Raw genomic sequence first — 55,508 nt, 5'->3', positions numbered from 1 at the left:
ATATTGTTCTCATTGAATTTGAATTCCCAAAATTGTCAAATGCTCATCTTATCTTCCACATTGTAAAAGTTAGTAACAAATAAACTATATATTATAAAATTAGAAATAACCAAATTGATGTACTTTATTTAGTATAAATATGATGAAGAAAGGAAAAATAAAATAAAAAATTCTTGCATTGGTGAAGATGACATGGTTTTAGTATTTATAGTAATCCATAAATTCTTAACTATTGAATAAATAAATTAAAAGAGTAATGGAGTAATCAATACCTACAATTGTAACTTATATTGGTCATTAGTGTCTTAATTATAATTTAGTAATACTTTCAAGAAGGAATAGGGAAAGGTTTAAATATTTAAAGGGATAAATTGTAACTTATATATACCTAAAATAATAAAGGTATTAATGGAGGAATTTAAAGAGAAATAATCAATAGAGGATATTTATTTAATTTAACTAACATATCAAGATAAAAAAAAGAGAAAAAAAATCTTTAAAAAAAGATAAAATATATAAATTCTAATGCTGGCCTATGAGGGCTGCCACATCAGCAATTTCATATCCAGATTTATATATATATATAGATTCTTATGAGCTTGATTTTTTAACATATACTAAATTGAATGTTTTAAGTTGAAGATAATATAGTAATTTAATATTGGTATATATAGATGCTATCATGTATTTTTTACATTTTGCTTTAAAACCTTTCACATTCTTTATTCTAAAAATTCAAATATTTCAATTACAACTTTTCTATTCTTTGTTAAAGGTTAATAAGAAAAAGTTGGAGAGTCTCAACATTATATCTACCGATACTTATAACTTTTCTTGATTCTCCTAATTACTTATCATTATTTTTATTTCCTATATATTTTTATTCAATTGGTGCCCTCTAAAATACACTGTAACAAATATGATATATAGCTATGGAATTATTGGCTATGTCATCAAATTCATCATTAGTTATTTGCTTTTAGTGATAAAATTTACTTCTGTGCTTAAATATATGAGATACATACTTTTAGTGACGAAACATAAAAATTTGTGGCAAAGTTTTGTCCACTAATGTTTTCCATCAAAAAATTAATTGACGCCATTTGTTATATAGTCACGAATCTAAAGTTATCGGCGACATATTTCGTCACTAATAATGTATCTAATTCATGACAAATTATTTTTTGTCTTAAAATTTATTAATATTTGGACACAAAGAAAATTCATCTACAAAAATATGTTGTTACAATATCGACAAATTAGAGTTCGTAGTTTAATATTATAAGGTTTAGCTATAAAAATTTAAATTTAATTATGATATTTATTTTCATCACTAAATATATAAATAATTGGCGACAAAGATTTTATTGTCTCTAATCATCTGCGGTTTAGTGACAACAAAAAATTGTCACAAAATATATAAGGTGTTAAATAGCGATGACTTAAAATTTGTAGTGAATAATTTAACTATTTGCCACGAAAAAATCATAGCTAAATACAATTTTTTGATGCAATTGTTTATAATTACAAGTGACAACTTATAACAAAAGAAATAATACAAGTGCTTCATAAAAAATAAACAGAGTCTTTTCGTTAATTCTCGAGGAAAAATATTAAAACCAACAAATTCAGACGATTTTGTAAAATGAAAAAGTTCAATACATATTACACAATTATAAAATGCTTCATTTGAAAAGTATAATCCAGGTAATATGTATTGTGAGTGGGGCATGGTTCTTCCACTAGATCGCTAATATTTGTTGTTTCGTACTTGTGTTCTTTAGTTGATACACTTTCATTGATATGTATTTGTGCTTTTTTATATTTGTGTCTATTTATTTGTGATTGATAAACTACATAGACTAAGTCAATCTATTTGCTTATATATATATATATTAGTAATTCCACATACGTACGTAGATCAACTATACAAAGATAACATCGACTTACAAACTTAAATTTCTCAAAGTTGCGAAATATTTCATGAATTTCTATTAACTTTTTCTATCAGTGTGAAAATTGAAGTAAAAATAAAAGAAATGAACCAACTAAGATTTCAAATATATTATGATTAAGTATTATAGTTATGGGTATCAATATTTTTTTTTCCAAAACAATTTATTTAATGACCAAAATGAACCGATTATTCAGTTTTTTTAAATAAAATCGAAAGTTATAATTGTACTAAGTAATTTTTAAATTTATAAAAATAAATAAATAAAATGACAGAACCGTACTACATATATTTTAAAGATACTTTAAAAAGTATACTGTTTAACCAAAATATAATCTACATTTGAATGAATTGTGGGTAGTCAATTTCATGTATTTGTGTATGAGTATAAATAATCATCTAATATATTATTTCTATAAACTTTAAATCTAGAAAGAGAGACAAGAGAGAGTTGGGCAGATGACACTTCCAACCTCAAGGTTCTGAGTTTGATTCCCCAAGAAAGCATAATGTGGGAGATCCTCTAGGGGTTAAAAAATGGAGACGCGAGATACATGGATACTATAATAGGAAAATGAATCATTTTTATAATGATAAATTTATTCCTAGTTAAGAACAAAATATTTTTTTTGTATATAAAATATAGTCATTAGTGACGAAATTAGATTTTGTTCAACTACGAAGCACATATAACTTGAGAGACAATTGATTTCATCACTGATTGAAGTAAACTAATTAGCGACGATATAATATTGTCGGTAGTAATAATACTTTTAGCGATAAAAATACTATTAACTAAAAATAAAAATTTTTTTACGACAAATAAATTTTTCACAAATGTTTAAGCATTTAGGATGATTTTTCTTTTTGTAGTCAAAATAATACTTTGAGTGACGAAACATTAAATCATCTTTGTATACTTTTAGAGACACAAATTTAGTGACGACTGAGTGACGAATTAATTTTCGTCTCACTAAATTTATATTGACCAAATATGATTTATAAATGACGAAATAATTTGTTCCTGATAGTCAAATTTGTTGTAGTGATAACAAACACGCGATTTGATTTTTTCGTAATTCTTTAGTTGCTCCTTTGGTCAGAAATATGTATTTCAAAATATTTTCAGTTTTTAAAATATGATTTAAAAAGATTTCAAAAACTTAATGAGATATTTTGATGTTTTACTAGCTCTAGAATAATTAAGGAACACACATTTCAGAGTACAAGGGAGTAATATCATTCACATGATAAATTTATTGTGGCATATTTTGTTAAGGAGTCTCACATTGGTAGAGGAAGAAAAATTGGTCTCCTCATATGAATTTAGACAAGCCTACCCTCATGAGCTAGCTTTTGGAGTTGAGTTAAGCCCAAATATCATATATTTTTTTCATGGTATCGGAGTCATGTTCATCCAATTCCGTTGTTCACCAATGTTGGACCCCCATTCATAAGTGTTCACGCTCCAATTGAGGTCTGGACATGAGGAGAGTGTTAAAAAATCTCACATCGGTAGAGCGATGAAAAATTGATATCCTTATATAGACTTGGACAAATCTACCCTAATGAACTAACTTTTAAGTTGAGTTAGACTCATGTGTCATATCTTATTAGCTAGCTTTTGGGTGAAATTGAGTTAGACTCATGTGTCATATCTTTACATATTTAGGGGTGTTTATGGACAATGACATGGAAGAGTAAGGAAAACTAATTTCTACTAGCTGAATAATAGGGCATCAAAATAGAATATCTTATACTTTGTATGCACATGTACAAAGCAACAAAGATAGTGATAATCAACAAATCTATAAAAACAAATCATTCAATATTGATCAGCCACAAAGAATTAACATTATAATTGAATAATTTTACAATATTTCAAGTTCTTAATGTGACAATACCAAATTTCTATTATCCAATTATTAGAAAACAATCATTTATAAAATTTAATGTGACAATACCAAATTTCTATTATTCAAATATTAGAAAATAATTATTTATAATTTTATGAGGTTAAGAATTATCGCACGAAGCGCTGCTTATTAAATTATCTAATATAATATAAAATACTGTTCTACACTCTTTAAGAACTTGTATCACAAATTATGAACTACTAAGAATGAAATATACAACTCTGAATATGAAACAAACAATATATGTTTGAAAAACAACATAATAAAAGACTATGCATGCGCTACCAAAATGACAGCTCAAGTGTCGAGAGTTCTACGTGAACAAATTATACTCCAGTTTATGTTTAATTATACATAAAAATATTTACTTTGATCTAGTTTCTAAACATTACTTCTATATTTTCATAAGTTTTATTTTTTAATATATTTTTTCATGTTTTTTGAGACTAAGAATTTTGAATAGTTCAATAAAAGTTATAGTCCATATATATTAATAACTCTGTTAAAGCTCAATTTGAAATCAAATCAATATCATGCTAACAAAATAAATTAATTCAACACAAGAATGACAATAATATTGAATATTTGTTCTTTAATTTTACATTGATTTAGACATTAGAAATAAATAATCTAATTTTAATTTTTCTTTATTGTTTAATGATGTAATTAATACTTAATGGATTTATTTTAACATGATTTAGTACTTTTAGATTATGACTATTTTTGTTATGACTTTGTCACTATTTTATATAATGATTTCATTATAATTTTTTATTGAATATTTTAGTGTCACCACTCATCTCATTTTTTGTGTTATTTTTTTAAGAAACACCTTAGATAGTTATATTTTGATTGGACTAAAGAAATATTTGGACACAAGTTAATTACATGTTTATATGCATACTTTACCGTAAAAATCCAAAAACCTGTAAAAACAATCGAGGTTTATTAGGTAGGATTTATTAAAAAAATTTAAAAATTCAACATAATAATTTTATTTGGAAATTGAAAATTTTGAACCAACCTGAAATCAAGTTTTATTAGTTTGATTTATAAATTTAGAAATCTTACACTACTGATTTGATTGATATTTCAAAAACCCAAATCACTCTCCTAAATTTGGCACTGCTACAAATTTACTGGAATTATTAATTGTCTTGTTATTATAGGAACAATTTAATACTTTGATTTACTACAATAATTAGTTATAGGATGAGTTTACTACTTTGTTTAAGTTCCTATTTTAAATCATATGGTTAGTAAAAGTCTTCGAGACAACTTCTCAATCATATATGTTTATTCTTGTTATTGCATTTATTCAACAAACAAAAGATATTATTACATCGTAATTTTCATGAGTAGGTTCCCGTTCTATACCCGTGACTCAAAGTTAAAACTAAAAAAATATTGAAGACATAATATATAAATATGTTATTTAATTTGATCCCATTTCACATAATGTTTTTTAATTTCGAATCTACATAATTAGTAGATACTTAAATCTCTGTACAAAATTGAACAAACAAACACACACATCTTACATGACATTTTACATGGAAATTTGAATCCCACATGATATTCTACGTGCATGTATTATGTCACGTATAATTTATGTGTCTAGTTGTTAGACTCTATACAAGTTTGATCGTTTATGTTCACACCCAAAATTGAAGGACATAAATGTGAAATGATGTATATATATACATTAAAATTTTATTATTTTGTAGAGATATTATTTAATCGATAAATTAATATTTATTAATTTAAAGAATGGTTTGAGATCTAATGAAGGTTAATTTTGATTATAGCAATCAACATATGTTACTAATTTATGTATTATATTTATTGATTTCACATAAAAAAAATTATTATACATAAAGTTCAATGAATACATCAAAATCATTGTATCTTACTAATTTATGTATGATTTCACAAAAATATTAGATTTATTATACATAAAGTACAATGTATCTGTGTGGTAGGGGCGGAGCCATCTTGGTACAAGGGGATCAACCGAACCCCTTTCAACAGAAAATTATACCATATATACATGGTCGAAATAATATTTATGAATATATAGTAGATGTCAAACCTCCTTCAATTATTATGTGTGTCTATTTCTACGAATTTCTAACTTCCTTATTGAAATTCTGGTTTTGCCACTGGTGTGTGGAAGACAAGTTTTGCTTGTGGGAGATAATTGTCCATCCCATAATAGAAATATTGAAGGACTACAAAATATTGAATTGTTTTTCTTGCCATCCAACATGACATCCAAAATTCAACCTTATGTTACTGGGTTAATAAGAGCTTTCAAAATGTATTACTGTAACATATTTTATCATAAAAAGCTTTGAAGTGAGATAAACTGATCCAACAAAGATTCATGTTTTGGATGCTATAAATTTGCAATTACTGCTTGTACATCAAATGTTCAACAAGAGACAATAATAAATTATTTTCGACATTGCAAAATTCGTTCGGAGATGCAATCTAAGAGGATTTGAATGAACCTACTAGTGAAAGCATCATTCATGAACCTGAGATCATGATTAATGATCTCGGTTACCACAATTAAATGGATGTCAATAACTTGTTGGATTATCCGGGTGAAAGTGATACATGTTCGGAGATCCAGAGCTTAAAAAAATTATGGATACCAACGAAAAATGCAATGTTGGTGATGAAGTTGAAGATGAATGATACTATACCTTTGAAACCAGTTACACATAAGAAAACACTTATAACATCTAGAACTCTTTACAATTTTATGGTACAATTCTAAAAGACAATACCGGAGCTCTTGGATGCAATGAGAAAAGCTAAGATTAGCTTCAACTACATTTAAAATTTAAGAAAAAACGAAACACAAAAAAATCATAGATATATTTGTACTTTTGAAAAATTATTAATTTATGATATTATATGGGACCACATATTTATATAAGGGTCTTTTGAAAATTTATCATCTTATTATATTATCGAAATTGATGATTTTTTCATTGGTCCAAGTTGGGATCGACAAAAATATTATTTTACAAAGATTATTAATTTACCGAGTATTAATTTAGTGAGGTTGTATATATATATATGGGGAAAAAAAGAAGAATAAAGAGAGTATATAGTTGATTATAAATGAAAATGAAAATAATTATGTTTTGTTGATAATAGTAGAAAACGTGGTAGGATCCCTTTCCATTTGGTTACGTGAATTGCGGTCTTTCTCTCTTTTATCCTCTTGAGTTTCAAGAAGATGACAACATGCTGTTGAATCAAACCTAAAAAAAAAAAATCAAATGCAAATGAACATATAGGTTTGAGGACCAAAGTGTGGGGTCTCTCAACTTCTCCTCTTCTTTGAGACACCCCACCTTGGGGCTACCTCCCTCTTTGGTAATTCATCTTTGTTTTGTGATCCATGTTGTTAATAGGTTGGCTTATAATTTTGTATTGAGAATTGTCTCCTTTTGAGGACGTTCGATAAAATTGGAATGATACAGAGAAGAATCATGAGTTGTTTATTTATTGTGAAATTTCATGCTTGCTTTTGATCACTTTATTTGTAAATGGTTTCTTTGAATTTTATCAAGCATTTTTGCTATTTCGTTAGTGTCCTTTAATCCTCTATGTGAGAGGCCATCGCGCAATTGAGGATTCAAAATTTAGACGTTGTAAGTTGGAGAGTGGATATGTACTTGTGTGTCTTTTTTCTTTGATTGACTTTTTCCATGAGAAAAAGAACCATCACCCTTATGTTGTTAAACTCAACAATTAGAACAATTAATTTACATGATTTTAACCTGTGTTCAAATTTGGATTTTTTTAATAACTTTTTTTTGGCATCTCAAGATTTGCATGGAGCAAAATTAATGGGCATGTAAAAGAAAGGAAGATTCCAGACTAGTACTATGTATGTTTTAATTTGTTTGTCTTACTTTTCTCTTTAATCTCTTTAAAAAAAGGATGTTTATTTCTTTTTATGCAACACTTTAATTTCAAATTTTCACACGACATGTTTAAGATCACAAGATCAAAAGACGTTTTGATACACTTTATGTACTTTTAGTTTAACATCATAAAAATATTTAAAAGTGTTCATACTTTCTAAAACTATATGTGCAAATCAACTCAAAACCGAACAAACAAATTGTAACAGAACGAATATTTGTTATTCCAAAGGCATCATTTTCTTTTTGTTATCCATGTAGCAAACAAATTGCCATTTAGAAGGCATTCATAGTAAGCCTTTATTATCAATTAATCACTTCAAACATTGAACCCTTGCAGATTTTCTTTAGAAATGGAGAGTTTAAATGGTTCATCAAGCTTGAAAAACTTCTCCTTTTCGAACAAGCAGTCGATCATGGACTCTACTTCTCCCTTTCTCCAGTCCTATGTAGATTCAAACATGGATGGATCAAAGGGAAAAGCAAAGCCAACAGAGGGATCGAGTCACCATCATCGGTGGAACTCCGAGAGCATTCTTATAGAGGAGCAACCTTCTTGGCTCGATGACCTTTTGAATGAACCTCCCGAGACAACGACAGTTGTACACAAAGGTCATCGACGTTCAGCAAGTGATACTTTTGCATACGTAGGAGCAGCTGCAGAGAGGTTAAACACATGGGAAGAACCTAAAAATAAGAATGTAAATGTAGGAGCTTCTTGGGGTTCAGTTAACTATGTGAGTTACAAAGATTTGAGTGCAGTTCCCTATGAACCAAAGCCAAATTCTTCCCATGAACAGAAATTTAATAAGGTAAATTACCTACACATTTGAGTACTCGATCGATACACTTCTGATATTAATCAGAGGTCCTCCCATCTTTATAGGCTGCTCAGGAATTGAATGGTGCACCATCTGTGTCTCATGAGAAGCATAACTTGAGAGAGATCAATAATTCGAAAAACCAAGAGGGCTCTAATGAAAGATCAAACAATGCACAAGCCAAACATTCCATGTCCAAGGCAGATGCAAAACGTGCTAAACAGTAAGGTTTCGTTTCAATGTCATCAAGTTTGTTTTCAAGAACACTGCTTGAAAAGGCATGATACATAAATATGGCTCTTAACTTGGCTTCAACGGGTAACGATGTCCTCTAACTTTGAGTGAATACAAGTAGACACTAAAACTTGAATAAAATTGAACAAGTAGACCCACGTGTCCTACATGGGATAATACATGTAGGACGCCATGTAGGATACAAAATTTCCATGTAGGGTGATATGTAGCTGGACGAATGTGTCAATTTCTTCAATTTTATAAAAGTTTAAGTGCCTACTTATGGATATCCAAAGTTAAAGATCATAGTTGTCAGCTGACGTCAAGTTAATGATCATGTTTATGTATTATGCCACTTGAAAACATCACAAAAAATCATAACATATAAATCTATACAGGCAATCTGCTCACCGATCACGTGTCAGGAAACTTCAGCACATAGCTGAACTTGAAAGAACAGTTCAAGCTTTACAGGTAGAAAAAAAAAATACAAGACTCATCACTTCATTTTGTATTTGCACTTCAGGTAGAGATGTAACTTATTTCTATTTGGTGACATTTCAGGCAGAAGGATCTGAGCTTTCTGCGGAGCTTGAATTTGTTGACCAACAGAATATTATACTAAGCATGGAGAATAGAGCGTTGAGGCAGCGTTTGGATAGCTTATCACAGGAGCAGCTCATCAAACATTGTAATGCATCTTCTTTTTCTCCTTTTTAACGTTCCAATCATACTTTGTAATTGTTTCATAGCAAAACTTACTATGATGTTTGATTGATGCAGTGGAGCAAGAGATGTTGGAGAGAGAACTCACAAGGCTACAAACTATGTATCAAATGCAGAGGCAACAAATGCAACAACAGCATCAGCAGCCACAACAACAGAATCACTCTAAACATCGTCGAAACAAAAGCAGAGATCTTGAAGCACAATTTGCCAACCTCTCAATCAAGAACAATGAAGCCAATTCCAGCAGGGCTCAAGTGACTGGTTCAGTCCGGATGTAAAACGCGACTCATTCTTTTCACAACCTCCCGAGTTGGTTGAACGTTTCTTATCTCTTTCCCCCTTTCAAATATCGCAATTTTGTATTACTACAGAGAAACTTTTAGACTAAAAAATATCTGATCCACGACATATCAGGGCCTGTAAAGATTATTGAGAATCCTGCCCTGTATAGTATATTCTTAGGCTTCTACTTGTTAACAGCCTAGTCCTGACTGAACTATAGGCCTCTGGAGTTTAAGAAGGAATTGTGCAGATATATATAATGGTGAGGTTTGTTGTAAAATGTGACTATGGTGACCATCCATTCTGCTTTCAGGTTTCACACATGTGACATGATATTATGCATACTAGAGATGGTTCTTGTATTAATGCAGATTCCAATAAATTTCTGTATGTTCTTCAAACATGATATTGATGTTATAAATTGTCATTATCGTGTTTCCGATCATGATTATCATCACTTAACAATATAGATATGAGGCTAATCTGAATAGACGATTAGAGATAGCTTGTGAGACTATGACTATAATATCAATCTCGTCATTCATTTAATAGTAATAAGCATGGAAAGTTAGCCTAAGATGTGATGTCATTTTGCAAAGTATAAAAGCCCTGGAATTTGTCTCTATATGTGTGAACCAAGTCTATGTTCATTAGTTATTTTCTTTTCAAGAATCTCATCTGTTAGAGTTGTCAGTTTAAGATTTGGCGTCTTTTTGAGGATTTGAGGTCCTAAATTAGGAAATTGTGGAAATTTAGCATTTGGGTTGAATTTGGTCGACATTAAGGGTTCGATGCTCGGATCAGAATTTCGAGAGTTTTGTTGGATTCGGACAATGATTTTAGGCCTAGGTGAGGTCTTGGTTGATTTTGAGAGGTCCCGAGCTTGTTTTATTCTTTTTAGGCGTTGAGTTAGTTTCTTGTGGTTTTCACGAATGTCCGATCAAGGAGACCTCGAATTCATGTTTCAACGGCTCCATTGAGTTTGAATGCCGAGTATGATCGATTTGCACCTGTGGTTTATGTGCACATGGTTCATTTTCTAAATGAATCCCAACGGTCCTTTCGATGTTTTTAGAGTTGGTTGATTTTTCTTGTTCTGGTATGCTTAGATTTCGTGAAGGGTGCTTTGTGATCGCGAAAATCCCCGAAGCGAGACCCTAGTTGTGAAAGTGAAGGGTATCACTTACGCCTGGTTCACTTAAGCGAACCATGGGTTGTGATCGCGATGTTCACAAATGTTAACTCAGGTTCGCGAAAGTGAAGGTCCCCACTTCCGCAGGGTTAACTTTTGCGGACCCAAGGTCACTTTTGCGACATTAGAGAGGGGTTTATATTTGAAAATTTTGGGTTAAAGACCCATTTTCATTTCTGAGTTTGGGAAACCCTTGAAGACGATTTTTGAATGAATTTCTTGTGCAAAATTATTTGGGTAAGCTGTTGCGATCCTAAAACTTCATTACCCTTTGATTATTTGTGGACTTTAACATCAAAATTTGAAATTTTGATTGGTAAATGGCAAGGGTTTTCAATAACTCAAAGTTCTAATCTAAAATGAAGATTGTGAACTTATTTTGGGTCCTCTTTCGAAATGGTTTTCACCAATGAGTTCCTAAGACCTTGTGTAATGTTTTTCAAGAGTTGAATTTCATATTCAAACCTTATTTCGAAATTGAGTTTTGAGTAGATTGACCTATTTTTTAAAGGAATTAATGTGGGTGTTGTTGTTTATGGAAAATTTTGTGAATACGTAATTGTTATAGATTGGGTGGCTTGACATTAGTCGGAAGGGGAAGACTCAACTCTTTGAGTGATTAATTGATTGCAATAAAGCAAGTGATCTTCTAAATTTTTTGTTTTAGTAAAATTCGTATATTCCCTTCGTTGTTTGTGTGTTGAGAGAAATGTAAATGAGGTGAGGGTAATTGTCCTAAATCTTGATGATTATAAAGGGGTTGAAATGAATGATGTAAATGAAAGAATAAATGGACAACAATATAGAAAATTTTCTTCTGGTATTTATACAAGTAAGACGACATCTAATGGTAAATTTTAACGAAATAAATATCCTCAAGATAAAATGGAAATGGAAAAAATATCAAAAGAATATTTACATGATAAAATTAAAAAACAAAAAGGATTTTCATATCTCCTATGTATGTGCAAAATATATGAAAATAAATCCAACAGCTTCCCTCAAATTGGAGGGGAGGGAGAAACCGCCAACTTGCCTAAAAGTTGATGATTCGCGGGTTCGGTCAAATACTTGGTAAAGATGTCAGCTAGTTGCGAAGAAGATCTGATATAAGATAGAGAAATTAAGCCTGCAAGATATTGTTGACGGATGAAGTGACAATCAATCTAGACATGCTTTATCCATTCATGGAAGACTAAATTTTTTGTGATGTGAATAACAACAAGACTGTCAGAGTGAACAGGTACTGGCAAGGAGATCGGAACTGATAGATCATCAAATAGGTGAACCAACCAAACAAGCGCGACTACAATCCTCCTCATAGATCTACACTAGCTTCAACAGAACTGAGGGAAATTGATGTTTGTTTCTTACATTTCCATAAAATAGGAGAAGACCTGAGAGAAATATAAAATTCACTCACTGATCTTCGTAAATTTGGACAAGTACCCCAGTCGAAGTCAGAAAAGGCCATCAATTTGTAAGAAGCAGATACAAACATAAATAGAACAAGACCAGGATCTTTGAGAAAATAACGAAGAACCTGTAAAGCAGTTGCAAGATGAAGTTCACGATGATCGACTCAGATGTTGCACTGTAAAGGATAAATCAGGCCTTACATGTGTGAGATAATTGAGCTTACCTAACAAACGCTGGTATAAAGTAGGACCTTTTATGGGAATCCCTTGAATTGCTAGTAACTTGACATTAGAATCCAAAGGTGAAGAAACAAGAGATAAATGTAAAGAATCAAACTCATATAATAAGTCTAATGTGAATTTACTTCGGGAAATAATCATACTAGTAGGTTCTCTCGCAACCTCCATCCCAAGAAAATAATGCAACTGACCATGATCTTTAATTTTAAATTCTTTGTCCAGAAAGAGCTTTAAATCCTGTAATTCAGCTTCATTGTTTCATGTCAACAATATATTATCCACAGATACTGCCACAATAGAAATAGAATCGGCAGATTTCCAATAGAATAATCATTCATAAAAGACTAAAACCTTTAAAATTGAGAGCAGAAGTGAGCTTAGCATACCATTGTATGGATTCTCGCTTAAGTCCATAAAAATGGATCTTTTAAGCAAACATACATGGTTAGGAGAAGGAGCTGCAAGGCCAAGTTGAAATTTCATGTGAACCTCTTCATTCAAGTCACCATGTAGAAAAACATTGTTCATATCTAATTGAAACACATTCCATCAATTTTTCATTGCAATAGCTAAAATACACGTTATGGCGGTCATCTTGACTACTGGAGAAAAAGTTTCATTATAATCAATACATTCTCTCTGCACATTAGCTCTAATGACTAATCTAGCTTTTAGTTTTTCAATACATCCATCAGAGTGTTGCTTTACTTTATAAGCCCATTTAGATGGCAGAGCCTTCTTACATGTGGGTAACACAACGATATTCCATGTGTTGTTAAGGCTTGAACATGTAAATTCTTTGTCCATGGCTTCCTGCCAATATGGATGGTGAGTTGCCTGAATATATATAATAGGTTCATGTATACTAGTAATGTAATTGAGAATGAATTGAGTGTTAGAAGATAATCACCAAAAGATAAAGACTTTGGAGTAACATGACTTAGAAAACAAAAAGAAGTCACTTCAGTAAAATGGAGAGCATTGCAAATATAGTCTTCAAAGTAATATGTTTCTTGTGATTTTCGAAAGATTTTATGAGTATAGTTTGAACAAAAGGTAATGTAGAAAGAAAATATAGGGGACATATCAGGAGAGAAATTGTTATGTGAAGTATCATTGGAAGAACACGAAGATTTAGAAAGACTAGTAGATATGGAGATATTATCAAAATCACAAGAACAATGAGAATTTGAATTTGATGTGGAAAAATGAGATTCTAAGGGATAATCAAAAGAAATGATAGTAATTGAAGGAAATAAAGTAGAACATAAATCAGATTGTGAAGAGAAAGGAATATACTCTTCATGGATAATAACATTTCTAGAAACTGAAACTTTCTCTATTTATATAGATTCAACACTTTGTAGCCCTTTTTTCATATGAATATCTTATAAACACACAAGGTGAAGCTTTAGGATCAATTTAGTTTTATGTAAAGGAAGAGTAGAGATAAAGCACAAACAACCAAAACACTTTAGATGAGAATAAGATGGTTTAACTTTGAATAGAACCTCAAAAGGAGTTCTTGAATTTAAAAGTGGAAGGAAATATATTTACAAGGTAAGTAATTGTAACAAGCATCACCCCCAATAACCAATAGGAGGGTGAGATTGATATAAAAGAGCTCTTGATATTTTCAATAAATGCTTGTGTTTTCTCTCCACTACTTCATTTTGTTGCGGAGTGTGGACACAAGTAGTTTGATGAATAATTTCCTTGGAAATAAAAAATTTAGATTGAATGTTCCCATAACCTAATTCAAAAGCATTGTCAGTTCTAATAATTTTAAAACTTTGGAATTGAATTGTCTTTTTACCATAGAAATAAAAGATTGAAAGACAGAGAAGACATTTGATTTAGTGCCAAGTAGATGAGTCCAAATAGCTCTACTAAATCATCAACAATTGTAAGAAAATACATATTCCCATCATGTGTAGTATATTTACAAGGAAACCAAGTATCCACGTGAACTAAGTCAAAAGCAATCATGGTACGAATAAAACTAGAAGGAAAAAATATTTTTGATTGGTTTGCCATATGACAGATAACATAAAGAGAAGATACCTTTGAACAAGATTTAGAAGATTGAAAAACTTTATTCATATTACTCATTGGCATATGGCCTAATCTATAGTGTCATAGCTTCTCTTTAACATTGGAATAAGAAAAACTAGAACAAGAAGTAAACATGTTTATTAAAGAACTTGAAAATGATAGACTATGAAGACTGGAACTAGATAGGCTTTTTGTAGAAACTGTTGGTTGACTTGACTTGAAGATATATAGACCTTTTTTTCTTCACCAAGAACCAGAGGCCTCTTCAGTGAAGGTCCATGTAACATCAAAACAAGTGCTAGGGATAAAAAACACATATTTTTGAAGTTGATTACATAATTTGTGAATCGAGATAAGATTGAATTTAAAAGAAAGAATATAGAGAACATTTTATAGAACTAGGTTGGATAAAAGAGAACAATTTTTGAATGATTGATCTTTAGTTTATGAGAATTGTGTAGAGTTACTATGATAGGTCTAGGTAAAATATTGAAATTAGTGAAAGAATTCTATCAAAATTTTAACGCTCAGATGCTCAGATGATCCACTATCTAATATTCAAGAACAAGTGTCAACTTTAAACATGTAAGCATAAGAATTAAATAGCTTGGTTATACCGACACAAGTGATGTTTGCGGATGCATTAGTAGACCTATCATTCTTTTGATTAAATTTCTGTGAAAATAGCAGAAGATGCGCCATATTTTCTTGACTGAGAGAATTCACATCTGAATAATTTTTCGCCCCTTGTTGAGTACATTCTCTTGTACTAAAAATATTGCTGGCAATAGTACCCTTTTGATACTTCTTAGATTTAGTGAACTTGAAATCTGAATGAAAATATAGCACTGATCAATAGTATGTTCTATCTTCTTACAATAGTTGCACACTAATGAAGTTTCTTTATGGGATTTCCTTATTGAGTTTTGTAATCATTGAAACTCCTTTCTTGTGCATTACCAACAAGAAAGGATGTTGATTTTCTTCGATAAACAGGAGTAACATGAAATATTCTTTGTTTTTCATCTTGAATAACAAGAGAGTGAACCTGACCAATAGTAGGAAGAGGGGAAGATAACAAAATATTACTTCTAACCCTTATGAAAGTGTCATTTAGACCCATAAGAAACTGAAGCAACCTTTCATCTTAATGAGCTATACTTTTTTCTTTTGCTCCACATACACACTCACAACTACAGCAGAAAAGGTGTTTAGTGCATCTAAATCGTCCCACAAACTTTTCATTTTTATGAAATATGTAGAAAAACTAGAATTACTTCAACTACAACATTTAAATTTTTTTGAGGCTTAAACAATTTGACACCATTAGCCTGACCAAATCTACCTTCCATGTCAGATCATAAGACTTTGGCACTTTGGGAGTGCAAGATAGACTCAACAATTTCTTTTGAGAGAGAATTGAGTAATCATGACAAGAACATGTCATTATATCTTGAGGAAGCCTTTTGAAGAGTTATATCAGTAGGAACAACTAGGGATCCATCAATTGATCCGAGCTTGTTCTTCGTTGAAAGGGCTATGATAAAAATCCTTCTCCAGCCACCATAACTCCTACCATCAAAAATAGTGGAGACAAGGTTCATGCCGGGATAATCTGAGGGGTGAATGTAGAAAGCATGTAATGAATTCAATGCATTAATTGCAGGAACTCTATCACTCATTTATGTGATTTGAGTATTGGATGATTCAATTTCAACAATTTTTGAAAATAGAGAAAAAAATGAAAGCGGAAGGAAAAAGAAAGTAAAATTAACACTGCACTTAAACCATCAAAAAACAAATGAAGAATAATATAGAAAATTTTCTTTTTTATTTCTGAATGAATAAAACTATACAATTAAGTTATATTTTTACAAGTAAGAGGACATCTAATGGTAAATCCTAAAGGAATATAATATTTTCAAGATCAAATTGAAAAGGAAAAAAATATCAAAAGAACATTTACACGACAAAATTAGCAAAAGGAAAAAGAATATCTACATGTCTTCTATGTATGTGCAGAATATATGAAAATATATCCAACAGTGAGTTACCTTGTAAAGATCCTTATTGATTGATTGATGAAATGTTTGATATCATGGATGTAGACTTTAATTGCATGAATTGTTGTCTCTTTCACGTGGTGTAATATTGCTTTTGTGTATTGATTGTTGAACACCCGTGATGAGACATGTGAAGATTATGATGTCGAGGTCATTTCCTGTATTGTTGAGTTGTCGTGGGTCTTCTCCCGACATCTATCCTATTATTGGATGCTTCATAGTCAGGTAGAGTTGATAAGTCTTTCAGTATTGTTCCATTCTGTTTTAAGATCTTGAGATGATTGTTTATGCCTTATTAAGTATTTCCAAATATTTATTTGAGTTGAGTTTAATTGAGACTTTAAAGTTTAATTATGCATTTAAAGTTCCCATTTTGCTTGAGTAAGTCTTCCTCTAAGTAGTTAGTCAGGCTAAGGGTTTGCTTGGAAACAGTTTTGAACGCAGAATTTTGTGTAAGTGGTTCGACATTTAAAATAAAAAATATAACAACACATTATATTGATAAAAATTACTTAAGACATATTAATAAACATAAATTAAGTAAACTACTGCAACTCTTCACGATATGTTTTCATAAATTTAAATTCATAAAAAAAAGGTCTATTGAGGATCGAACTCAAGACCTCCTACACAAAAGCAATGCGCCCAAACAATAAGCCAAGATCACTTATGTGCTCATCTACTGCGATTCATTTTACTAGTAAGCATATTCTATTTGTCAGGTTTTATATGAATATAAATACAAAAAATTTTGACGAAGCAGTGTCGGGTGACACACCTTACTATAAGGTGGGCCCCTCCCTGCTTGAAACCAACGATGATTCTAGAATGTCAGACACATTCAGGATGTAGGCTCGGAGCGTAGTGTCACTCACTTAAGCTCAAAAGTTACATGACATAATCCCTTAGGGAAGGGGTTATTTAAGTACTAGGAAGGAGTTGCCCGTGCTAGCATAGACTCAACATTAGTGTATTATTTTGTACTATAATTTTTTCCCAAAAATGTCAATAAGAAGGTCTAGATGTTATTGAATTTCATAAAAAATGATTTGATATGTTAATAAGATATAAACGCTAATAATTGTGCTGCATCTTATATTTATGAATTTGCCACATACAAGTAGAGATGCGATACAATTTTAGTATAAGATTTTTAAATTTCCTCTCAACTACAAAAGAAATTAGATAACGCAACAATAAATTAGCTTAATAGGTGATAAACTTTCCTTTTATAGAATAATCAATTGAATTATGGCTTTGGAAAATGCATATTTCTATAACAATATTTCCATGTGTGCGGAAGGAAGGCATTTGTGTCTTTCTACTTTCGGAGTAGCTGCACACTCTCTCTTGCCGATCTCTCTTTTTTATATGATCTCTCCATATCCCGTAGGTAATTGGTTAAGCCTTCTCTATGTTTTACCTTGTTTTGTAACTTTGAGGAATTATTTTTTCACCTTATTGGAAGGATTCACCTTACTATATTCTGATATAATAAGGTAGTAGAGTTTAGCATACTAAACATTATGAATATCAAATACAACACCAGTTAAGAAATTGTTATAGTACAAAATATGGGCAATATACAAGTACATTAAAAAAAATTATAAGCAAGGTAGAACAAGATTTTTTTCTCTCTATGCAACTTATAAAGAAGAGATATTGTTAATTTAATGAAAGAAATAGCTATGGGAAGACATAAAGTGCGGGTCAGAGACATTAATGTTTTTATACAAATTATATGTAAGCTAAAATAATTCACATTGTTGATCCTACTTATCAATTAGCATTTTTAACCAGCCCCCTCTTTGTATATCTCTTTCATTTGGCTTTTTCAACAGTAGATACTGATTAAGATTCCAAGATATTCCAAAATGGAGTGGTCGATATCGAAGAACCTAATTGTTTACATGTTCTCTTGCTAAGAAGTCTATTCAGGTGTAAACCAATGTAGTAAAATAGAAACTTTGTTTTTCTATAGAAGAGGAAGGTGAAACAAAAGTTTATAATTTTATCAAACACATTTACATGATCAATATGGATGCATAGGCTCATATTTTACAAAACATAGAGAAAATGAACCATTTTTTTCTCGATGGAAGCATATCTGGTTGTGTAAAAATCAAATACTCAGTAAGTAGTATAGTGAAGAGTTGCTCATAAACGTAGAAATTATAGGGGTATAATTCTAACCTTTTTTGGAAATAAAGCAAGAGCCACCAACAATAACATTCTCCTAAATTCTAGATATTGGCTAAACCGAATCCATAGAACTTGTGCTCCAACGAAGGTGGTTACTTGTTATTTTTTGCTTTTTGAGACGCTTTCAGTCATGTCGCTTTTTATATTTTGCAACTCTTATGCCCAACATTTTACATGACATATTTCATATAATAAGATTCAGAGGACATGTTAGTATATTTTACACATCTTTAGTTTATGATCACAAGATTTAAAAATTTGTGTCAAGTCAAAACTAAGACAAACAAATTATAATGGAGTCAAGATATTTATGAAATTTAAAAAGAGATGAGTAAAGAGAAAGTACTATAATGATGTAGACACTATAAGACTCAACTACAAGAGCAGGAGGCTAAACTCGTATTGTCTGTATAATCATAACAATACACTGCAATCCAAGGCAAAACAATAGTCGTTAAGACTATTGTTTCTAATTTTGACATCTTCATCTATAAGATTAGGATTACTTTCACATTTTTATCCAAATGATTAGGATTAGCTAACATGTGCAGCTTCAGAGAGTCGTCTAACAATAAAACATGAATAAAAATGACATTTTACACTTGTTTTTATTTAATAGTTAAAGAATCCCCTGTTAGGTGTTGATAAAAATCCAAAATGTTACATATATCTTGGCCTAGTAAGTTTTTTGGGTACCTAATTGTTCTTAGTACAGTTTCCTAATGAGATTTCTTTGGCATCTGCATGAATTGACTTAAGGTTTGGACCGTAAAAGTCACATAAAGTAAATTTTCGATCAATTTTTAATAGGCATTAACATCACATAATAGCTCATCTCCTATGATATCTGTTGCCTCATCATACTCCCTAGTAGCAAAAACTCAAAGAGTATAGATATGCTCCTCCGTTATGATTACACTCAAATACTTTCCCTGCTCATACTAAATTTACTTGCATTCAATTACTTTAACTTACATAGAAAAATATAAAATCGAATCAAAACTTGTGCATTTGAAAGTGTGAGTTACATGTGTTTCAAATGGTATTCCAAAAAGACAATAATTCGCCACCAATTCTGGAATAGGGGTCATGTAATACAACTCTTGCTCCTAAGATTAAAGCTAATGATGGGGTTTATATGTGTATATTCATGGGAATCAAAATTTGAGAAAGCTTTCTATAATATCAAGTTACGTAATCGCATTTCCCAGCAAGGCTGGTTCATATAAGTAAACTTGAATCCTCATCATAAGATAAGAGAAGTATATGACTAAAAACCAAGAGAGATCCTTTTAGTCGAGAAAAGAATCATTTTTATTTAGTTGTTCATCGGGAAAACTCAAGAGTACGAATATATCCCTGTGTTATGATTCCACTTAAATACTTCCCCGTTTTTTGGGTCAATGATAGAGTTCAAACTCCTAGTTGTGATCCTACTTAATCCACTTAAATACTTTCCCCGACTTTCAATCTGCTAAATCTTATATTATACTAATTCACTCTTCATTCATTCCATAGTTTTGTTGAATATATTGTAATAATCATTTCTTCCAAGTGTTCAGGTTGAACTCTATTAACGACATAACAATCATTACTGCACATAGTGTTATTAACCCGTTCTTACTATACATCACATAATAGCTTAACTCTTGTAGTATTAGTTGCCTCATCATACTCCCTAGTGCGAAAACTCGAGAGTATGGATATGCCCCTCCATTATGATTCAACTCAAACACTTTCCTCGACTTATAGTAAATTTAATTGCATTCAAGTACTTTAACTTACATAGTGTTTTATTCAGAAAAGGAAAAATATTATGTTTTTGTAGTGTTTTTGACATTTTTAGAGTCGCCACTTAATTTTCAAAAAATTAAGAAAATTAGTGTTTTAAAAAGACTTTAAACTAAAAAAAATCTAGTGAAAAGCAATTAAAGGGTTCGGGTATTCCTATTAACGTCTTAGGAAGGTTTGAAAGCACCTAAGACGTCTGCTAACTTGCGGCTATCCGACAACTAACTTTGTTTGGCTAAAACTTAACTTATAAAATTTATTGGAAATTGTTGAAATTGAGTTTCTTAATTTTTATCTAAGCGAAACTTATAAATCAAGAAATTATTTTTAAACTATTTAAACTTGGTTCAATTTTAAGTTACTAAAACATCATGGCATTCGACGGGGTTTGGAGCTTTCTAACTTTAAATCAACGACAAATAAAACAGATAAGCAACAAGACACGAGAGAGAGAAAGAGAGAGAGAGAGAGAGAGATTTTGGGCCCAAACCCGGGTTCTGTCCGCCTGGACCAAATTTTGGACCCACCTGCTTTGGGTTTTGACCCACTAATTACAAAAAAAAAATGAATACGAAAAGGAAATGCAACAAGGGCTTAGGCCCAAAATAAATACAATATGACAATTAAAATAAATTTAGGCTCTTCGATCCAATCTCGTCGACTATTCCGACTTGCTTCGGATTCTTCAACTTCAAAACCTGTTCGTCGGTTTTAATAGGCTTGACTCGGACAAAGAAAATTGAGCTTTTACAGCTCTCGAAAATATGGAAAATAGGATGAAGTTCGTGAAGACTCGGACAAATTTTTACATGCAAAGAAAAGAAGCAAGTATGAAGTTAGTATTTTTGATAGAACAATAAAATTTGATAAGACAGAGTTACTTATTTACAAAATGTAGACAACACATACCAAACCAAAACGCTTATAAGAGGTCTATTAAATACTCTTTCTCGAAACCAATAATGCAAGGTCATCAATCTACGTAATTAATCATCAAACAATAAAACTAATTTTTTGAAAGTGAGGCTACACTTATCAAGAGAAAAGCATGAACACCTTTGTGGGTACCAGGACTAGTATATGATATGCAAATATAATAATTAAACAAAATGGACTGAAGGCAAATGACAAACATTAAATGCATAAGCAATTGAGGCACTACTCCAAATTTCCACCAACAAATACTACAAAACACATCAATAAATGCAATACAGAGGAAGGATAGAAAAATGTTTAAACAACTTTTGCTTTTTTTTGCTTTTCTAAAATAATAACATGGAATCCACCTAATTTCATGACTAAATAGAGACCAAAATAAATAAATTGAGTGAATGGATACAGAGCATGAAAACTTGGACATTTGGGTTCTCGTGTTTAAGCTAAGGTTTAGAAGTTGGAGCCAAGCAAACATCGGAGCTACTTCTAGAGAGATAAGACAGAGGCTCAACTTATATGAAATCAAATTAATATATTTTAACACCTAACATAATCTTCAAAGCAATTTTGCCGATATTTATCAACAAATATTCACGACTTAAAACTCATAGGAGAAGGAAGCTAAAGCAGAAAACAATGCTAAGAAATGACTTAAAAAGGATATAAAGAAGGTGACACAACACAACTTATCGAGACAAGGATTGCACATCACAAGAAAACGAACACAACAACAACATTAGGCAGGGAGTGAGGGGATCAACTGTTGCTACCGTCTATGGGTCTCGAACCGCAAAATTCCATATAGGACAGTAGGTTCAGACATACAATCTTGGATGACATTCTCGAATCAACAGCTCTAGAGACTACGACATGGCAACACTCAACAACCATGATCACACTCGATAGTAAAAAAAGAACTTTTGAAGCTCATACAACAGCACAGGCAAAGCTCACATTCTAACTATGATCTCCATATTTGAAAACCCAAACGAGTAAAAAAAACACATATTTATGACTAAGTTAATCCCCATTCGAGGCCGACAAGTTTAACATTATACAAACAAAGAAACAAAACAACGAACAGAGTTATACAAAGAAACAAACCAAACGTCACTAAAATGATTTAAAATCAGAAGAGTCTTCACCTTCTCCGGAGCAGCGGACAGGACAACAGCGAAGCAGGGAGTGTGAGCTTACACGACGAATTCAAATTTTAGACCCAAGAATTTTCCCCAAAAAAACAACCCCCACCTTCAAGAACAATAAGAATGTACTTATAGGAGAAGAAACTAGGGTTTTCAAAAAGAATCCTCCAGGACAAAGGCAGCTGCCTTTCGTACGAGAGCTTATCCAAATCCGTACTACAGGGTAGAGGATGGCTTGGATTATTTCTCTTCGCCCTTGCACTTGACGTGGTGCCCATCCACGCGACCAAGGACGATTCGAAACGATCTCTTCCAGCTGGAGGTGTATGATCGTACAACTAAAAGCTGAAATCGGTATAAAGGAAATGAGGAGGCGCGTTGGTTCCGTCGAGCGTGAGGAGCACCGTGTTTGCTGCCACTTTTTCTTCACGAGTCTACTGTTGACCCTAAAGTCATTTCTTTTCTTCTCTGGAAGAAATAAGTAGGCGTGGACAAGTTCAAAGGGGTATGGGCTGGAGAATTGGGTTGGGAAATGGACAAATGAAATTTGCTGCTTTAAAGGATGGTTTTAAAGGAAATGGGCTTGTCTCGAAATTCTTGAGCTTCTGATAATTTAACAAGAAAAAGCTGGGCCTGCATTGGAGAACAAATGAGCATTTGAATGTGGGCTGGGCAAATGAGATTGCCAACAAAATATTTTATAAGGGCCCCAAAATGGCTTTAGGATCAAAAAATTAGCCGAGTTAGATCACTTGGCGAATTTCGCGTAAGTAAACAAAACAGATGAATCACCATTAATTAGTTTGACGAGCTTCTTAATTTTAACAAAAATAAAATAATCGAGTCCAAAACATAAGTTATTATAAGGCTAAGCAAAAAGTAAAGCATTTAAACGAAATAATAAGAGTCTCGTCCACTGTCATTATTATCTTTTATTATTATTATTATTATTATCTCATTACCATTTTATGAAAATAATTATTTTAGATTGTTTAAAGTTGAAGAAGCTTGATAAATTAACCTTCGCCCCGGGGTCGATATTAGGTGTCAACAACTATCCCTCATTTTACTTTGATTGATGCAAGAAATTCGAGGAAAATGAAATCGACCAAACCGATTTGACCGACCACAGATTCATCTCTAGGGACGGGATTTTTCACAGACTCTAGGAATTATGGCCGAGCTCCGGACATGGGCTTCCTACATATCTCAGTCTATGAGAATTTAGGCCACTTGTATTTCAACACGCTTGATTTAACGCACGGTTGTGAAAGATTTCAAAAGCTATCTCGTTAACGGAATATGAAGGGACCGAGATGCCGGAGATTAATATTTAAGAGCGAGTGTTAGAATACAACCGATTTTTCAATATTGAGCTCGCCTACATATCCTTAAACTTTAGGAATCAGGCTTGTTGTAGTTCATCTCGATCAGTTGAAAAGGAAATCTATTATGCTAGATAACCTTTGGGTCTGGACGAGTGACAAATTAAATAGAGTATGAAAAAGAGGCTTGCAACCTCTTGGCCATGAAGGTGGAGCTCTTCACATCCATAGGTAAGAACTTACATGGACATAATTTCCAAGACTCTTGGTGTATCGTCACTCAGATTGGAAACTTGCCTCCGGCAGACACCAAATCCGGATGCAAATCGAAACTAACAAAAGCCAAAGAAAAACCCACATGCCTTCTGATAGGGGTGTGGTTTGATTGTGGTGAAAGTCGCTTATCTGCTCGTGTCCTAAGAGTTTGACACTCCTCTTTGGACTATGTCCAGTTCGCTGGCTAGGAAAAAGTTTTACGTTGTGCTGCATCCCTTTCGATGTCGTCTGCACCTGTGGTTTTTTTTTTGGATAATTCATTCTTTCGGATGCTCTCGACAAAAACTGAGACAAAATTCATCAGCGTAAAATGCAATTGAAATGGAAGACAATGTATTTTACCGTGTTGACACTTAATTGCTCTTCTTCAATATTTGACGTCAACTTTATCCGTTTGATGTAAAGAAAATACAGATAATAAAGCTTATGTTTGGAATATAATCTTCAATGTACTCTTCATTTGATGTCAAAATCAATAAAACTGATTCAATGTTGATATTTTCTTGATGTCGTCTTTAATGATTCTTTCGGCATCTAATCTTGCCAAATAAAATATGCAGTTGATGTTGATGGGTATATATTTCTCTTGAGATGCACGATTTCCTTCTCTGGCCTTGCATGATTTCCTTGGGGGCATGAATATCTTCCCGCGATGTGTGATTTCTTGCGGGGTATGAAACCTTCCCGCAATGCATAAATTCTGCGAGGTATGATTATCTTCTCGCGATGCGTAATTTTCTGCGAGGCATGAACATCTTCTCGCGATGCATAATTTTCTACGAGACATGAACATCTTCTCGCGATGCATAACTTTCTACGAGGCATGAATATCTTCTCGCGATGCATAATTTATGTGAGGCATGAAATCTTCTCGCGATGCATGAATATTGACTCGCGATGCATAGTCTTCGGCGATGCATGAATATTGACTCGTGATGCATGGTCTTCCGCGATGTATGAATATTGACTCGCGATGTATGGTCTTCTGCGATGCATTAATATTGACTCGTGATGCATGATCTTCCGCGATGCATGAATATTAACTCGCGATGTATGGATATCAACTCTTAATGTCATCCTTGCTACCAAATGAAGATAGTGTTTAAATCGATCATTATAGTTATCTTCTGGGTGCCTTTTGGGTAATGATATCGTCTCGATCGACAATACAATAAAATGACCCTTCAGGTAGTGTATCATCTAGATTGACAATACAAATAAAATGACTTCTCCCGGCGGTATATCATCTCAATCGACAATATAAATAAATGACCCTTCGGATAGTGTATCATCTTAACCGACAATACAAATAAATGATCCTTCGTGTAGTAGTAGTATCATATCTGATATTATGATTCAGATGACGTCCTTTACGGAAACCGGGAACTCTTTCTTTGAGATTTTTGCTTGATTCATCTTTGAATCTAGCTGGACGTTCCTTAGATTTCATGCTGTTGAGAATCGAAATAACGTGACACTCTCAATTCCTCGATATGTGCAATGTAAAATAATTCCTACGTCTATAGGAACACCGTTAATTTTGGGAGAGCTTTCTCCTCCCTTGACTCCTCCATATTCATCGATCGGAGGAATTTGCTGATTTCAGAGCAAAGCTATAACCTGCGTCCACAGAAAAATTGTTAGTTTTAAAATGGACTGATCTGTGTTGATTTCTTCAGTTGTATGCTCCTTGTCATGTTATCTCCGGTTGACTTCCTGATCTCCCAACTCTTGATAGATAAGACAAAATATTTTATGCTAAAACAAATGAAACTCAAAAGGGAAAATTTAAGAAAAATAAATTTTCGAGAAATAGTATTTTGAAAAGAAAAAGTCACTGAGTGTCATGTCACGTCAGGCTTAGCAAACTTCTTTTAGCCGGATGCTTGAAGGTATATCTGATTATTAGATGGGGAGTATTCAAAACCATCCTAGACTGTCGACAAAACCATACTGAAATTTTGGGGTCATCCTCAAAATTTCTGTCCCAGTTACATGCCTCAGCTTATATTCAACTGTCGGGGAGTAAATCACGGAATTTTTAAGCTCCTCTCAAAAATTTTGTCCCAGTTGCAAATCTCAAAATATTTTCAGTCTTGACTTGTTGAGGAAAAATCTTCTTCTCGAGAATTTTTGAGTCCCTGTCAAAAATTCTGTCCTAGTTTCTATTGTAAAGATGAATAGAAATCTTATGGGAAATATGACCGAACCCTTGTGGCGCCTACGTATCCCGTTGAGGCAGGAATCAGGTCAAATGTAGTTCCCTCTCGAAGGTTAACAAAATAAGAAATTTACAAAGAAAACTGACCGAGGCCGACATAAGCCGCCTACGTATCTCATTCTTGGGAATTCAGGTCGAACATAGTTCAAATACCCAGAAATATTAAAAGGGATAAACAGGGTGATCGAGGCCGACATAGGCCGCCTACGTATATCATTCTTGAGAATTCAGGTCAGACGTAGTTCATTACAAAAGGGATAAAATTTAAACAAAGAAATTACAAACAAACGGAACGATTACAAGTAAATAACAGAAATGCAAATCGAAGCTTCACACATAGTATCTCTTGATAGTATCTGAGTTGATCGGTTTCGGTCATGCGGTGCCATCCATCTCCGACAGGACCAAAGCAACTCCAGATAATACTTCGCGAACCATGTAGGGTCCTTGTCAATTTGGTGCGACTTTTCCTTTGTACTCATCCTGATGAGGAAAAATACGTTTAAGTACCAATTGTCTGATTTCAAAGATTCTAGCTCTGACTCTCTTGTAGAAAGCACGAATCATTCTCTGTCGATATAGTTGATCATGAAAAACGACAACCATTCTCTTCTCGTAAATCAAAGTTAACTGATCGATTCTCTTTCTAACCCATTCAGCGTTACTGAACTCAGCTTCTTGGATGATTCTCAATGACGGTATCTCAACTTCAGCAGGTATGACTACCTTTGTTCCATATACTAGTAAGTACGGAGTAGCTCCAGTCAATGTTCTAACAGTTGTTCGGTAACCCAATAAAGCATATGGCAACATCTCATGCCCACCTCGGTGATTGTGAATCAATTTCCTCAAAATCTTCTTGACATTCTTATTGGTGGCTTCTATAGCCCCATTCATTTGAATATGATAACCAGTTGAGTTTCGGTGAGTGATCTTAAATTGCTCATATCTCTCATCAAGTGACTATTGAGATTTGCACCATTATTAGTAATGGTCGATTCTGGTACTCCGAACTTGCATATCAGATTATTTCAAACAAAATCAGCTACAACTTTCTTGGTTACCGTCTTGTATGAAGCTGCTTCCACCCACTTGGTGAAATAGTCAATGGCAACCAAAATAAATCTGTGTCTATTAGAAGCGGCTGGCTCTTTTGGGCTAATGACATCTATGCCCCAAGCTACAAATGGCCAAGGTGAACTCATATCATTGAGTTCGTGAGGTGGTACTCGGATTAAATCACCGTGCACTTGACATTTATGACATTTCTGGACAAACTTGCAACAATCATTCTCCATAGTCATCCAAAAATAACCGGCTCGAAGGATCTTCCTTGCCAAAGTGAGCCCATTCATATGCATACCACAAACTCCAGCATGTATCTGTTCAATAAGTTTTGTAGCTTCAACAGCATCTACACATCTGTGAAGACCCAAATCTGGAGTCCTCCTATAAAGGATTTCTCAACTTAAAGAAATTGAGAGCCATACGACGTATCAACTTCTTTTGGTTGGATGTTGCATCTTCAGGATAACTCCCAGACTCAAAATACTTCTTTATATCAAAATACCATGGCAAACCGTCTGGTTCTGCTTCAACATGTGCACAATGGACTGTATGTTCTTTAAACTCTATTCTAGTGGATCAATATAATCAATATTTAGATGTTTAATCATAGAAGCGATGGGGTCAAGGGCATCAGCCAACTCATTCTGTATTCGAGGAGTACGTCTGAAGTCGATCCTACGAAATCTCTTGCACAACTTTTGTACATGTTGCACATATGATATAACCTTCGGGTTCTTCACGGCCCACTTTCCTTTAACCTGATGAATCAACAGATATGAATCTTCAATAACCAATAACTCGTGGAAATTCATGCCAATGGCCATTTTCAAACTGAGGGTACAAGTTTCATATTCAGCCATGTTGTTCGTGCAATCAAATCGGAGTTTAGCCGCCATGGGATAGTGCTGAACAGATTCTAACACTAAAACTGCTTCAATACCTCTTCCTTGATGATTTGCCGCTCCATCAAATAATCAGGATACATTTCACAAATATCTTCACCCACAAACAATACCTCTTCATCGTGAAAATAAGTCTTGACCGGTTCATACTCTTCATCCACAGGATTTTCTGCAAGATGATCAGCCAATGCTTGCGCTTTTATTGCCTTCTGAGTCATACACAATATCAAACTCACTCAACAACATTTGCCACTTAGCTAACTTTCCGATCGGCATCGCCTTCTGGAAAATGTACTTCAGCGGGTCCATTCTAGAAACGAGATATGTAGTATAAGAAGAGAAATAATTTCTTAACTTCTGGGCTTGCCAAGTCAAAGCACAACATGTTCATTCCAATAGAGTATAACGAGACTCGTATGGAGTAAATTTCTTGGTTACGTAATAGATAGCCCTTTCCTTCTTTCTTGTCTCTTCGTGTTGACCAAGTACGCATCCGAATGCACTATCTGAGATGGACAAATACAGTAATAATGGACTCCTTCTCGAGGAGGAACTAGTATCGATGGATTGGACAAATAGTTCTTGATAGCATCAAAAGCAGTCTGACACTCTTCAGTCCACTTTGCTGGAGCATCTTTCTTCAACAGCTTGAAGATAGGCTCACACACCATGCTTGATTGAGCTATGAATTGACTGATGTAGTTCAACCTCCCTAAGAAACTCATCACCTCTTTTCTCATCTCCGGCGGAGGTAACTCATGAATAGCTTTAATCTTGGAAGGATCGAGCTTAATGCCCCTTCTACTGACTATAAATCCCAACAACTTATCAGCTGGAACTCCAAAAGCACATTTGTCGGGATTTAACTTCAAGTTGTAACGACGCAAATGATCAAAGAACTTCCTTAGATGTGTCAAGTGGTCTGAACTCTCGCGGAACTTGATTATGACGTCATTTACGTACACCTCAATCTCCTTATGAATCATATCATGAAATATGGTCGGAATAGCCCCCATATAAGTAGCACCAGTATTCTTGAGGCCAAATGGCATCACCCTGTAATGATATACACCCCAAGGTGTAATAAAAGCTGTATTTTCTACATCTTCCTCATCCATCAGAATCTGATGATAACCTGCGTAACAATCCACAAATGACTGCATTTCATGCTTAGCACAGTTATCAATCAGGATATGAATCCTTAGGGCTAGCTTTGTTTAGATCTCTGTAGTCGACAAAAATTCTGATCTTCCTGTCTTTTTTGGCGATCGGAACTACATAGGACAACCAAGTCGAATAATATATCAATTCCACCAATTGATACTCTATCTGCTTGGTGATATCTTCTTTAATCTTTAAACTTAACTCAAGCTTGAATTTTCGAGTTTTTTGCTTCACCGGACTGAACCCTGGATTAATCGGCAATTTGTAAGACACAACATTGGTACTTAGCCCTAGCATGTCGCTGACTTCCTAGACGAACACATCTATGTATTTAGTGAGTAAATGTATCAGATCTTTCCTCTGAGTTTCATTCAAGTGAACACTGATTTTGGCCTCTTTGACACATTCTTGGTCTCCCAGATTTATAGTTTCAGTTTCCTCTAGATTCGATTCATGATGGTTTTCAAACTGTCAAAATTCCCCGGCAACATACTCTGATGCCTTATTTTTCTCTTTGTATTCATCAACCTCGTCATCACCTGCCTCATTCTGTTCGTTCAGCTCCTGACATGACATGACATTGGAAGGTTTAAAACTTACATTACTGAAACCATAAACAGAAAAAGTCAGAAAAGCAAAGTATAGCACATGAGTAAATAAACAAATTTTCAATAAAAGAGGCTTTCATTCAAATTGGGAAATAATGCAAACTTTGGATATGACAAAAATCCATGTTACCTTTTTCAAACATCACGAGGAAATTTTAAAATTCAAGCAATTAAGGAAAATGCAAAATGGTGGGTCTCGGGCCTCTTACGGACTAGCACCGATTTAAATATGCATAAATGATGCCCTTCTACCAAGGAGTTTTGGGAATCAGGATCGGCATGGAAGTCTAATTCTGCGACATCTCCCTGGGCTCAATATCATGGATACCAACTAGCTCGACCTCTTCCTCAATCACAACATCGATCTCCTCAAAAGGCCATAGATTCCTTCCCCAAGGTCTTCATGCTCGGCATACTCTCGAACTGGAATGATTGATATAGATGAGGGATCGTCTTAGCCAAAGTTTGATCATTATTCTTCTTATCCTTCATATCATCATCTATGGTCTCAACAATTCCTTAGGAATTCCTTCCCAATCCGAAACTTGGTTCAAATCAACTCTGCAACATCACCGTGGCGATCATCTTGTATACGGCATGCATGGGAGGTTGTGGGTCTAAGCCCGTACCGGTGGCATTTACTAGCTCCACCGTGTAGAAATCTGTACCTCGCGAGACCTCATCAATGATTGGCGCCTGTCTGCCAGAGTGACTCCCTTCGCCATGAATAAACAGCTCTTTGTCCTTCCAAACAAGTTTCATCATCTGATGTCGAGTAGAAGGGACAACTCCAGCCATATGGATTAAAGGCCTTCCTAGAAGAAGGTTATAGCTGGGGTCAATGTCCAAGACTTGAAACTGTACACTGAACTCTACCAGACCCATTTGGATGATCAAATTTATCGCTCCCAACGTATCTATCTGAACTCCATCAAAGGCTCTTACGTTGACTTGATTTTGTTCAAACTTCCCCAGGTAAAACCTTAACTGCCTCAGTGTCGACAATCGGCAAATGTTCAGACCGGACCCATCATCCACAAAAATGCGATTTACGACCTTCTCGCGGCATACGACAGTGATGTGCAATGCCTTGTTGTGGGACCTCCCTTCGAAAGGCAACTTATCATCGTAAAAACTAATTCGATGTCCTCGAATAACTTGGTTAATCATAGCGGACACATTATCGCTGCTTGAGCCGACGGGCATATACGTATCATCGAGAGCTTTCATCAAAGCCTGCCTATCCAATTGGGAACTCATCAGCAGGGCCCATACATAAATCTGGGCTGGATTCTTCTCCAAATGCTTAAAAATCTAATAATCCTTTGGCTGCACTTTCTCCAGAAATCCTCCGGCTTGCCTTCTCTTATCGTCCTTTTACCTTGATCCTTCTTCTCTCCTCCAAGGGCCGATTCTTCGGGAGTATAACATCTCCCAAATCGAGTCATACCCTGAGCGGTAGCAGTTTCAATCACAATTTTTTGTCTGACAAGTGTCTCTGATGGCACCAAGGCAACAACCTTTGCGGGTGTCAAGATCACGAACTCTTTTTTCTCTTTGAAGCTTAATGAGGCCACCACCTTTTCTATCTCATCATGCATAACTGGAGTTATCACCTTAGTCACACACCAATCATCGTCTGTCTATATCATGTTGATATTGACACCTCCATGATTCGACAAAGGGTTGGTGTTGACATCAGGCGCGGTTGCTTGAAGAGAGACCACTTCTTGATCAATCAGATCTTGAATCTTATGCTTAAGGTTGATGCAGTCTTCAGTATCATGTCCAACACTGTTAGAGTGATACACACACCTTTGATCGGGCTTGTAGAACTTTGAACTAGTACCTACCAGTTTGGGCCCCACTGGTGGATATATCCGGCCGCAGCCAGTCGCTCGTACAACTTTGTTTGGCTTTCGGCGAGCGCGAAAAAATCTTGGGAGGCCTCTTCTCAAATCTGGGTCGAGGAGGATCATAACTTCCTTGTAAGGGAGGAGACACTGTTGATAACTTCTGGTATTTGGACGGGGAGCTTGGCTTCTGGGATATGAATTTGTTTGGTAGTTTGGCGATGGAGCTTGATAATTCGCAGGGGGATTTTGGTATAGTGAAGCTTGGACTTGATAGACTAGAGGGGGTGTTCGGTAGCTCAACTGTACATTGGCACAATTGGTAGCGACACCTTGATAATAAGGAGATGGAATTTAGTAAAGTGGAGGATGATTTTGGTATGTGGGAGATGGATTTTGGTAAATTGGAGGTGGATTTTGATAAGTGGGAGATGGATTTTTAGTAAATTAGAGGTGGATTTTGGTAGACTGGAGGAGAATTACTTGGTTGACTAGCTTGATAAGAGTTTTGAGAAGGTCGAGAATGACCTTGGGGGAGGGAGTATGACGATCTTCTAGGTTTTTTCTTGCCCTCATATGAAATGGGAGCGATTTCTTCTATCTTTTTCTTTAACGATCCCGACGATTCGGGCGATGCAGCAACACAAGTTATTTTCCCTGTTTTTAAACCATCTTTGATAGTCACCAACCTTGACTATCTCAGCAAATTTTGCTCCAACGAGCAACATGATTTTATCATAAAATTCGGGCTCCTGCACCCGCACGAACACTTCAACGATTTCTTTTTCATACATGGGCGATCTCATCCTCGCCGCTTCTTTTCTCCACCTATAGGCAAACTCCCTATAGCTCTCAGTTGATTTTTGCTTCATCTTCTCCAAAGAGCATCGATCTGGAAAAATCTCTATGTTGTAAGCGAATCGATCGATGAAATCTTTGGCCAATGCATTCTAGTTGGGTCATTGCATGGTTTCATTAGAGGTGAACCATTCAAGAGTTTCTCCGCACAGGCTTCGGCTGAAGAGCCACATCAATAGAGATTCATCCCTACCAACTCCAAAGAGCTGGTCACAGTAGGCTCTCAAATGATCCATAGGGTTCCCCACTCCTCCGAAAGTACAAATTTTGAGATTTTGAACCTTTCTAGAAGGTCCAAATTTGGACGAATACATAAATCTTCATAACTAAGATCGGCAATATCAAGGACGTGTTGGAGCTCTTTCATGGCTTTCTTGATCTCTTCTTTTATGTCCACTTTTGCCTCTTCCTTTGCCCTCTACTCCCTTTCCTGTTCCTCATAATGGTCCAGTTCAGAACCGTGCACATCGTGCTCGGCAGGGATATGAATTTGGAAAGTGGTTCTTTTAGGTAAGGGTGAATCTACAAAGAGACTCTGGGCATTTTGAGCGCTTTGATAATCTTGTGGGTAAGTATGAGGATTGATATTCTGATTTAAGTGGTGGTGGGGTGTTTGGGGATTGAAAGTATTTTGGTTTTGATTTTGCGGTGGTGGAGTGGTTTGATAGTTGGTATTTTGAGGATAGAGTGACATTTGGGGGTGGTTGTATGGTAGGATGCGGAAGCATATTGGGAATTTTAAGTAGTCAGATCTGTAACCAACAGTTCTGAGCAGGTGTTGTATGGCTGGTTCTAAGTTGGATCCATATTTGAAGAAGGAAGTAGATTGGAGGTCTCTCATCAGCACTGTTGGCAGCAAACCCTGGCGAAGGCAGATCCTGTCTCCTTTGTATTTCAACTCTCATTTATGCAATTTGCTGCATCAATTGCAGAATCAATTCATTCTGGTCCGCTATGGTGGGTAGAGCCACAACAACATTGGTAAGACTTACTTCTTCGTTACTGTCTCCCATGACTGTCTTTCCTTTGTCTAAGCTTTGTCTAGGGAAGGAATCTGCGGGACCTTTTGATCTGGTGAAATAGGGATGATCTGCCAGCTTTTGATCGACACAGATCAGTTTCAAAGTACATGAGAAGGAAAACAGTTCAAAGGCAGATTTGTCAGTGTAGATTCAGAATACAAAATGCATAGTATCACACAAAGAGCGGATAAACACACAAGTTGCTTCGTTTGAGGATATTTTCAAATCACGAGTAAGGACGGAAACACATTTTTTAACAAGTAGGAGTTTGCTTGTTTTAGTTTTTACACTGTCTCAGAAAGGCTAAATCACGTTGAGCTAAGATATTCTTGTAGTTGTTCTTTGACGTCCGTTGATCTGGCCTTCGTATCTTCTCGTAACATGAAGGGGGAGAATTCAGGCTTAACGTAGTTTGAGTACAAAAGAAAATATATTCATTCATTCATTCATTGCGATTACAATGAAATTGAAAGACAACAAAGATTTAAAGATAATAATAATGACTACATCTCAGTCATTCTTTTTATCGTTGCAGCATCAGTCACGAGGAATTAACTCGAGTCGGATCTTACCCATGTTGACGAGGGATTCGTGGTCGTGGCAGAACTCAAGATACTTTTCAATGTTGTGGTATGCAGCATTGTGATAGGGACAACACTTTCGAACTTCATACTGAAGAGAATGTGATACTTCCAAGCCCCCGTAGAAACGGGTGAAGACTCCATCCTGAATTGATTCTGAGTAAACTTCCCTCATTGTTTTCTTGAACGGCGTGAATGAGCAACGATAGAATATGGTCCTTTTTGTGACTGGTATATCAAGACGCGGTTCATCACATGCAAGGAGGACGCCATCACCCCAAGTGTTCGGAGTACTGTCCATGCTGAACAAACGACAGATTGCATTCTTGAACTCTTCTATCGTATGCCCTTTCTGGTTGGGATGACACTCACAAGTCTTGTGGAGATTCCATGATTCAACATGGGAAGATGCTATTTCAGCAGCCTCAACATACGTCTAGATCGAGAATGCTCGAAAATGAGGGCGCACGAAATGGCCTCTATCCTTTTTCGGTAATCCTGCAGATATGCTTTGAGATAAATTTTCTTGTCTCCTTTTGCCAGACGTCCTTCGAAAGAAGGTTTGCGGGAAACTGCCTCTTTATAACTCTCTTCGTTGATTTCCTCCTCGGGGCTCCCAAGAGGAAACAGTAAGTCATACAGGCGCAATTTGAGCTGCTTTTATGTGTCGATTTTCTCTTCTTCACTTGTCCCAATTTTGATACTATTTCCTTTGTCCATAGCAGTGACAACGGCGTAATGTTTTAGGATTTGGGGTATGAGATATGTTTTTTGAATGAGAAACTTGAGACTCGGAAATTTCGGTCTGACGTTTTGTAACTGTGACTTGTTTGTATATATCTTCTAGAAATTTCTGGATAGGAGTGGGTTTACAATATTCTCATTCACAGCAACATAGCACATAAGCAATTAATAGCACATATATCGTGTCCTAACACATACAATGGGACCCTTTTATGCCAAGGGTAGGCCTAGCGCATTTCAATGATGCACGCGTGAATTTGAACCAAATAGACAATTCCCCCCAAATAAATTTCACAAATGAAAAACGTTCACAAAGGTAAAAAAAGGATAAAACACTAAAAGACAGACCCACGCATAGGCCATTTGAATGTACGAAAGTGCAATAAAAGTAGGCCCACGCAGGGGCTAAAATGACAAATACATATAAAAACACCCGCGCAGGAGCGAAATCCACTATGTCGCTCCAGATGGTTCTGCTCTGTCGTTGTTCTCCTGAGTCGTGTATTGCTGATACATATATCGTAGCTAGCAAAAATCCTTCTCCTAGGCGTCCTTTGTCCTCCAAGATTTCATATCGCATCCTCTCAATTTTCTCCTTGACCCAGGTATCGAGATTATCATAACCACGTCTTAGTCTTTCCACCTCTTGAGTTGCCTTCTCAAGAGTATCTTGGTTCTCGACAAACTTAGCGTACACTTCTTGGGCCTCTTTCTTTACCTCTTGTAGCTCGTCCACTACTTTAACTTCTCTATCTGTTACGCTGCGAAAGATACGCGGGGTTTGGGTGGAGACGCTTTGTATGTCCTTCTTCAGCCATTTTTTGTAATCCTCGTCATATCCGTTATTGAATCATTCAGGGGCGATGGTGTCTTTACCCATCCACTTGGCATATTTCCATTCTCTGAACATTTCAGACGCATCATGTACCATATCGTCTCCAATATCATATACATAAGCGCTGTAGTACGCCTCTTCAGGTTTAGTTTGTCTCCTCCCAATCTGTCGCAACACTCGAAAGGGTGCATAAGGACGAATTCCCCGAATACCTGGTAGAGGGAGCACAAGCTGTCTGCGGCTCACCACGACGACTTCTTTGGAGATGAAGTGATCGAGCATCTACTGGAGATCTTTTTCTATCAATTCGGAGAAAATTTGAGCCCATCTTCCTCTTGTTCTTGGACTATTCATATTTTCCCAGTACATAATTTGATACACTCAAACTTACTTCTCAAATACGAAGTAAAGTGGTCATATCAAGTAAAGAACTCAACTAATAAGGTTGGGATCGTTCCCACGAGGAAAATAGTTCAGACTTAACTTCAATCAATATTACTACTATTTAGTCAATTATTTCCTTGGAAAGCAAAGACAATAAAAGGGTTTTTTTAACTTCTAAATGAATGAAAATAACTAGCTAAATTAAAGGAGACAACTAACAACTTCAAATGTTGGAGTTTAATCAATTAATAAAAGTAACTAGGGTTTACGTGTTCCCACAGGTTCCTAACTTGATAATTCTTTCTATAACAATTCTCTCCTAGTATCTTGCATGTAAAGTGATAAGTTATGTATTTCTAAATTCTTGGTCCGGCATCTAGAAAATTTCACTCCGCACCTTGGTCCAGCTACGTGTGTTGCTATACTAACCCTTACCTTTACCTCATACTAAACATCGTATTCGATATTTGACTAAGTTATTACCTCGTACCAATCAATACTAGCCTATTATATAGTATACACTAAATCTATGTTGATAATTCTTTTTCTATTATCTACCTCCTTGGTCCGGCAAGTAGCATTAAGGCGAGTTCTAACGTTGGCCATCCGTTAAAAAGACTACTAAGCGAAAGAATTATCAATACATGCAAGACACTATTCTAGAATTGTTATTTTAGTTAGGTTTTACCTCATTATTCGCCTATGGTTCCCACAACCCTAGTTATGGAGTTTAGTTACCCATAGTCATAATCACAATATTCAAATATGTAATATAAAAATTCATGCACTTACTTCAATGAGAAAGAATAAAATCCAGAAGTTCACTTGATTAATCAACAAAATCACCAACAATCAATTACTGAAGTTAATTGAAGATTAAAGATTCTCCAGAAGTGTAATAATAATCACCAAGTATAATCCACAAAAGAAGCTCAAATAACCAAGAGTCTAACCCCCAAAACAAGGTTTTTTGAACTATTTATAAAAAAATAAAAACCTAATTAAATAAGGACTCTATTTGCTGGAAATCTGTCAAATCGCGGCTAGGTCGACGGACCTCGCGACGGATCAACGTGATCACGACGGGCCGTCATTGACTCTTTCGTCCCATACTTATGCAATTTCTTCTACTGCTCTCTTCATTACCCTCGACGTCAGGTATGACGGATCATCACAGGCACAACGGTCTGTCAGGGGTCTCCGTTTCATAACACTTGAACTCTTGGAATTTGGGTACTGGACTACTTCTCTGATCTTCATGACGAAACAGCAGGACGGACCGTCATGGCTACGACGGTCCGTCACGCACTCCGTAACCCCACACTTGGTCAGACTTCACATCTTCCTTCAGCAGCTGCACTACGATGCCACCTACGGACAGTCACTGGTACGATGGACCGTCACAAGCTCCGTAGGTAGTACTTTTCTGCATTTCTTGCTCAAAAACCTCCGCATTCATCTTTTAGACAGATTTCCTGCAAATAAAGAGAAACTTACATAAAAATTTGTAAAAAAGGCTTTTGGACACACTAAACTTAAGGAAAAAGTATTAAAAATACCGTGAAACCACGGTATATCAACACCCTCAACTTAAATTCGTTGTTTGTCCTCAAGCGATGCACTATGACTCAATACAAAATCTTTGTACAATAGTATCCATGTTTTATCTTTCGCAATCATTTGGCTATCAATCCCGATCAATCTCATCATATTTATGCATGCTATTAGTATTAGGCTTGAATATGTGGAATCAGAACATGACACAGACTCACCATGCACTAACACCTATCCTCTTCAATTTCTCACCGAGGTGCTAATATTTCCGGTATTGCAACTAGTGTCCTCTCTTCAAAACAATATCCTCATTTTTCACACAATGATTTCAGTTTGAGTATAAGTATTACTTTTCAACACTCACTCTCAGAACAAATTCACACTCATTCATACATATTGCCATAAGCTTGCCCTTATTTTCACTGCTTTAAGTTCGTTATACAACTTTTAGGATCATGATAGGACTTTTTTAGCTTGTAACATAGGCTCAGGGTTAGGTAGGGTATATTTAGGTATACTCTAGTGACTTTTTGTCCTCCTTGACATATCGGCTAAACATACCTCTTTTCATCATTTTATTTCTCCCAATTTCCCATATTCTTTTACCTTGTTATTTCCCTTCTTTCTTCATTTATGTAAGTGACTCTCTTCTTTTCTTGCTTGTATTTATTGTATTTTTTTTATTTCACTTTTCTTTCAACTGATTCTTGAGTCACTTTACTTTTGTTCTTTTTCTCTCTTTGTTCTTTCAACCCCACTTTCCAGAGCATTCCTCATAATAGCCACCCTCAACTCATGGCTTTGCCATGAGTCAAAGTACACAACACCTAAAGTTGGGTCAGGGCCATAAAAAGGTTGTTTAGTGCATTAACCTCCCTCAACTTATGCTTTTGGCATAAGCTGAGGTGCACATGTTCAAGGAGGGACCAAGGCTAACACATTATTCCCAGAAAAGATCAGTTGGGGTGAAAAAGAAAGGTCTAGTTTAAGCTCAAATCATTTGGATCAAAGAAGGATTAATTTCATTTGTTTTTTTTTATTTAGGCTAAAAATGGGCTATTTTGAACAAGGGCCTATGATCCTTTCCTAATTGTCTATTACAGCTTACTTTTAGCAGGACTAACCAGACAAGTTCTAGCTCAGTACAAATAGTGGACTATTCAAATCTTCCTCACACTCACTTGACATCTCATTACTCTACCAGATTATAAGACACCTAGTTTGAATTTTAGACTTAGGGTCATGCAGTGGTGTACCTCTATGTCATGCTTAGAGCCACATATTTATCAATTATTATGCCTAGTCATGCATCATTTTCATTTCATGAGGATATCATTTTAGCCATCATGCATCATAAATAAACTATGTACACAAGATATAGACATGCCGGTTCAACAGTAAAAATAATCAGTCTCTTGGGGAAAAAGAACACAGGCAAGAAAATCCCAAAAGAGGATAGTGAATTGGGCTACTCAGACTTCACCCTAGCACTCACTTTCCATTTACCCCACCCCCAACAAAAAGACATGTAATTGTCTACAATGCATAAAAAAATTGAAATGCAAGAGTGGTAGGTGAAGCAAACCTGGGCGCGAAGCGCCGACGATCAGCAAGCTGGTGGACCCGGTTCCCCAGAACCCTCTACCTCTGTAATCTGGACACCCTCAGTAGTGTCCTCATCAGCAACAGCACTATCAGCAGTGCCTCCCGCTATCTCCACATTTCTGGAGCTAGATACCCCAGCAGCTAACTCTGCAGCTCTCATCCGACGCGCCTCCTCATCAGCAAGCGAGGCTCTCCTCGCAGCCTCCATCTCACGGCGCTCCTTATTCCGTGCTCTAGCCTCATCCTCCTCTCGACCCTTACGCCTCTTGGCATGCTCTCGAGGTGGAGGTGGTGGAATCTCAGAAGTGGCGAATATGTCTTCAGTAGGCTCTGGAGAAGGGTCCTCAGACTCAGGCACCCTAGCCTCTAAGATCATATCGATGTCTGCGCGAAGGCTGTCGACCGCAGCCTGAAGGGTCGACACATCCACCTAAGGGGATGGCCGGTCTATCACCCGCAACTCAAAAGCATCCAAGCGCTGATGAACCTCAGCGATCTTCTGCTCTGTGTGCTGGACCATTTTTCGCTCCAAGCGCTCTTCTGCCTCAGCAATAGACCTCTGCATCCAAGGCTGGATGTGATGAAGAAGTGTAGCCATCTGTGCCTCTAATTTCTGGACCCTAGCAAGCCGGACCAGAGCGGGGAAGGGGCTAAGCGAGAGGAGCTCGGGGCAGTGCTACTACCCGAGATAGACTCGACCGAGGAAGTGTCAGTGGAAGCCGTCTGCGTAGCCGTGCGGGCCTGTGCTACCGTATCAGCCCAAATGTCACCAAGTGGAGGTAACTCTGGAAGGGGCCCTCTGCGTGGATCCAATTCATTGGCCTCATCCCTGATGAGGCCGATATCAATAGTGCCCATCGGGGTCTTGAGCGGATCAACGTGCCAGATAGGCACACCTGCGGACCTGCATAGAGAAAATATCATGCACGGAAAAGGATAAGTAGTTGTGACCTTAAAAACCCTCTCGTGCATGACCGTCTGTAGAAGCCAAGCAAAGTCCACCTCAAACCCGGCTATCATTGCCGCCATCAGTACTGCACGATCCCATGTGACTATATTATCAGCGGTTGTGGGAGAAAAGGCAGTGGCGGACAATCAACCATAAAAACTTCACCGTGAAGGTCAGATTAGCTTTCTTGATGGCTCCCTTCAGCTCAGTCACCCAGTTAGCACCCTCTCTATCAACAGACAAGTGCAGGGCCATCCACCTCTTGGTGGTCTCTCTAAGCGATGGCTCACGCAAGAATTGGACATCTTTGACAATTTGCCACTGGTAGTCAAACTCGGCGATGAGAGGGGTCTAGTTGGCATCAACATCCTCTCCGTATAGATACCGACGGATGGCAGGCAGGGAGATATCAACCTGAATCCACGTACTCGGACATGCTCCAGTGGGGCCTGTTTGGCGGGGGCAGCCCGCCTATCAATCTGTGATCTGAGAGTAGCCACGTAGAAGGCGTAGAACTCTCAGACCAACTCTTCACTATAAGGGCCCAACGGACGCGCTGTCCACTCCATTCGATGTCTGGTGAAGAGATTGTGGATCTCTGGCATAGTCGAGAGACTTCCCGTAACGACCCGCCTCTCCAATGTAAGGGTCCGTGTCATGACTCTTTTGTCATTGAGAAACTTTCCGTCTGAATAGACTTGATACTGCCCGTCGACACACCACCAGTTGGGCTGGTCGGCAACCGGGGTGAGATCACGAGTCAGTGAGCCGGGTGTGGATTCAGAACTGTCAGCTACATCAGACGAGGCAGACTGTGCAGTTGTGGCGGGTGCAGGGACCTCAGCAGATGCGGAGGCTTCCTCCGACCACGAAACTCCTAAGGAGCCAGACGCTCCTTCTTCATGAGTAGCTGACCCAGAAGGTGTGCCGGTCAGTGTGCGCTCCTCATCAGACTGGGAGGCAGTGACTACGTCGGACGCCACCTTTCTGGGTGTGGCTCTGGCAGCACGTGCTGCTCGGGATGGGGTGGAAGTGCCTGGGGGCATGTACTCGGGGTCACGCTCATCATCAGAGGCAATGACCAGGCAGGCAGACGGGGCGACAGACTTTGATCGTCCACGTACGTAGATCGATCTTATTTTGGTGCCATAATAGATAGTACCTGTAAAGAAACACTATTAGTACTAGAAGGAGCAAACAAGACAAGCAAAACAACACAAAATAAATAAAAGAGACAAGATATAATGACATTTCTATAGTAACACTGAAACACGACGGACCAGGTGACGGCTCGTCGTGAGTACGACGAATTGTCATGGGGTCCGTCATGTATTACTTCAAACTATGTTTATGTGGAGACCCCTGAAGGAAAGTCTCTGACAAGTATGACGGATAAGCAGGATGGACCGTTGTGATTATGACGGTCTGTCATATATGTCCATCGTAGGACACTTAGAAAAAAGTATGGAGACCCTTAGGAGAAGGGTCTCTGACCGTCATGACGGTTATGCAGGACGGACCGTCGCGGGTATGACGGTCTGTCATATATGTCTGTAAGAGGACACTTGGAAAAAAAGTTGGAGACCCTTAGGAACAGGGTCTCTGACCGTCATGACGGTTATGCAGGACGGACCGTTGAGGGTATGACGGTCCGTTGTAGATGTCCATAGGAGGAAACTTGGAAAAAGTTGGAGACCTTAGGAACAGGGTCTCTGACAAACAGAACGGTTGTGCAGGACAGATCGTCGTGGGAACGGAGGTCCATCGCATGTGTCCGTTGGAGGACACTTAGAAAAAGTGAGAGACCCTTAGGAATAGGGTCTCTGACAACCAGAACGGTTGTGCAAGACGGACCGTCGTGGCATGTGTCTGTTGGTGGACACTTGGTGAAATTTGGACAGTGGGGTGTTGGGGATGTCGGGACGGACCCTATGACGGTCTGTCGTGGGTACGACGGTCCGTCATCGGGGTATCGTTCTGTCATTCAGTGACAGAACTGGGGATGTCACAATCATCCCCTATGACCCAAATGGAAATTTTAGTGTTTTAACCTACATGTGTCTAACCCAAATACCTAGTAAACTAGCAATGCTAAAGTACCTATTTTTAGAGTTTTGACAAGGCAATTTTGAGGATTCTCAACCTAGGTCAGACAGAATATGTATTAAAGAATGAACCCATCAATAAGAAATAGGCTAATACTAATTGATAAATAAAAATTCAATGTGAATGGGTAGAAATCAGAGATACATACCTGAGAATTTGAGAAAAACAAGCGAGGAAGGTACTTGGTGATCAAGTAAAGAACCTCAGCAGCAGACTCCGACTAGTAAAGAGTGGATTTAAGGAATTGAGGAATATGGGAAAATGATCGGTTGAAAGAGAGGTAGGAAGTTGGAAGTTGAAAAGGGAGGGAAGTGGGAGGAAGAGGGAAGGAAATGGGTGAAATGAAGGGGTGGGGTTTTTAAATGTTAAGAACATTTTTAAAAACCCAGTCGGGCGGGTCGGGTACGCTTCATTAATGGCGCGACGAGTCCCCGACGACGGTCCGTCGTAGTTGTGACAGTCCGTCGTTGGCTCTGTCGTGTGTGCCCTAGTTTTGAAAATAACAGAAAGACGTACCTGGCACGACGGATTCATGCGACGGTCCATCGCATGCATGACGGTCCGTCGATGTATCCGTCAGTTAATGCTGCAGAGTGATTTTCTGCATAATTTCCTGGTGATGTGCCTGAAAATTTAAAACCCATTAGAAGAAAATGCTACCATTACTAAAAATAAAAACTATAAGTATTGGGTTGACTCCCAACAAGTGCCTGATTTAACGTCGCGGCACGACTGAGGACACTTGATTACTCAGCCTTCATCAAGATGGTATGCCTTTATCACTTCATTCACCGATGCAGTATGCCCAAAATAGAGTTTTATTCGTTCTCCATTTACCTTAAACCGCACTCCCTCCTTGGTTTCTAACTCAACTGCTCCATGAGGGAATACCTGGGTAATCAAGTAAGGGCCAGTCCGTTTGCCCGGAAGCCAACGCAACCTAGAACTGTCTAAAAGCACCAAATCCCCAACCATAAACTCTTGTTTTTCACTTTTTAGGTCATTATCCTTCTTCATCTTTTCTTTGTAGGATATAGCAGATACCGATTGGAGCTCACCACTCTGCCTCATGGACCTACAAATGTTGAAGGTCGCTTCTTCATTGTTCAACCGAAATTTCATCTGCCTCTTTTCCATATCAACTAAGGCTCTACCCGTAGCAAGGAATGGCCTCCCAAGAATAATAGGCACTTCAAAATCAACTTCACAATCAAGAATAACAAAATCTTCCGGAAATATGAACGACTCCACTTTTACTAGCACATCGTGGAGTATCCCTATAGGCCTTTTCACTGTTCGATCAGCCATCAGTAGCCGCATCGCAATGGGCTTTGGGTCACCCAAACCCAACTTCTTGTAAATAGAGAGGGGCATGAGATTTATGCTTGCCCCCAGATCAAATAATGCTTTCGCAAAATGTAATGACCCGACTGTACAAGGAATAGTGAATGCACACGGATCTTCTTTCTTTTGCACGAGAGATCTTGTAGCAATAGCACTACAATGTTGCATTCTATCATCATCCTCGAAAGTGACCGATCTTTTCTTTGTAACCAGATCTTTCATAAACTTGGCATAATTGGGCATTTGTTCTAGAGCTTCTACCAAAGGGACATTGATAGAAAGCTGCTTCAACATTGTTATAAAACGCCGATATTTACCATCCCCAGTATTTTTCACTAATCTCTGAGGAAAGGGGGGGTCTAGGCATGAAAATTACCTTTATAGGGACTTCTGCATCTTTTTCAGTGCTATCTTCTACTTCACCACTACCCTCTACCACCTTATCATTATCCTTTCTCACCTTTTCCTCATTAGACGGCATAGGTGGGTCAATTGTTTGCTTACCACCCTGAGTAGTGATTGACATACAGTGTGCATCATTTTTTGGATTTTGGATAGTGTTGCTAGGAAGAGTGCCCGGTTGCCCTGTGTTCACAGTCGCAGATAATTGGTCCATTTACAACTCAATCTGCTTAATCGATATTGCATGTGTATCGACTTTCTGCCCAATACCCGCTAAATCACTCCTTAACTATTTAATGTGCTCATCATTAGAATCGAACCTCCTCATCATTTTGTGCAACATATCCTCAACTCGCGCCATACTATCTCCACCATCCATAGGAGTAACTTCACGATTTTGAGGAGGGACATAGGGACCATTCCTATCATTTCTATTACTATAGTTACCCCTGTTGAAGTTGTTGTCGCGGTTGTAGTTTCCATCTCGGACATAATTACCCTCACGGTTATAGTTACCATAGATCCAACCTTGGTTCCCTTGACCTTGGCGCCAATTATCCTGATTTGAGCCTTGGGCACTCGGTCGGAAACCCCCCGTCTGCTCATTTACTGCATAGGAATCCTCCGCATAATAGCATTCATCATTTGGTGGTGGTGGTTTAGACAAGTAGTTAAGTGCATTTATCTTTTCTGCACCCCCAGTGATATGTTTTAATACCAACCCAAACTCAGTTCTCATCTGAGTCATCTCTTCACGAATCTCATCTGTGGCTGGGTTTTGAGTGGATCGCACTGCGAAGGTGTTTCTCCCAGTATCTGACTTCCTAGTACTCCAAGCTTTATTGTTCCGGGAGATTTTCTCTAAACTTTTCAGCAATCTCAGCATAAGGACACTCCACATAAGAACCACCCACTATAGTATCCAACACCGCTTTATTATTATCATCCTGTCCCCGATAGAAGTATTCCTTCAGTGACTCATCATCTATGCGGTGATTGGGGACGCTTCTCAAAAACGAGGTGAATCTATCCCAAGAACTACTAACTGACTCTCCTAGTAGTGCCACAAAGTTGTTCACTCTGTCTTTATGGTTTAGTTTCTTGGAGATCGGGCAGTAGCGTGCTAAGAAAACGTCCCTTAGTTGGTTCCAAGTGAAAATTGAGTTGTAAGGGAGCTCAGTGAACCAAATAGCAGCCTCTCCCTTCAATGAGAGAGGAAACACTCTTAGCCTTATTACATCCAAGTCCAAGTCAGGCCTCCCTACACAACTTTTACACACTGCCCTTACCTTAGCTATATGGGCATGTGGATCCTCAGAAGGTAGCCTGAAAACAAACCTCTGGCAGTGAGCATTTGCATCAGGCTACTAGTTACCACAAAGGTGTGGCCTGGTGGTAGAGGGGGCAAGAAAAGCGGCCCATTGGAGTCTGCTATATTGTCATAGCCTCTGTAGTATTCTTGGGGACGTGGAGCGGGGTTCTGTCCCCTCTGTTGGTTCTCACCCGGAGCATCGAGTACAACTGACCATGAACATCAACCGGAGCTGGGATGTTCTGGTTTAGATCATCATCATTAATACCCAAGTTTCGATTCATGTTGCGTAGTGTACGCTCTAATTCGTGATCGTAGGGAAACAAGGGTTCTTTTACTCTCCGTGTATTTGGCATACAAGGAAAATGGTTCTGCAAAAATCAAAAACAATAAAACAAAGTAAAATCAAGAAAATATTGACTAAACTACAGTAATAAGTTTAAGTTAATCTAAATGCTACTTTCCCCGATAGCGGCGCCGAAATTTGATACGCTCAAATTTACTTCTCAAATAAGAAGTAAAGCGGTCGTATCAAGTAAAGAACTCAACTAATGATGTTGGGATCGTTCCCACAAGGAAAATAGTTCAGACTTAACTTCAATCTATTATTACTACTATTTAGTCAATTGTTTCCTTGGAAAGCAAAGACAATAAAAGGGTTTTTTTTTACTTCTAAATGAATGAAAATAACTAACTAAATTAAAGGAGACAACTAACAGCTTCAAATGTTGGAGTTTAATCAATTAATAAAAGTAACTAGGGTTTACGTGTTCCACACTTGATAATTCTAACTATAACAATTCTCTCCTAGTATCTTGCATGTAAAGTGATAAGATATGTATTTCTAAATTCTTGGTCCGGCATCTAGAAAATTTCACTCCGCACCTTGGTCCAGCTACGGGTGTTGCTATACTAACCCTTACCTTTACCTCATACTAAACATCGTATTCGATATTTGACTAAGTTATTACCTCGTACCAATCAATACTAGCCTATTAGATAGTATACACTAAATCTATATTGATAATTCTTTTCCTATTATCTACCTCCTTGGTCCGGCAAGTAGCATTAAGGCGAGTTCTAACGTTGGCCATCCGTTAAAAAGACTTCTAAGCGAAAGAATTATCAATACATGCAAGACACTATTCTAGAATTGTTATTTTAGTTAGGTTTTACCTCATTATTCGCCTATGGTTCCCACAACCCTAGTTATGGAGTTTAGTTACCCATAGTCATAATCACAATATTCAAATATGTAATATAAGAATTCATGCACTTACTTCAATGAGAAAGAATAAAATCCAGAAGTTCACTTGATTAATCAACAAAATCACCAACAATCAATTACTGAAGTTAATTGAAGATTAAAGATTCTCCAGAAGTGTAATAATAATCACCAAGTATAATCCACAAAAGAAGCTCAAATAACCAAGAGTCTAACCCCCAAAACAAGGTTTTTTGAACTATTTATAAAAAAAATAAAAACCTAATTAAATAAGGACTCTATTTGCTGGAAATCTATCAAATCGCGGCTGGGTCGACGGACCTCGCGACAGATCATTGTGATCACGACGGGCCGTCATGGACTCTTTCGTCCCATACTTATGCAATTTCTTCTACTGCTCTCTTCATTACCCTCGACGTCAGGTATGACGGATCGTCACAGTCACAACGGTCCGTCAGGGGTCTCTGTTCCATAACACTTGAACTCTTGGAATTCGGGTACTGGACTACTTCTCTAATCTTCATGATGAACCAGAAGGACGTACCGTCATGGCTACGACGGTCCGTCACGCACTCCGTAACCCCACACTTGGTCAGACTTCCCCATCTTCCTTCAGCAGCTGCACTACGATGCCATCTACGGACTGTCACGGGCACGATGGACCGTCACAAGCTCCGTAGGTGGTATTTTTCTGCATTTCTTGCTCAAAAACCTCTGCATTCATCTTTTAGACAGATTTCCTGCAAATAAAGAGAAACTTACATAAAAATTAGTACAAAAAGGCTTTTGGACACATTAAACTTAAGGAAAAAGTATTAAAAATACCGTGAAACCACGGAATATCAACAGTATGTCATTCAAATCTTTAAGGGTGTTCTTGTTGTCGAGAGTATGCAGCTTCTGAGTCCCGGCACCCTTTGACAAGTGGCTGAGAATCCACCACTGAAGGAGTATGTTGCATCCTTCGAAGTATCGATGCCCCTCTTTGCACTTTCCCAAGGCTCGATACATGTCGGACAGGATGACTGGAGCTATAGGGTAGTATTTGGTTGTCCCTTGGTTCACGTACCCTTTGAATAGAGTATGCGCGAGTGTTATAACTCGGTTATTGATGCTCAGACTTGGGCTATGCGGGAAGACCATCTTTCCCAATAACTCTACAACAAATGCTAGAGGATGAATTTTGTTCCATTCTCTATAGGAGACCTTGAACTCAGGTTTTAAGTGGTGTAGAAGTTAGCATGTTCAAATCTGATATAAAGATCTCTGAATGATATGTGGGATTCTTGGCACCAGTAGGCAAAATTCTTCCCCAATCTTTACCAGTCCACAACATCTTCTATCGAAGGCTTATTAGGGATAAATATGTCTTCTTGTTTTCTTGCCCTTCTTTCTATCCCAGTACCTACTATGTCTATGCAGTCTCTGATCTCCTCTAAAGTCGGGGTAATTTCAGCGATTCCAAATTGAAACACCATTCGTTGTCTATCACAATATCTTGTGAGGACCTCAACCGTTTCTGGTCAACCATTTATCAGAGCACCCACATATTTATTGAGGGTTCTTCTATGATCCCCGTCGAGATTGTCATACCATATTTTGAGTTGGGGTGGTGCTGCTATGATCATGTCGAACTTCAAAAAATGGTCCGTATCTACAAAACAGAAGCTAGTTAGATTTACCCACCCCAAATTGGTTTTCACACGTACATCATACAAATGTCAAATAAAATAATGTGTCGTGAGTTCGGAGACCTTGGACACGATTTTGACGGTTTTTTACTAAATGGACTTAATACTCCTTGGTATTAAGTCATCTTAGGATAATGCTTAATTTTTTGTTTTGATTTTGCTCTATCTTAGGCTTGCTATGATTTGTTTCAAATTGACGTTTACCCGAGTCGGACAAACAACGGGGTGAAACTATCAAACGACTTCACATGACCGCATTCCAACTATTCATTTGATACTTCCAAATGAATTTTTTGTGTATTTCTAAAAGAAGCTGTGGAAAGCCACATAACTTCCATATTCCTAATGCAAACTACTTGCCGTTTGGCGAAAGAATGTCATGATAATGCAACATTATATCAATAATAAAGTAAACAAATAAGCAATTATAGTCAAATAATGTTAGTTTTAAGGTTAGAATCTTCCAACTCCCCAGCAGAGTCGTCATTTCTATTTTATTCGGAAAAGGAAAAATATTATATTTTTGTAGTGTTTTCAGCTTTTTTATAGTCGCCACTTAATTTTCAAAAAATTAAGAAAACAAATGTTTTCAAAAGACTTTAAACAGATATATCTAGTGAAAAACAATTAAAGGATTCAGGGATTGCTATTAACGTCTTAGGAAGGTTTGAAAGCTCCTAAGACGTCCATTAACTTACGGCTATCCGAGAACTAACTTTGTTTGGCTAAATCTTAACTTATAAAATTTATTGGAAATTGTTTGAAAGTGAGTTCCTTAGTTGTTATCTAAGAGAAACTTATAAATCAAGAAATTATTTTTAAACTATTAAACTTGGTTCAATTTTGAGTTGCTAAGACATCATGGCATTCGACGGGGATTTGGAGCTTTCTAACTTTGAAATAACGACAAATAAAACAGATAGGCAACAAGACACGGAAGAGAGAGAGAGAGAGAGAGATTTTGGGCCCAAACCCTGATTCTATCTGCCTGGACCGGATTTTGGACCCACCTGCTTTGGATTTTTGACCCATTTCCACCTGTCCTAAACTAATTACAAAAAAATGAATACGAAAAGAAAATACAACAAGGGCTTAGGCCCAAAATAAATACAATACGACAATTAAAATAAATTTAATCTCTTCGATCTAATCTCCTCGACTATTCCGACTTGCTTCGGAGTCTTCAACTTCGAAACTTGTTCGTCGATTTTAATAGGCCTTACTCGGACAAAGAAAATTGAGCTTTTACAGCTCCCGAAAATATGGAAAATAGGATGAAGTCTGCGAGGACTCGGGCAGATTTTTACATGCAAAGAAAAGAAGCAAATATGAAGTTAGTATTTTTGAGAGAACAATAAAATTTGATAAGACAGAGTTACTTATTTACAAAATGTAGACAGCACATACCAAACCAAAACACTTATGGGAGGCCTATTAAATACTCTTTCTCGAAACCAATAATGCAAGATCAACAATCTACGTAATTAATCATCAAAAAATGAAACTAAGTTTTTGAAAGTGAGACTACACTTATCAAGAGAAAAGCATGAACACCTTTGTGGCTACCAAGACTAGTGTATGATATGCAATATAATAAATAAAAAATGGACTGAAGGCAAATGACAAACATTTAATGCATAAGCAATTGAGGCACTACTCCGACTTTCCACCAACAAATACTACAAAACACATCAATAAATGCAATACAGAGGAAGAAGAGAAAACTATTTAAACAACTTTTGCTTCTTCTTTTTTCTAAAATAATAACATGGAATCCACCTAATTTCATGACTACATAGACACCAAAATAAAGACTAAATTGAACAAATGGAGTAAATGGATACAGATCATGAGAACTTGGACATCTGGGTTCTCGTGTTTAAGCTAAGGTTTTAAAGTCGGAGCCAAGCAAACATTGGAGCTACTTCTATAGATATAAGACAGAGGCTCAACTGATTATAACTATACGAAATTGAATTAATATATTTTAACACCTAACATAATCTCCAAAGCAATTTTCCCGATATTTATCAACAAATATTCACGACTTAAAACTTATAGGAGAAGGAACTAAAGCAGACAACAATGCTATGAACAGACTCAAAAATGATATAAAGAAGGTGACACAACACAACATATCGAGACAAGGATTGCGAAGAGAACATCACAGGAAAACGAAAATAACAACAACATTAGGCAGGGAGTGAGGGGATCAACTGTTGCTACCGTCTATGGCTGCAAAATTTCATATAGGACAGTAGGTTCACACATACATGCTTGGACGACATTCTCGAATCAACAGCTCTAGAGACTACGACATGGCAACACTCAACAACCATGATCACACTCGACAGTTAAAAAGATAACTTTTGAACCTCATACAACAGAACAGGCAAATCTCACGTTCTAACTACGATCTCCATATTTGAAAACCCACACGAGGAACAATATTCACATATTTATGACTAAGTTAATCCCCGTTCGATGCCGACAAGTTTCACATTATACAAGCAAAGAAACAAAACAAAGAATCCTCCAAGAACAATAAGAATGTATTTATAGGAGAAGAAACTAGGGTTTTCGAAAATGGGGTGAAAAGGGCAAACTCAAAAAGAATCCTCTAGGACAAAGGCAGTTGCCTTTCGTACGAGAACTTATCCAAATCCGGACAACATGGTAGAGGATGGCTCGGATTATTTCGCTTCGTCCTTACACTCGACGTGGCACCCATCCACCCGAGCAAGGACGATTTGAAACGGTCTCTTCCAGCTGGAGGCGTACGATCGTACAACTAAAAGCTGAAATCAGTATAAAGGAGACGAGGAGGCGTGTTGGTTCCGTCAAGCACAGCGTTTGCTGCCCCTTTTTCTTCACGCGTCTACTGTTGACGCTAAAGTCGTTTATGCTCTTCTCTGGAAGAGGTTCAAAGGGGTATGGGCTGGAGAATTGGGTTTGAAATTGGACAAATGAAATTTGCTGCTTTAAGGGATGGGTTTAAAGGAAATGGGCTTGTCTCGAAATTCTTGGGCTTCTTATAATTTAACAAGAAAAAGCATTGCGCCTGCATTGGAGAACAAATGAGCATTTGAATGTGGGATGGGCAAATGAGATTGCCAACAAAATATTTTATAAGGGCCCCAAAATGGCTTTAGGATCAAAAAAATTAGCCGAGTTAGATCACTTGGCAAATTCCACGGAAGTAAACAAAAGAGATGAATGAACATTAATTAGTTTGACGAGCTTCTTAATTTTAACAAAAATAGAATAATCGAGTTACATATAAAATAATTAGTTTAAAACATAAATTATTATAAGGCTAAGCTAAAAGTAACGCATTTAAACGAAATAATAAGAGTCTCGCCCAATGTCATTATTATCTTTTATTATTATTATTATTATTATTATTATTATTATTATTATTATTTCATTACCTTTTATGAAACTAATTATTTTAGACTGTTTAAACTTGAAGTAGCTCGATAAATTAACCTTCGCCCGGGGGTCGAAATTGGGTGTCAACACATAGAATAATATTTTTTTAAAAAAAGATAATACTTGCGTGTTTGAAAGTGTGAGCTGCCAATGTTTCAAATGGTATTTCAATAAGACAATATTTTGTCACCTATTCTGGAATAGGGGTCATGTACTACAACTCTTGCACCTAAGATCAAAGTTAGTGATGGGGTTTATATGTGTATATTCATTGGAATCAAAATTTGAAAGCTTTCTATAATATCAAGTTTTGAAATCACGTTTCATAGTAGGGCTGGATCATATACTTCAATCTTGAAGCATGCGAGCTTTTTAAGAAGTAAACATAAAGCCTCATCATAAAATTAGAAAACTATATGGCTAAAACTAAGAGAAATCCTTTAAGTCAAGAAGAGACTCATTTTTATTCGGTTGTTCATCTAGAAAAGTCAAGAGTACGGATATGCCCCTTCATTATGATTCCACTTAAATAGTTTCCCCGATTTTAGGTCAAGGACAGAGTTCAAAATCCTCGTTATGATCCTACTAATCCAACTTAAATACTTTCCTCGACTTTGTATCAAGCATAGAGTTCAAACTCGTGATATGCATAGTTTTTGTTGAAATTTTTCTATTGATTTTCCAACCAGTAAAATGAATTTTACTCATATATCAGTGATAATTTAAACTCTAAAGGTTAGTATGCTTATCCTAAATCTACTGATAGATCAATAGGTCAATTCCTCTTATTGTAGATCCTTAACTTGACACAACAAGTGAAAAAAATTTCTAAATATCAATGTAATGAATGAAGAAACTCCAAGCTAAATTACAATAGCCCTGAAATTGATTGCGATGGAAAACCCATGTATGAAATTTTAAAAAAACACCTAACTAAAATAAAGAAACCCATAAAGTTAATTTCGATGGAAAAAACCAAATTAATTACTGCATATGAAGAAACACAACAAAAATCTGAAATAGGAATAACCAAGGAAACATAGAACAGGAAAAGCTTAATTACCTAGTCAAAATTGAAAGCACAAGGATTAAAATTATTGGGACTTCCAAAGCACAAGGAAAATCGAACATCAATAGCAAACCCAAATGGGAAAAAGACAAATGTTGACACAACCAGGTCAAATTTGGTGAAAGAGTGATAATTTGGAGAGATTTCTGAATTTCAATTTCAAGAAAAACAGATGATACGGAAAACTAAACGAAAATACGGAAAAGACTTACCTGAATAGAATGCTGCAGAAAGGAGAAAGAACTTGATGTGCAAAGAATCATGGAGTATAAAGTGATGAAGACAAGTGAGGTGTAAATTGGAAACACGGAAAAAGACACGTAGTAATAATAGGAAATTGAAAAGACAAAAATATCCTTTAAAGTAGTGAAACAGGCATATCAAAACAAGCCTTTTCTAATATAAGAGAAATATACGTGACACTCACATCATAAATAACTTATTCAAAAAGTTCTTTTGAATAAGCAATTAATGATACGAGTGACACATACATCAAAAAAATTGTGTACAATAACTATGTGTTTTATGAAAAACATGTTTATGCCTTTAAGAAATGGTGTGAAGGAGGAAAAGGGGAAAGGGCTGCCCACACGTCTTTTATTTTTCCTAGATCAGCTATATTTGGTAAATCTTATTTTGTTTTGTAAATGTCAAATAGTATCCTTATATTAAGTAGTATAGAATCTTAGTTAGTTATGGAGTGTGATTTTCTCTTCTCCGTTTTTTATAGGATATAAATATTTATCCTAAACATCAAAGGCTTCAAGTTTATCAAGTATATCTTCCAGAAAATATTTTAAAATTTTTGTAACTTATATATGAATTTGTGCTTTCATGAAATAACTATACATGAAAAAAAAAAAAGAGTAGTGGATTTGATTATTGGACGTAGATTTGGAAGAAGAAAAAACTCAATTGCTCAAAACATAAATTTTATTAGGTGTAACTTTTACATTAATTTTTGAATATGCAATTTGTGAGTTATTATATTGAACTTTGATAAGCTTGTAAATTACCCTAAGTGTAGAAATACTTCAAAATTTGAATTGAACTACTCAATATTTATATTAATGAATAAAGTTTCTTGCAACAATATCCAAGGTAAAGTATCGCAAAAACACAAAAAAAATCTCATTGATTTGAACTAATTCTTACTAGTAAATATAATAATACTATATTCCCAAATATTTGTGCTGAACTTGAAAATCTTCCCAAATATTTGTTGTGAACTTGAAAGTATTATATCTTATAAAATTATCACACCATAACTAATAAGTACTAAAAATATATACATAACACATCCCTATCCATGTTTTATAATGTAAAATCTTATCTCAAACCAAATTCATGTATTGTGATGGTAGATCTTGGTTGAAACATTTCTGAAGAAAAGTTAAAGTTGAAGCATTAAATAACATCTATTGCATTACATACATCAAGTTAATGTATAGTCAAAAATTGGAAAAATTATTATAAAATTAAAAATGATAATATTGTTGTATTGTATACTTATAGTTGGAAATAGAAAAAAGAATATCTTCCTAATAATTGGATATGGAATAACAAAAAGGATAATCAAAAATTAATTTGAAAAGTTGTTGTTCCTGTTATTTAACTCAAAAACGTACCAAATCACCTAGAATCAAAAGACAAAAGAATTTTTTTGCATTTATAGGTATACGTGAAATATAATATTGTCTTTTGGCCTAATCACAAGTTTGATTTTCTACAACCCTCTTTGTTTAAACCCAAAACATGATCGGCATAAGATCCACAATTTAAATGATTTACTAATGAAATGGTAAACATATTATTTATACTTTACTATTTCTTCTAGTATGCAGTGACATTAAAATTGGACCAATGGACCATGCATGCACCAAATATCAGAAATGTAAATAAATATGAATATGTAAAGCAACAAAAACTACACATCCAATGGATATATTACATAAAATAGTTATTAGAACTTTGTAAAATCTGCAATACATAAAAGTTTATTAAAATCAATATCAATTAAATAGGAATCGATCTTTATGAATATATATATATA

At 36.1% G+C, this 55,508-nt stretch overlaps 1 protein-coding gene across 3 annotated transcripts; it reads left to right on the top strand.

Moving 5' to 3' along the window:
- The first annotated feature begins 7,130 nt into the window (after positions 1-7,130).
- On the top strand, positions 7,131-10,289 carry LOC107004169 (uncharacterized protein At4g06598-like). Of its 3 annotated transcripts, XM_015202408.2 has the most exons (7): positions 7,132-7,263; positions 7,720-7,780; positions 8,158-8,629; positions 8,704-8,861; positions 9,271-9,346; positions 9,437-9,563; positions 9,656-10,289. In XM_015202408.2, the coding sequence occupies exons 3-7, from the start codon at positions 8,171-8,173 to the stop codon at positions 9,877-9,879; spliced, it is 1,044 nt and encodes a 347-aa protein (XP_015057894.1). In that variant the 5' UTR covers positions 7,132-7,263; positions 7,720-7,780; positions 8,158-8,170; the 3' UTR covers positions 9,880-10,289. The 3 variants fall into 3 exon arrangements, with proteins under 3 accessions (XP_027768640.1, XP_015057894.1, XP_027768639.1); XM_027912839.1 differs by lacking the exon at positions 7,720-7,780 and having other exon boundaries at positions 7,131-7,301; XM_027912838.1 differs by lacking the exon at positions 7,720-7,780.
- The last annotated feature ends 45,219 nt before the right edge of the window (positions 10,290-55,508 follow it).

Source organism: Solanum pennellii, chromosome 11, assembly GCF_001406875.1.
Source record: "Solanum pennellii chromosome 11, SPENNV200".
NCBI classification, from domain to species: domain Eukaryota; kingdom Viridiplantae; phylum Streptophyta; class Magnoliopsida; order Solanales; family Solanaceae; genus Solanum; species Solanum pennellii.
The sequence above is the reverse complement of the archived record's forward strand: the minus strand, read 5'-3'. Positions and strand labels throughout refer to the sequence as shown.

Bases quoted from the DNA above. Each gene is read 5' to 3' on its own strand.
- LOC107004169 (XM_027912839.1), top strand. From the start codon at position 8,171: ATGGAGAGTTTAAATGGTTCATCAAGCTTGAAAAACTTCTCCTTTTCG. The intron at 8,630-8,703 runs GTAAATTACCTA...CCATCTTTATAG, and splicing joins ATGAACAGAAATTTAATAAG to GCTGCTCAGGAATTGAATGG. The intron at 8,862-9,270 runs GTAAGGTTTCGT...AAATCTATACAG, and splicing joins GATGCAAAACGTGCTAAACA to GCAATCTGCTCACCGATCAC.